Source organism: Rhipicephalus sanguineus, chromosome 1 (assembly GCF_013339695.2).
Source record: "Rhipicephalus sanguineus isolate Rsan-2018 chromosome 1, BIME_Rsan_1.4, whole genome shotgun sequence".
NCBI classification, from domain to species: Eukaryota; Metazoa; Arthropoda; class Arachnida; order Ixodida; family Ixodidae; genus Rhipicephalus; species Rhipicephalus sanguineus.
Genome location: NC_051176.1, coordinates 196,167,782 through 196,228,729, shown reverse-complemented (window position 1 = coordinate 196,228,729; position 60,948 = coordinate 196,167,782). Strand labels below are relative to the sequence as shown.

General features: G+C 48.0%; 1 protein-coding gene across 1 annotated transcript; it reads right to left on the bottom strand.

Moving 5' to 3' along the window:
- Nucleotides 1-774: 774 nt before the first annotated feature.
- On the bottom strand, nt 775-51,586 carry LOC119405007 (proteoglycan 4). Its single transcript, XM_049418611.1, has 10 exons — nt 51,420-51,586; nt 49,176-49,224; nt 34,570-35,466; nt 33,033-33,141; nt 31,318-31,374; nt 30,421-30,559; nt 27,915-27,978; nt 22,650-22,695; nt 14,763-16,999; nt 775-1,217 (listed from the first exon to the last, which is right to left on the bottom strand). The coding sequence occupies exons 2-10, from the start codon at nt 49,197-49,199 to the stop codon at nt 1,092-1,094; spliced, it is 3,699 nt and encodes a 1,232-aa protein (XP_049274568.1). The 5' UTR covers nt 49,200-49,224; nt 51,420-51,586; the 3' UTR covers nt 775-1,091.
- Between the last annotated feature and the right edge of the window lie 9,362 nt (nt 51,587-60,948).

The window sequence follows — 60,948 nt, the reverse complement described above, 5'->3', positions numbered from 1 at the left end:
GCGGAAAAGCGCAACTGACACGCTCTTCCGAGACGTCCAGAATGAGCGAGCGTCGTAATATTCAACCATCGATCGACTTCGTTTCGTGGATGTGCGAACTGCGCTTGCCATTACCGCACGCGTGGCGCACGTTAACTAATGCAGAACTAACACCACTACAACCTTTGTCGTGAATAGTGACGTCATTCTGGTCGTCTGATAGTCGCGCTCATCAGCGCTTCGGTTTCAGTTTCGCTGGTGACTTTTGTCGAATTTCATTACTCCGAAGTCCAGATTACAAGAGCCCGCTTTCTAAATCTCAAAGCGGCAATGACTCTTCGCAGGAAGGACCTCAATTTTGCCATTTGGCATGACCGGCTATCTCCGCTAATTAAAAAGCTCATTAATTTAATTTATATTTATGCCGTAATTGATGCCTCTAGTCATCTTAATACGTCGGCCACCACAGAAAAAAGTAGTTATGAAGGCAGGGAGCAAATATGGTATTTCCCTTATTTTTCGAGATTTTTGGACACACTTCTCGAAACACCCTGTATGCGTGGCTGTGTTCCCTTTAATAATAATCCACCTCGAGAAGGTATCCTTTCGAATATTTCAATTCTCTCGCATTTTGTGCTGTTGCTGCATGAAATGGAGGCCACTGCCATTTCACTTCACTTATGCCTTTTAAACTATCAAAACGAAGGACAAAAGTGGTTGCCGCGCCAGGTATATTCTAGCAGCATGTCTGCTTGGTGCGTATAGATGCGGACTAAACATTCTCTAAGTCAGGAGTGCAGCGGGGACACTCGAAAGCGGGAAAACTTTTGCCTTTATTAACCCTCCGTGCCGAGCTCGACACAAAACTCTGCGGCTGGCAGCATCAAATGAAAGAGCCATTTGGATGTTCGACTGCCTGCTACTGCTGCTACTTTTGTCAATGAAGGGCGCCGGTTGATGGAAGACGAGGCCACTGTGAACATGGCGAAAACCTCTGCGGGCGAATGTGAGCTTGTATGCTCCATGTACAAGCACATTGCAAAAAAAAAAAAAAAAGAGCGCGAGCCGTTGTGGAACCCAGGGGCAGCAGGCCTTGGCGTGCAGTGGCGAGCTCAAAACAAGGGACGGCCTCGACCAAACTGGTAACAGACGTTGCCGTCGTCGTCACGCTCCACTAGCCATCCGTGCACGGACCTCCTTCGGATCGGAGCGCCTCGGCCGGCCGCTTGGTACGACGCCTGTAAGCACACCAAATCCACAAGCTGGTAACCACCTGTCAGGTATACTATACCAATTCAGCTGGAAAAATTATATGTAGACTTACATTAAGACGTTTAGCATGTTTTGCGAGGGCGTTATTAGAGCGAAGCTTTCTATGTGTGACTGATTCTTCCGTGAGCGCCGAAAACGCACTGCAGGAAAGCCGTCTTATACAATGGAACTATCTGCTCATCTGCGCAAACAATATGGAACTATCTGCGCACACAATACATTGAACAATGGCGCATGACATACGTATCGCAGAACACTACAATTGACATTCGCAGTTGTACCGATAAGAACTGTGTGAACTGCAACGCCGCGCTACCCCGACGAACTGCATATATCTGCTTTGCATTACGCGCGTCACGCAATGCATTCCCGGCCGTCACCATGGGAGGCCGCGGGTGCAGCGCACGATATAGAAGAGGCTGCCGTACGCGAACGTAAGCGCGAGCTTACGTTCTCGCTTACGTCAGATTCAGTTTGCATGAGAGAAAGCTTCGCGTTGAGTCATTTTCCTTTAAGAAAGGGGCTTTGATTTTTCTTTTTGTTGCACTATATATGCTGCACCGCGTGCAGCATAGTGCTACAAATATGTGCACATGTTCTCCCTATCACTGTGCCAAGGAGCCTAAATTCAAGAGCTATTTTGTGCGCAGGCACCCTGCACAGCGGGGGGCCAAGCGGTACATCGAGCGCCACTTTTTCTACGCCCATTTCGGGAACCCGCGTAGCCTCTGCGACCAAAGGCGCAAAGTCTTAACGACACCATCTCATAACGCTAGTCGCCATAAGGGAAAAATTGGAGAACGCTCTCTTTCCACATTAAATACCGCCTGGTATACCACCACTCGGCGGTACCACCAGTACTGCTGGTACTGCCGTTCGGTGGTACCCGACGCAGTACAGGTGGCACCAACGTGGTATACTGTTGACACCAACGTGACGATGCCAACGGTATCGATGTCACGGGTGCCACCAGTAATATATGCTGGCACTACTATAGGGATGCGAAACCGGTGTTAGTTCCCGAATAATTCTAAACGCATAAAAAAAGTTCGAACAACGGTAACACAAATAGTATATATACCAAAACAACAGGTGAAATGTGGTTGATTGACTGCAGTCTTCAAAAGAGCGAAGTGCTGGCGGCGGCATTGATTACAGCGCGCGGGGTTGGTTGCGCAGCACCTTTCCGTAAACGGCGGTTCTCTGCAGCAGTAGGAAGCTATTTCTTGCAACATCACTGCTGCACGGCTATAGTATCTATATATGTAATTTATATACAGGTCAGAGGCTCATTAACAAGCATTGAAGCAGGTACTATCACAAGGTTTCGAGTGTTATAAAGTTGCTGTGTTGATTGCGCCGTGGGTCGATAGTTTAGTTCGGACAGACCTCAAGAAGTTCGAAACTGGCCCGAAATAACTTCAGAGCTGGGCTCTCGTGTTGCGGGAATGACAGCGCAAAATATGTTGCCGTTAGCGGTTTCAGTGCAGTTAATAGTGCTTAATTAACTACTTGTGGTCCTGGACACGGGAAAGGTTATTTTTCACTGTTAAAAAATGGAAGGGGGGGAGGAGGGAGGGGGAAGCAGGAAAGCCGGAGCCTCGAATTTGTATCGCTTTGGCTTGAGCTCTCAAATAGTCACGCAGAATGACCATTTTTAAGGGCCAAAAGGATATATACAATGCATTTAAGACGCGTGCTTCGAAGGGAAAAAACTGTGGTGCATTGGTTATATCCGAGCGATATGGCGGCCGAAATGCGTTCCCGTCGTGTTTTGATTGGGCGCGTATTGTTCACTAGTAATTGGCCGACGTACGCAAATATCCTGCGAAGTAACTAAAAGTTAAAATTTTCAGCAGCACGCTTCTCTTTTTGTCATCAACCGTAACGCATAAGTTTGACACGCTTTAGTCTTTCCAACGGTAAAATGGGGCCACCCTATCTTTAAAGACGGGTTCAAGCAACGTGAAGCAGTGTGTCTCACATGGGAGATATTTCGAGGGCACTGTTATGATGAGTGCGGCAGGTGGCTCTAGTGATGCAAAAAAGAGACGCATGACAAGATAAGCAAATATATGGCCGTTCTGTATATAGAGCGGTCGTGTATCTCATAGCGGGTTGTGGAAAGGGATGCTATCGAACCTGAATGGTAGTTTAGGCACCCGTAGTATATATATATATATATATATATATATATATATATATATATATATATATATATATATATATATATATATATATATATATATATATATCTTGCGTAGTCATACGTGCACATATGTAATGTTTATTACATTGATATGAAATCGTATAGCTAAGTTTGCAACCGCAAAAGGCGTTTTCCTCGCACAGCGCTCGTACAGGGTCTTTTTCCAAAGCAGTTTGAAGCACTGGTGTGGCTCTGTGGCGGGATACTTGACTGTCATGCAGCATGCCCCGGCACGACTCCTGTTCAAGCCGTGATTTTTGTTCTTCGCTGCCTTCGGGATATTTGACCCAACGACAACCACGACACGGTCGCTCATGCTGCCGCGTAAAGATTTCCAAAGTCCGGGTTCGGGTGAATCACCTGTGGCGCATACGCGCATATCGCGGGCGTGTGCTGTGTGAGGGTGTGTGCCACACGTGACTGGTGGAAAGGGATTCATGACGTACGCGACAGGGAAGTCACGTTATTCGTGTCATGACCTGCCAGTCGTGTTCATCATACACTGAAGTCCTGTGCCAATTTCCAGTTTCGGTATATACCAAGTTACGGTATATACCACGAGAACGCCTAGACGTAGGCGGCTAGATAGATAGATGGCCGGATGGATGGATGGATGGATGGATGGATGGATGGATGGATGGATGGATGGGCGGACGGACGGACGGATGGATGGATGTGTCTTTGGTTCGCTAATAAGAAATGCTTCGCATTAAAAAGATCAGATTGCCATATCAGAAACGGCTGATCGCCGACACGCCTACGATTGAGAGATCATCAGTTTGTTGGAAAAGGGCGCGTATACAAATAAGCATGCGACCGGCGCACATTCGAGGGCCACGTTTCTGTACGCTCGCCGGCGCCGAGTTTTTCATACGATGCCGAAATCTGTGAGTTATAAAAGATTCGTTAAAAAGTAATGCCCAAGTTAGAGCGTTATCGCAGCTCCCTTATTTGCAGGATTTTCATACACTTTTCTTGAAACACCCAGTCTACTGGGCAAAGCATTCCATCATCGCAGGTCATGATGATGTGTGGTGGTTATAATGGCGCCAAGGCCCATGTGATGGCCAAAGAGCTCCAGGACATGCCATCGCACGTCAGTCAGGTCAATTGTGTATCAACGGTGTTGCGTACACACGCATCTCTTTCACGCGTGCAGGCTTTGTAGGCTCACGCGGAGTGCTCGCGCAATTGAGATGCAATTGCCGATGGCAATGCTCATAAGACGCGGTCGCTGATGTGACACTGGTCGTCACAATGGCGTTAGACGTTGTTTATGCCGGAATTAGCGCTCCGCCTTTTGCCGACCGACTAATCGCCGATCGATGATCTTGGTTTCGTGACGAAGAGAAAAAATAATGAAGGGCAGCGCATAACACGGGATGAGAAGAAGTAGACAGCGCAAGGCACTCTGCACATAGTTGTTCGACTTTTCGTGGAGCTCAGTAAAAGCTTGTTGTTGGGCTAGTTGGTGCATGCTTCATGGAATAAGAAGACGTGCATTGCGTCTCCTTATTCCACGAAGCCAATAAGCTCGAGAGGTCCTGGAGTAGATAGGACAGCGAAAGAGCCTGGTTGTTATCGAACTTATTCACACAGATGAGCCGCTTCCGCGCGAGAACACGCATGCACTTTGGCTGGCCGGCGCAGCCATGTTAGACCGGTAATTTATTTTCTCGACGATATCGTCGCTCATGCGGCGGCAAACGCGATCCTTGTTTTGCAGAAAAAGGAGAGGTACGGAACTATCTGTGAGTTCCTCGGCGGCTTTGCATGGTGGGCCACATATATCAACGACAGGCGTTTGCGATGCTTAAAGTGTAACCGCTGTAACCTTTTTGACTAGGAGAACGCAACACTGTTACGCAGCACGCATGATAAAGGTACCAGTGACCCTATAGCCTATGCCGCGGCGGAGCATTTTTTTTCGGAGGCGTGAAATGCAAAAAAAAAAAAAAAACATGTATCGAGTGATTGGGTGCGCATTATAGAAACCCTGGTGGTCAGGATTTAATAAATAATCCGGATTCTTCTACGGCGTGCCCGTATAAAGAAATCGTAGTTTTGGAAATCGCGCGCACAGCTCAGTGGTAGAGCATCGGACGCGTGATTCGAAGGTCGCCGGTTCGGTCCCTGCCGGCGGCAAGTCATCTTTTCGTCCACTTTACTTTCTTCACATTTTATATTCTAAATACTACAGATAACACTCCCAATACTTTCCTTGGCGTTATTTTCTGTTAGTTCTCATTAATATTGTGTCTAACAAATATAAAACGAGCCCTTAAAAATCATCTCCTTTCCTATATATATATATATATAACACAAATTGGCAATCTGCGGTTCACTCTTCGAGTGAGAGGCTTCTAAGCTTAGTGATATGGGCAAATAATGTTACTCTAGCCGCCTGAGCCTGACGCAACGTCCCACGAGTGTTTCAACGGAGGTGTTGCTCGACAGAAAGGGCAGTGGAGGACGGCAGACGGGTATACGAGGTCATGCTTGCTTGTATTAGGCCGGCGCGCAGCATTCAAAGAAGTCGAATTCGTGCGCCATATGCATCTAAACAAATTGGGTCATGCATGCGGGAAACGAGGTTTGTCTGTGGAGCCGCTCGGCATGGTTCATTGTTCGACAGAGTGCCGCACCGCACCTATTGAGTGCTTCAACTCTCAGGCGCGTAGCTTCTGTCTGGCTTTGGTGTACGTGGTCGCATTTGGGGACACCTCGCGAAGGCCCAAGCTGCGGCGGATTGGTTAGCTAATGCGCGGCTTTCTGATGAGGACAAAGGACATCAATGCTGTATTCAGATTTAGGTGCTAGTTAAATAACTGCAGGTGGTCAAAATTAATCTAGAGCACCCCAGTGCGGCGTCTGTTAAAGCCCACGCCTTGTTCTGGAACATTGTATATGAACAGGTTCATTTCATTTAACATATGGACAGAGGTGAGCTCGCACCACGAGAGACTACCCCTTTCAGTCACGAATTATGATGCACTGTCTGCAAATACATCAAATTTCCATGGCATGATTTCAAGGCACTCAGTATTACATTCCAAGAAATAAAATGAAGGAATGTGTTGTTTTGTGTGAGTTACAGTAATCAATGTTAATTAGCGTTAATTAAATATCTAATTATTCTGTAATCAGTCAGCTTCAATCCTTGCATAAAAGGAATCAACTATTAGGCCCAAAATGCATGCACAGTTTGTTTTTTGGTTTCATGCTTTTCGAGCGAAGAAAAAAAAATACTCTTGACGTTGGTCCTGGAACGTCGCACGTCGAACGATCGTCGAACATGGTAGTGTCTCTATCAAAGTGATCATCTGCAGCAATATACAGCATAATGAAGTTAAATAAGCGCTAGTTGTCCACTCAGGAAGCCTGCACGAATGTGCACCCTAAGTTTCAGGTCATTTGAAGAAACACGCGGTGCGTGATGCGACTTGTGTACAATTGTGCACACCGTGACTGAAAGGGCTACAGACTCGCACATTTGAAAAATTAAAACGCGTAAGAAGGCGCCTGCGCAGATAATGTAACAGTTCTATTTGAAAGCTATTCGTTTTCGAGTTTCGTCAATTGGTCTGAGCAGTGCTGTGTCCCTGTTATTACTAGAGGTGTGCGAATATCAAATTTTTCGAATACGAATCGAATACGAATATCCACCTCCGAATATCGAATCGAATATCGAATATCAAAGGAAAAATGCCTCCACAGTAACGATATTTTATTTAACATGTAGCTATTTGAAAAAACAAACAAACATTAACAGCCTGACTGGCAACAAAACATACACTGCTAGCTCCAGAACACAATGTCCAGGCTATCACAATGCACATCAAAGCGCAAGCAAATATCACGGCACAATGAAAGTAATGACTAGATGTTATCATGAAGAAATATGAGTTGCTCCACATGATCAGACACCCCCCCCCCCTTGCCAGTGAAAAGGAGCGCTCGCTTGGAACAGAAGTGGCTGGTATAGGGAGGTACATGGGGCAAAGCTTTGCCAGACTGGGGTATCTGAAGGTGCCTACAGTCCGCCACCAGTCACATGGGTCACTGTCTTTCTTCAGAAGTGATCCCGCATAGTGAACGAGTGGTAGTGCGGCACGTTACGGCCGCATAATATTGAAAATGTACGGTTACATGTACGGTTACAGCGCTGCATGTCGGAGATGCACCAGCAATAAATCATACGTAAGGGGCGCTCGTCGCAGGCAGATATCGTGCTTCCGTGTACTCACGATGTTTATCGCTCCTCTCGGCAACGTTTTTAGCTATACGAACGCAGCAGAAATGTGGAAGACGAGTTATTTTATGCATGATAATCGAATCGCATATTCGGATTTTTCGAATATTCGAAGTTATCGCATATTCGAAAGTTTTCGAATACACGATATTCGAATCGAATACGAATATTTCGAATGTAATATGCGACGAATATTCGAAACTTTCGAATATTCGCACACCCCTAGTTATTACTAGTTATAATTGATGGATGATAAAAATGGAAGCGGTAAAGTGAATCGTTGCAGCAAACTGGCCCTACCTTCGGTATATGTTTCATTTAATTCCATTTATTTCATTTATTTGGGCATTTTCACAAAATGCCCACGAAGGGGGCAAAAGGGGAGTGTGTCTCCTGACTTGGCCCACTCTTCGTGAGGCACTTCGGGCAGGTACAACAAGACAACGTATAGAATATACAACGATATACATGCAAACAATAAATAAACAAGGAATACTACAGCGATTGAGAAATACACATTGCATTTGCCTTTCGTTATGTGTTTACATTTGCGACCTGCGGGTCAGCAGTCGAGCACCATAACCACTATACCACCGTGGCAGGTGCCGACGAAAAGGAAGACAGTACCGAGAACGGCCGTCGCGGGTGGACCGTGAGGCTTGTCGCAGTCCTTGCGGCTCTGCGCACCATCGCGGATGCTATATAACATAAAATATTCCGTGCTGTCGGATGTCAAATGTGTAGCGGTGAAAGAGCAAGGCATTCACCAGTGGGATCATCTCTTGGTGAAAAGGCGCGAGCGCTGATCGCGAGCTGTGGTTGCGGAGCCTGCTTGTTTCTCGCTGGACCTGCGGTCTTGCTCTTTCACCGCTACAAATGTATCTTACCGCCGACGCAAACTTGGGCAGGGACCCGCAACTTTTTCTAAGTTCAATCAAAGGCTTGTCTTGTACTTTTTAATTTCTTTATTGGTTACGAATAGCCCTCCCTGCTACGACAAGATTTGCTTATTTCGCCATCTTGAATGCCTTGATGATTGCGATTCGTTGAAAGATCGCCTTCGGTGTTCTTGCGAAGGAATTTGAAGCACCGGCGTGGCTTTGTGGTAAAATATATTGACTGCCACGCAGGGCGCCCGGGATCGAATCCCATCCGATCCTGAACATTTCTTGCTAATTTCGCGCGATAGCGGTTACACCAAAATCGGCTGTTGTGATCTCATAGCTTTCGCTGTAAAAGAAATGGGTTCGAACCCTAACCACTGTGGCTGCATTTCGATGGGGGCAAAATGCAAAGATGCCTGTGTTTTGTGGTTTGTCATGCAAAACCGGAAAATTTATTTTAATTTACTGTCGAATACGTCTAGAAACGGGTAGACAGTGTTATCTGCCATACAAAATATTTATTATGTGCAAACAAATCTATCCTCGCTAGCAGCTACAAGTAGCCGGTGTCAAAAGGATCGGCGGGCAGCAACTTCGATTTCTCACGGTATACACGGGGCACTGTCGGACTAATAAAAAAAAAACAAACAAAAAGAAACCGCCAGGCCTGCGCTGAAACCGCAGCACAATCACAGCGAAAGCTGGAAGAGCGGCGTTTCTAGAACCCGTTAAGCTCTCTTGGGGCTACAATACAAGTACACTAGAAAGGTACCCACTACGCCATAGATCACAATTTTTGTGAAGTTGGGAAGCACCTACTAAGCCATTATTCGTCATTCTGCGGAGAAGCGAGGCACTAGTTACACGTCTGTAAGGCATTATGTGCACTTTGTTGACGCGACGACTGATGACGATGAAGAATTATGGCTCAGCCCTTTGTAATGGGTTGGAATCTTTAAACGGCCCACCAGTTATGTAATTTGCATTGGACGACGCCCGGTCGCTATTTCCCTCTCCCGTCATGCTGTATAACATACGTTGACGTGGGAGAGAGACAAGGGGTGGGTGGCGAAGAACTTTACTGAGACCCCCAGGAAATGGATCATGCGCTTATGGGCTTCCTTGGCAACCAATACACTTGCGAGGAACCCACTACGCTATAAATCATTGTAATTTTACTGAGACCCTGAGGAAGTGGATCATGCGCTTATGGGCTTCCTTGGCAACCATTACAAGTGCACTTGCGAGGAACCCACTACGCTATAAATCATTGTAATTTTTGAGAAGTAGGGCAGCAGGCACTGTGCCATTTTTCGTCATTCTACGGAGAGCGTTGGTACCTGCTAAACGCATGTAAGGCATTATGCGCACTTTGTTGATGCTGTGCCTGATGACGATGAAGAATTATGGCAGAGCCCTTTGTAATGGGTTGGAAGCATTCAACAACCTACTCGTTGCGCAATTCGCATTGTGCGACGCCTGGTTACAGAATTCGCGTTGTGCGACGCTTGGTGCGTATTTTACTCTTCTACCACGCTATATTGCATATGCTAATGTGGTTCCTTCCCGACATGAAGCCTGTGTAGCACCTTTTTGCAAAGCAGTTTCAAGCACCGGCATGGCTCAGAGGTTGAATACTGGGCTCCCACGCAGAGGTCCCAGGTTCGAACCTCGTTCCATCCTGGAATTTTTTTCTGATTTCAGTTTTTTTTTCTTATTTCGAGCGATACTGGTTACGGACACCAGCGGCGACGGCGGACAACTACGGCGCCAAAAACGGCCGGTCAAATGATCTCATAACAGCTTTCGCTGTAAAAAACGTTGTTAAGTGTCTGCAAGTCACTTTGACGTGGTGAGTTTCCACAATATTGTAACGTCGCGTGACACGGCGAGTGGGCGCTGCCGAAAATGTTTTGCCAACATCGAACAACTAAAGGCTCAGGAGGCTGCAAATAATTCAGTCTTTTCGACGTAACTGTGTATAAGCAGCTTGCACATGTCATATTGAGATAGGGCAGTTTCGCGGTTTTTGTAACATTACGCGACAGACAAGCGCGACGGGCATGACCTGAAGGGTTTCTGTCAGTCGCGGAGGGCAAACGGTAAACTCAGAATCAGGGCTGGGCAGAGATACTCGGAAAAGTATTCCGGAATACAGGTATCGAAATACATGGAACAGATACTGAGATACATTTGACTTTAGCGTAACGGGATATTTCGGAGATACTTTTGCAATATGACGAAAAAAGTATTCCGGAATACAGATACAGCAATACAGATACTAGAATAGTTCTTTTTTATTTCAATGATGCTCCTACTCCGCTAAGACATTTAGAGGTGCAGCATAATGGTGTAATTAAAGTTGCAGTACATTGAAACTTTTAGTTTATTCGTTTATTACAGTACCCTCAGCACCATTAAGACATCACAGAGGGGGGGGGGGGGGGCTTACAAAGTACATAAGTAGTAATAATGACATAATAACAGATATCAATCGCAATAAAAAAGTACACTATTTCACGGCAACAGTATCAAGCATTGGGCACCGAAATCGGCATGCTTGGTGACAACTAAATGAGCTATGCTAGAAATAGCACAGTTTAAGCAAATCACTAATGAACAACAGTGAATTGAGAATAAGTATACATTTACTTTGCACATAAGATCGGCTTTGCTGAGTAGGTTGCTGTGTGAGCTTCTGAAGCAGGCTGTCTTCTAGACAGCGTCGATTCGGCCTCAGCACAAGACTCGCGAAAGAAAAAAGTCTATCTAGCTGTGCAGACGGGCACAAATTCGTGTTGCAGTAAATAAATGCCGCCTTCATAGCCGGATAGCCCTGGAGCGTGGCGACATCTCTTCTCGGGCCATCCAGATACCGAAACACTTCCTCCCTCACGTGGGTTGATCTGACCGCTCAGAAGCCCAAGTCTGTCCCCATCTTCGGAATCCTCAGCCGTCTGGCCCGGTCGGCGCCGGGTCAGACGACTGAGGATTCCGCTGCCCATATAGGCCGGTCATAATTACATACTCGCAATAGAGCCCAGTATGTCGAAACTGCACAATCCGAAAATTGGCTTCCTAAAATCACGTTCTTTCGGGGTGAATGAGTAACGTGTAAGCCCTCCCAAGTCGCTCTTGCAAGCTCTCTAAACAGACGTGGAATCAGGGACAGCTGCTCAGAGCGCCCCATCAGAAACTACAGCAAGCACTCGTCGCCTGGGCCGAAAGGGTCACTCTTCAATAAAGGTGTCACCACCAGCAAAGCTACCAGCACCCATTTCAGTAAGCCGCAACAGGCGAAGCCGCCTCCGGTGGTGGGGGAGCCTGGTACCACAAAAGACCGTTTCACACTTGTGATCTATAAGGAACGCACCCTGACACGCTGGAGAGGTGGCTGAAAGCGCGACGAAGATAGCCATTTTTAGTCACTTCCGCCGCGACTATGAGAACTGCTTTTAGAAGTGCCGCCGCTTTGAGAACAGAACGGACGCGAAGCTTCGTTGCGAGTAGCGCCTGTCCTGTACATCAGTGTTCCTTCTCAGTCCTTGTCGATTTTCGCGCCAGCCAATTTTGAAGATTGTGAACCAACTAGCCCAACAACGTATACTATTAAGCATTGCAAAGCCTCTGTTCCAAGGCGGTATCCGCGTGGGGGGTCACGAAGTAATGGTTTGCCACCCGAAAAAAACTAGGCGAGCTGCACCGGCCTTGAGAGACATCGACTTTCGTCGGCAGAGGCCGACAATACTGCCTCCGCGATTCTGCCGTCTGCGGCGTCGCGCGCTTTACCACATGGGCCATTCTGTGCTTGAGGGGAAACCATCGCCGCCCTTTCTGTCGGCGACCGGCGGCACGCCTTTGCTTGTATTGGCGCAAAACAAATGAAAAAAAAGAAACGTCATACCCCCTTGGAAACACGCGTCAACTCATTTTCGACAAAAAGAAAATGTAACGAGATACCCGTGTTCTGCATTGTATCGCGATACAAGCGATACATCGTAAAAGTATTTCACTACTGAGATACAAATACATTTTTCAAATGTATCTCGATACAGAAATATAGATACTCAAAAGTATCTCTGAAATACTATCGCGATACTCTTGTATCGCGATACTGCCCAGCCCTGCTCAGAATAGAAAAGAACGGAATAGTCTTGCGTTGTGCTGACCGTATGTACTCTCTTTAATAAATGTGGCCGCGGTGGCCTTCACAAAAACAACCCTCAGTTTGCCTAAAAAGGAAACACTTGTTCGCAGTATGCTGCCCTTAACACTTTTTTTTTTGGCGGCCTCATATAAGGTGAAATGACTTGTCTAAAGTGATGACAATGGTCGAACAAAAGGAAACAAAGAAGGCAAGTCCCCTTGTCGAAACGGTGTCTCCAGCAGAATCAGTTTTTACACTGTCCACCACATTTCAAGCCTCCATTTTATATGGACTTCTCACTTGTCCGGATTTATGTAACCTGAAATGGCTTCAGTTTACCTCCCTTGCCGCCACTACTACCGCCACGCTTGTGTGCGGCTGCTGTGGGATAATGGCGGCTGTAATTGTCATTAAAGATAAGCGAAAACGTTGGCACAGATTGTTGTCGATAAATGGGACAATGTAGCCAAGTCAAAAAAGAAAAAAAAAGAAAGCGGGTCCGTATCGTCAAAAATGTCTTGCGCTAGAAATGCTCGTTTCAGCCAATGTCGAAAATTGCAGCCAGTCTTGATGCTGGCCATATCATTAGTGAAGCCGGCTGGCTAACAAAGATCACTTACAAGCGAAAAACTTTGTGAATTCCGCCCCTGTATTATGGTGAACTCCGCATGCGGGCGCACATACGTGAAGTGGTTCGCATTACGATGGACACAACACGGACACATAGTCATAGGCCTGCGCACGGGGGAGGAGGGGGGATTCAGAGCCTGAATGTCCAACGAGACGGAATGTCCAACCGAGACGGAACGTCCAACCGAGACGGAATGTCCAACGAGACTGAATGTCCAACGGGACGGAATGTCGAATTTAGATGGGATAAACGCGCCCTAGCTTAAAATTTCTCAGACAACTCATTCATTGGGTTAAGATAGATAGAGTACATTATTTTCCTGTTGCTCAGTGAAGGCCCTCTGCGCCCTTCGGGCGCGGGAAACTAATCGTGGCTTCGCCCTCGCTTCGCGAGTGCGGCCATTTCGCTAACGCTCAATGGCCGGTTGGCAGGGTCTCCGTCACGCGCTACTGGCCGCTGTCGCGGCCACGCGCTGTTTAGCCCGCGCGCCTACCCCTTCGGGGCACGCGCCCGTCCGTGCCAGCGTCCGTGGTGTGCCCGTGTCACTGGGGCGTCCAGACGTAACTGCAACGGCTCCTATCGTTACGTGTAGACGTAACGCTAGACACTGCCAAACGGAAAAGCGAAATTTGTGACCGGGACGGAATGTCCAACGAGACGGAATGTCCAACCGAGACTGAATGTCCAACGAGACTGTATGTCCAACGAGACTGTGTGTCCAACGAGACTCAATGTCCAACCGAGACGGAATGTCCAACGAGACTGAATGTCCAACCGAGACGGAATGTCCAACGAGACTGAATGTCCACTATTGGACATTCAGTCGCGTTGTACATTCCGTCTCGTTGGACATTCAGGCCGCAAGCGGGGCAGGGGGGGGGGCGGCCGCCTCCTTTATTCACCTAAGAAGGAGGGGACGCAAAGTCAGCCCCACACATTGACCGGGTCGCTGCGACCCGAGGGGGGGGGGGGGAGGGGCGCAATGTGAGCGCCAGACATTTGATATAATTGGGAGGAGGGGGGCGCTGCGACGAACCTTCCCCCCCTCCCCCCCCCCCCCCTGAAGGGGAACCCTGCGCACGCTTATGCACATAGTCATACTACATATGACGCTTGTGGAGGAGATGCCTTTTCATGTGAAGCTGTTCAGTCGTCATTACCGACAACAGTCAGGACCCTTGCTTGCGCATTCAAATTAGATTCGTTGTATAGGGGAATTCAAGCACATGTTTGTGTGTGTGCGCGTGAGGAGCAACAGTCTTTACCTAAAATTGCTTTCACCAAATAAATCATTTCGCATCATTGTTATAGTCAACAAATTGCCCTATCGAAGTATTCTTTAAATTAGTATCTGAGAAGGATGCTTATTTGTGAAGCACCGGACCAACCTCGTTAGTGTACGGGTCATAGAAGGTGTCGAAATCTGGTGACTGCTGCTGCCCCCACGAACAGACTGCGTCAAGGGGACGGGCCAGTGGGGCTAGCTGCCCGACGTTGTCATTCGTCGACGGCTCTGGGAGCTTGGCGGGCGCCTGCACCCTCGTTGCTGGCTGGTTTATTGGCTCCGCTGCACTCGCGGACGTGTGCAGGTTCGGTGGGTGGCTTGTGGTCATAGGAAAGTTGGGTGCCAGAAAGCTCGCGTGTCTCGGCATGTTCGTAGACCCCAAAATGTTCACGTGCGGCAGATGAATGGGTGTCGGCGGGTTCACGGAAACCGAAGCATTTATGGAGGGTGGAGAGCTGGGTGATGACATGTTGCTCGCAGGTGCCACCAGGCTGACGTGCGCCAGAAGTTCAGCAGGTGCTGGAAAGTTCTCGTGCTTCGGAGGGTTGGCTAATGCTGAAATGTTTGTGGACTCTAGAAAGTTCAGCACTGGCGTGTCCATGGATGCTGGAAGCTTTTCGGAAGCCGGTAGGTCCGTGGCAAACGGAGACTTCGTGGACGCCGGAAAGTTGTGTGGCGGCAGGTTGGCGGGCTTCGGCGCAGTGCTGAGCTTGGACAGGTTCGCGGGCTCGATTGAGTTCGCGGTCACTGGAAGGATTCCGGATTCTGAAATATTCAGTGGTTGCATGCTCGTTGTCTCAAGCTTTTCGGATGCCAGCAGGTTCGTGGTACTGGTGCTGTCCTTTGTCACCGGAAGGTTGGGTGCTGGTTTCGGCAGGGTCACGAGCGCCGGAGAGTTCTCGCTCTCTGGAATGAATTGCACTTGCATGTTCACGGACGCCGGAAGCTTTTCGGATAACAACAGGTTCGTGGTGGTTGGAATGTTTGTCACCGCGGGAAGTTTGGGTGCCGACAGGTTGGTGGGTATCGGCATTTTTGTGGGTATCGGGTGATTCCCGGGCTCTGTAAGGTTTTGTGCTGGCAGGTTCGCGGATGCCGAAGGCTTTGCGGGCACCAGAAGCTTCGCGGGCGTGTTCTCAAGCGTTTGAACCTTAGAGTGTGATGAAAAGTTCGGCGCTGGCGTGTCCGGTGGCTTCAGTAGTTTAGTCGGCGTTAGTAACTCTCGGGGTTCCCCGAGTGTCCGGGTCTCTTTAATGTTCAGGACTGGAACACTTGGGGACGTCGAAATGCTGGGTGCCGGCGTGTTGGCAGGCTTCTGCAGGTTAGGCACAGGCAAAATGATGTGCGTCTGAAGCTTAGAACGCGATTTAATATTAGCTGCATGCAGGTTTTCCGGTTTCGGTAGATTTGCGGGCGCCGCCAGGCTGACGCGAGCCTGAATTTTAGCGGGTGCTTTAACGATTGGAGTCATGTTCCCAGGTTTCGGCTTCTTTGTGGGCGCCGCCAGGCTGACGCGCGCTTGAACCTTAGCGGGAGCCGTAGTACCTGGTGCTGAGGTGATCTCAGGTGTCGACACGTTTGTGGGCGCCGCGAGGCTAATCCACGCCTGGAGTTTAGCGGGAGCCTTAATGTTGGCTGCCGGCATGTTCCCGGATTTCGGCATGCTTGCGGGCGCCGCCAGGCTCATGCGCACCTGATGATTAGCACGTTCCGGCATTTTGGATGTCGGCACGTTTCTGGGTTTCGTCAGATTTGCGGTCGCCACAAGGCTGACAGGTGGCTGAACCTTAACAGGCACCACCGGTTTCGCGGGCGCCGAATTGTGCGCGGGCTCTGGCTCGTTCGCCACTGGCAAGTTCGCAGACGCTTGAGACTTCGCAGGCACTGGCACCTTCGCGGGCGCCGGAAGCTCCGAGAGCAGATTGCCGGGTGGAGTATTGTCCGGTGTCTGCATGTTATCGAGTTCCGACAGCTTCTCGGCCTCTGACAGCTGTGCTTGCTCGGGTAGCTTCGTAAGCTGCTGATTATTCACCGGCTTTTGGAAATTTGCGATTTCCGGCAAGTTTGGTGGCGCCAAGTTCGCGAGATCTGACATTTTGTGCCCCGGCGAATTTGCTGGCGATGTCAAGTTTTCGGGCTCCGGCTGGTTCTGTGCGTGCGAGTTCGTGGGCTCCGGCTGTTTCGCTGCCGGCAAGGTCACCGATGCGGGCAGGTGGGGCACCGGCTCTTTTGCAGACTCCGGCACGTTGGACGCCACAAGGTTCGCTGTGTTCAAGTTTGCGGACACCGGCGGGCCAGGCGTAACAGGTAGCGGCCCATCGATCTGGCAGTCTAAATCCTCTGTCCGTGAATCAGTGCAGAAAGCAGAACATGAGAATAACGTTAGTAGAATCCACTCGATGGTTGATTTAACAAACAGTGCACAGTAAGAAAAAATCCGGGGTTTAACGCGCTAAGCTCCATTGCAAAGTAAACACTGGAAGTTGTAGGGTGGTATCTTGGGAGCGTTTCAGCGAAATAACTTTTTCAAATAAGTTCACTATTAGATCAGTTAGAAGAAACTGGACTGTCCTCTTACCCTGCCGCCAGGAGAAGATGGCCACTGTCAGCCCAGCTGGCGTCCGCAAGAGGCGGAGTCGAGACGGTGCGCCATGTTCTCGTGACGGCAAATGCTAAATCCTGGCCGTCCGATACGCCCGCGACAGGGCCGGCAGACTAGACCTGTCGGTCCCCACGTGGGAATAACCGGGTGGGCGCGGGGGACACTCTCCCCTCTGTAACGGACCTCAATAAAGTTGCTCTCTATCTCTCGTGACGAGCTCAAGGCTCAGTTAAAAAAAAAAAAAAAGGTTCGCTTTCTGTTTTGCTTCGCGGCGCATTCACAGTGTCAGCGTAGCGTGCTCCGCATTGGATGATGAACCGAGGTCACGTGCCATGGTCAGTGACGCTCCAAGCAGTGCGCGCCCTTCTCGAGAAAGCGCAGGAGAAGGACGCGCAACCCTATCTGCTTAAAATTTTGACCGTTTCCGGGCCATGGAGCCGTTTCATACTTCGCAAACATGTCGCTGCCGCCTGATCTACGCGCCTCGTTTGTTTGCAACGCTGATACATGGTGAGGGGCCCTTTAAATGGACATAAAAGAGAAAAACAACAACAAATACAAATTTCTATCGTTCTAATAAATTACCCTATTAAAATACCAAAATGACCACTCTTGCCATGAGAAGACGCCTAATAAACGAGAGAGCGAAAATACAGGTGGCTACACTGCCTTTTGGTTGCCGCATCAACTTCCAGGACGTCGCAAGTTTTGAGGGCGTCTGCTATGTCCTAAATAATTTTTAGCACGAAGAATGAATCACATTGTGTTCTAAGGGAGCTGTAGAGGCTTCACATAGCAAGTGTCAAGAAATTTCATTAAGCCAACGTGGCCAAACTACGCAAAAGGCATTGAAATTTATGTCACATCGACATTTAGGTGCTAATTAAAGTTACGGCGCGAAAATATAAAAAGTTGCAGAGGATCCTTAAGCATATTCTTATGAGATGAGAACACGAAAGCGTTTCATTTGGTTAGGCTGTTGTTAGAAGAGGAGAGGGGAAAGGGGGGCTACAAAGCGATGCTTCCGAGCTGTGATATAAAGAATGAGGCAATGCGAGAGGCCATTTGTGTTATAGATAGTTCCGCTCGTTGAGTCTACATCGTTGCTCTTGCTGCGTGCGACGTGCCCGGGTCCCGGTGGGAATTCGAGATACATTCTGATTATTTCTCCGCGGAAGCCTTTCTCCACGTGCCGCAGCTTTACAACCGCTCCGTTGACGATGCTATCGAGCACATCAATGTACCAATATCCACTGCATAACGTTAATTTACCGAGCAGGTCCCCCATGTCTGCATTTCCCAGCCCTTCTCGTATGATGATTTGGGTGCAGAGCATACACGTTTCAGTTCACGCTGTTCCCTTAATTTCTCTTCTCACTCACTCACTCACTCACTCACTCACTCACTCACTCACTCACTCACTCACTCACTCACTCACTCACTCACTCACTCACTCACTCACTCACTCACTCACTCACTCACTCACTCACTCACTCACTCACTCACTCACTCACTCACTCACTCACTCACTCACTCACTCACTCACTCACTCACTCACTCACTCACTCACTCACTCACTCACTCACTCACTCACTCACTCACTCACTCACTCACTCACTCACTCACTCACTCACTCACTCACTCACTCACTCACTCACTCACTCACTCACTCACTCACTCACTCACTCACTCACTCACTCACTCACTCACTCACTCACTCACTCACTCACTCACTCACTCACTCACTCACTCACTCACTCACTCACTCACTCACTCACTCACTCACTCACTCACTCACTCACTCACTCACTCACTCACTCACTCACTCACTCACTCAGCAGAACCGCTTTTTGCGAATTACGCGAAAATGGGACTTCGACGAGGTCCTACAAAGTAACTGTTGTAGCTGTGAGACTCACAATTTTTCTTGGCATACTACGAGTAACGTATGTTTAGAAAATGTTGTCATCTTGCAGTTTTGTTGCCCGTACTTTATGGAAAAAAATCGCAAATACGGTACATTTCTCAATGATGCTCTAGTTTCAGATCCTTTTGCTTCGCGTCTATACTCAGAATTTCAAAATATTTCCAGAGTGTTGCCACACATTAGCGTAAAAATTGTGTTAAATAAGATTGCCGAGAATGCTGTCAAACGCAAACAAAAAATGCACAAGTAAAGGCATGTCTCTAAAAAATGCAATACTTTGAAATGCAATAAAAAAAAAGCCATCGTCCATTTTTTTTTTAAAACTCGCCAGAATTAAAGCCCAGTGCGTGCTCTAACTTAATGCGCAAAAATATGTTGCATTATTTTTGTGAGATTGGATTTACAAAGCCACCAAAGTGTCCAAATTGACGTTCACGCGCAGCCACTTAAATGAGCGAGCATGTAGCTATAAACACTGAAAGAATAAGCGCTAAAATTGACGAGCACAAAAAGAAGATCAGACAAAGGACTGGCGCCAGTCCTTTGTCTGTTCTCCTTTTCGTGTTCGTCAATTTTAGCGCTTATTCTTTCAGTATTCATGGATAACCAACTAGCCCAAAAGTATGTTCTGCTAATGTAGCTATAAGTTGCCACTGTCATGATTTTTAGGTCTTAAGTTTGTTCTCTCGTGTTCACAAAACATCAAATTGACAGAAAAAAAGACGAAGAGTTGCTTTAAAGTGCAAATTTTTACGTATGCGTGTTTGTACGCGTCGTAGTATTGTTCCTGGCGAATGCAATTATCGGGAAAAGTTCGTCTAGATGCACTCTCGAGTCGGCATTTCGCGTGCAACAGTTTATTCAGCGCTAATGCACACAGGACGCGAGAGAGGCATGGAAGACTGGGTCCACGCAGAAAGTATTGTGGAGACGGCACCCACGATCTCCGCCTTCTAGTGCCTGGTGTATAGGACGTCCAAAAATGACCTTTTCCCCTTCACCGCCATCTTCAGAAGAGAAATTTCTGTTGAGCAAATGACTAAGTTTGGCTCCTCAGCAGCCTTTTATATGGAATAAAATTTTTGACAGACACAGACGCATCTGTACGTTTTACGACAATCTGAAGAGGCTGAAACTGTTTCCAAGACGGAGAGAGTTTCTTCTGGCATAAAGCTCACGAACAAGGCGTTATCCAAATCTTTTATACTCCGAAAGTTCCGCTTATAGCTAATCTTTCTCTTAAGCTTGTTCAGACAGCGCTGAATGCTCGCTTTGAGCTGTGTAGCTGAGCCACAAATCGCAGGGGAGTACAAGAAGCGCATGAACACTCGCGTAGACTGCTCAGCAGAGGACTGCCGGGCAGTCGACGACACGGCTGACGGACGTGAAAGCTGATGCGCTGTGGCGATTTCAACATTTCTGAAGTGTACTGAGCTGTTTACTTTTACTTATTTATTATCTTTTTTTTTAGTTTTCAGCGCGCTATATAGGGATACAAAAGCACAGCCTGTACCGCCGCTATTTCTAGGCTGTAAATATGTACTACTCTCGTGTTCACGAAACGACAAATTAAAACGAAACGACAATAAAATTAAACAGCTCAGTAAGCCGCATACATAAAAATTTTCACTATAAAGCAACTGTTCGTCTTATTGCTGTCAATATGATGTTTTGTGAACACGAGAGAACATGCTTAAGACCTAAAAAATCATGGCAATGGCAACTATAGCTACATGCTCGCTCATTTAAGTGGTTGCGCGTGAACGTCAGTTCGGACACTTTGGCGGCTTTGTAACTCCGACCTCACAAAAATAATGCAACATAATTTTACGGATTACGTTACAGCACGCACTGGGCTTTAATTCCGAGGAGTTTAAAGAAAATCGAAGATGCCTTTATTTTTTTCAATTCCATTTCAAGGTATTGCATTTTTAGACATGCCTTCACTTATGCACTTTTGGTTTGAGTTTGACAGCATTCTCGGCAGTCGTATTTAACACAATTGTTAAACTAATGTGTGGAAACACTCTGGAAAATTTTGGAAATTCTGAGTATCATAGACGCGAAGCAAAAGAATCTGAAACTAGAACATCATTGAGAAATGTGCCGTATTTGCGATTTTTTTTTCATAAAGTACGGGCAACAAAACCGCTAGATGACAACATTTTGTAAAGGTACCTTACTTGTAGTATGCCAAGCAAAATATTGAGACTCACAGGTACAATAGTTACATTGTAGGACCTCGTCAAAATCCCATTTTCGTTCAATTCGCGAAAAGCAGTTCTGCTGAGTGGAGACTTCCGACTTTTTTTCGACTAAGGCAAAATTTTTTTTCGCGCAACTAGGAATGATTTCGTGGCTCTGTGGACTGGAACAGCAAAATATTTTTTTTTTTTCAGCGAAATAAACGGGGGTCCGCGGACATGCGCCGACGTTCTTATCTGAACACACCCCGGCCAACTGATACATCGGACAATGGCGCGCTCCCTTCGAGTCGGGACTTCCCCGTCTGCATGCTCTTCCGCTGCGGGGATCCCCCTTTCATAATACGTGGCTGCAAGTTGCTGCGTCCGCCGGCGTCGATCAGTTCCGGTGAGAGGTCACGTACTTTATGGACACGGATTTTGTGGACGCCTGGCGAGTGCGCGTTTTCGCCAACCTAACCAAGCAACGCTTTCGCGTTGAAAATGAAACATTGACCTTAAGTTTCTCTTCTAGTAATAGACGTGTCACAAAGAATACCTTATCAGTCTAAGCTGATCCAGCGTCACATGTGTCCCTTTCACAGGGCCCTGAAACACTTTTCCATATAATCGTCCAATGGCTTCATTAAATGAGCTTATCGCCTCACGAAGTGACTGCCGGAAAAGTTTTAGAATCCGTCAAGTATGAGTGGAGTTACAGGGATTTGCCGCACGCTTTGAGCGCTTTCTCTCCTTTCGTACCAGCGAGCGCGCTGAAAGCTACGCAGGGAGAGAGATGCCAAGGGGGGCAAGGAGATGCGTCCCTTCGTCAGCGGGCGTCTTGACCTTGAGCACTTTTAATTTTTTCTTCGAACGCGCGGCTTACTTTCAGCGTGATCGCGAGCGCGCGCGCGGGAACGTGGCGGCATACCGCGGCGGCCACGGTTACTATGCAGCTCACGATGCTCAAATCAGCCAATGGCCGCGGACTTGAGGTTTATGGCGCCGTGATTTGGGTATATGGCATCATTTGTAGAGAGAAGAGGGAGCGATTTCTAGCTGAATTTGAGAATTAATTGTAAATTCCAGGCCATTTGCTGCGCTATAATGTTTGGCTGGCGTGTTGTCAGAAGCCTCGACTACCGATCGGCAGCGTTTTCTGGCCATGCTGGAAATGTTTTGCAGGGTCCCTTTAAGAAACGCGTCTGGTTTAGGAATTCTCAGGGCTACGCCGCGAACAAGGAGAAAGCTGCGTTGGAGCATATAGAGGGTGCTTACCTGCGCTGCTTTGACTTAAGTCCGTAGGCGTGCTTGCTGTCGACATCTGCACAAATAAGCGGTCGACATGGCTATTTTTACTGCCACTCTGCACGAGCCTCGAATCAATATGAACAATGAAGATGGCTGACCGAGTATTTGTATAAGAATGGCTGCAGTAGGCACTGCTGCAAGAGCGAGCGATTATGGCAAAATTCTACAAAAGCAACCGCCTTGTATGAAACGAAGGATCGGGTTTTCTTTTTATTTCGAGAAATGTTGATGCCTCATAGAGTTACAAAAAAACACGCACGCACACGCTCAAACCGCTGCTAAATATAGTACGACGCACACAACTTCACAACTTGCGGTTTGCGGACCGGCGATGGTAATAACCTCTAGCAGGCAATACGGTCCACAAACCTTCGCTCGTAACTCAAGAACCGCCCCTTTTTTTTTTAGTGGTCATAAGCCTGGTCCGAGTATTCAGCGAAATTAGCTGGTGGAGGTCGTGAAAAGTGCGCGTCATTCTTGCGCAAGAAAGGTTAAGAAAATATGCAGAGCGATCTTCGAAGGACTGCTGCGTGAAGAGGGAACCGAAAACTCAACTTTTAAGCTGTATGTTACGGTGGGTCTTGAAGATGTCAAGTATAATTTAAAAAATAGCTGATATTTGATAACACACACATTACATGTCCAGTTATCCAAGGACAGCGTATATATGGTGTGCTATTTGTGGTTTTTAATTAAGTGCAGCATTTGTTAACACACTTCAGTTAAAAACTATCTGTAACACGCCGTATGTTTTCTTAATTCATTATCTGTTGGCTTCTTATGGTTATGTCTTTAAAAAAAAGGAAAGAAGCGGGCACCTCGATACGTTTCTTTCGTTCAATACGCCACATGTGTATAGTATAGTACATCATCCTGGCTAAGCTGCTTTTTTTTCTTTTCTTTTTTTTAAAAGCGAAGCTTCTACGAGTTCCAGGCCACCACATGGTTCGCGGGTGCACACAAACAGTCCTTCGAAGGTGCGCTTGTCAAATGCGAATTCATTTGCGTCGTTTTCCAATAATTGATGCTCTCTCGATCGTGGGCTTGCTGGCGATCGGCCGCTCCCGATGAGGAAATCTGATGTTTTATCAAGGTTATCTAGGTGACCTGTGATTTCGCGTTGCCACACGCACTTCATTCTTGCCTGGATATAAACGCATGACTGTCGCAGTTGCCTGCAGCAACTGAAATGTTGCGCTGCTAAACACGCGGATGGAGGTGCAATTCCCGGCATGGAAGAAAGAAACATTTGGGAGGGAGCATTGCGAGCAATGCGATAGAAAGAAAGAAAGAAAGAAAGAAAGAGAGAGAGAGAGAGAGAGAGAAAGAAAGAGAGAAAGAAAGAAAGAAAGAGAGAGAGAGAGAAAAAAAGAAAGAAAGAAAGAAAGAGAGAAAGAAAGAAAGAGAGAGAGAGAAAGAAAGAAAGAAAGAGAGAAAGAAAGAAAGAAAGAAAGAAGTTAGTACGTCAGGCGCGCACACGCCTAGCTTCGCTTGCCCCAATTTTCCCTACAGGGCAAGGGCTCCTGAATTTTTTAAAAACAGCAACTTAATTTAAAAATGTGTTCAATATAAAATATGGTAACACATCGCCAATCGAGTGTTTCTGATTGGCAGCTTTAGATAAGCAGTCATTTTTCACAGTTCTACGCTTAATGAACGACGTTTGTAATTATCTTTCAATGATTGACCCCAGATGGCTGAAGCGTACGATTATTTTGGCGCGCGTCACCGGAGTTATGTGGCGTAAGTATCGATGCCCTGCATTTCGTCATGATGGCACCGTCACCACTGGCGCGGAACCGTAGGCACGTTGCGGTTCACCTGCATCACTATATTTCCTCATGCAGCATCGTAATGTCCTTATTAAAAGTTTTATGTGCCAAAGCCGAAGTGAGATTATCAGACATTAGGCAGCGGGGGGACTCCGGATTAATTTTGACCAGCTGACATTTTTTAACGTGCACCTAAATCTAAGAACATGAACGTTCTTGCATTTGGCGCACATAGAAGTGCCGCGGCCGGGACCGAACTTGCGACATCCAGCTCAGCAGCGCAACATCATAATAGCTTCTATAAGGTGTAAACCGCTTCTCGGTAATCCCTTGATGCTCGTGGTGTGCTAAGTAAGCGCCTTAATTCTGTTTCGCATCAGCTGTGCGACCCAGAAATTTTTAGGCAGCAGGCATTAAAACGGGAATTAAAACGGATAATGGCTTGAGGTTAGGAAAGACGCTCATTTTTGCAGCCCATAAGGGAGCACGGCGAAATGTCGCAGCGGTGGAGCGGAAGGAAGAAAGGAAGGAAGGAAGAAAGAGTGAAAGACTGAAGAGAGCGGAGAGAGGCCACGTTTTAGAGATTAGTACCCACACCAACGAGCGCACGTACAAGATGCCTGTCTTCCCATTGAAAAATAAAAATGGTGGGCGCCCCGCAGCAGAGGGAATCGAACCTAGCTAGTACCTGCCGTATTGTATGCGGATTCTCTGCCACTTGACCACTGCTGCGTTTGCATTACGGCTCTCAACTTCTTGATGAGAAAGAGGGAGGGGGGGAGAGAGGCGACAAGGTAAGCGTTATTTTTCCGCATGTATTTCGCTTTCGAAGGTGAAATATTTGTTCGTGTTGCTTGCACAGGAGCTTGTTTAACAAAAATTTGTTCGCTCAGTTATGTAAACTTGAGTGGTGGCTACTCGTTTGCTTGAACCACCTAAGTTCAATGCCTTATTAGCTGACTTGACACGGGTTTAACGTATACGATCTTGTAATCACTTCCATAATAAAAAAAAAAGAAAAATCGACTGAGTGACTGGTAGACGTCGTATGAACACGAGAAAGGCAAATCAATTCTAATTCGTGGTGTTATTAGTGCCAAAAACACGATATGATTATGAGGCACGCCTTATATACTGGCGGACTCGATTAATTTCAAGGTGGAAGAGAGTTCGTGAAAGGGGAAGAAAACGACATCCACTTGTTTGTAGCGCGAAGCTGAGAGGAAAGCTACACTAGTTTATAAAAAACAGTCTCGCAGTCGAAGAAAAATGCGCTTGGGTCCGGAACGAGCTTATAATCAACTTGACTTTCCATCAAAGAACGTTCAGTGTTGAGCCTCCGTCGCGATCTCACATGCTGGCATGGTGCCTGAGGTTAGGTGGTGCCGTGATCACGAAATGAGGGCGAATTCGGTAAAAAATATTTAGACGTGATGGTTGTTTCCAAAATGCACTTCATTACCACGCCCCCATTTTAACAGCGGAGCTCTTTAAGTCGATCGTTGGTCCGTCCGTCGCGAACAAAAACTCCGCGCAGCAGCGTCACCGCGCGTTGCCTAGTAACCGGTGGCACAGCTGTGCGTACCTCGCGCCTGCTTCGTGAGCCCAGACCACGGTGTAAGAATATACTCGGGTGATGACACTCTTCCCCCAACGCACGGGAAACCGCAATCCACGCGCGTCCAGATAATGTTCGGGTTCTTATCAGATGATTTGCAGTTTCATCGGCGCCGTCTTGGAGGGCGCTACGAAAAGCGGGGCAGTCGTTTCCATAGCAACGCGCATGCTGCTGATAACGTGCATTTTTTTATGCCATTTTGTTGGATAATGTGCATCCGCCAAGCGGCGTCGAGGGGCGAAATTGAGAGAGCAACAGGAGAGGGCACGGCGAGCCTCAACTCCGCCTCAAGCCACTAGATGGCGCACCGTTCAACGGACCGACGACCGAACATTTTCTGGCCGCTTAGGCGCGCGCAGTGTCAACACCTGAATACAGTGAAACCTCGGTGATACGAATCTCGCGGGGTTACAAAAAATATTCGTATCATCTGAAATTCGTATCACCAGAAAACATGGAAAATTAGTATGCGACAAAATAAAGTTGGCATACGTTTTGATTCAGTGTTTTCCAGGGCCGCAGCGACGTGATGAAGAGCTCTGAATGATTGCAAGCAAAGTTTTTAAACGACAACGGTCATACTTGTACTCGTATATAAGGTGCATGCGCGCTTGTGTAATTAATGAACCAGATGTGTTGTGCCCCGTGACCGCTAGGAGCCCCTTCCTCCCCGCCTTTCCTTTTCGTATCTCTCTCTCTCTCTCTTCCTAATCTTACTACGCTTTTTTGCATGACACCAAAGTACTGCGGCGAAAGTGACTTAAGAAGCGCTTGCACACGATAGCTGGAGGCCAAGCTCCTTCGCCAAGACCGTCCGCTTCGTCTCTCGGGGTCTTCGTCCACCTTTAATAGGACTCGACGTGGTAGGCACATGTTAACACAGTACAAAGACGCTGCTGCCTCGAGCACAGGAGCACGCGTCAACGCGTCGAAAAAAAAAGCGCGACGTCAACGTCATCTGTAACCCAAACGCGAAGACGCCTAAAGGCCTCCAATATTCGCGCGCACTATCTCGGAGGCAGCGAAGCACCGTTGATGGTCGTGCAGCGCGCATGCCCGCGCCAGCGCGTGACTGCCGCATCCTCTTCCGCGACAGCGCGGGCCGCACCTCTTCGTACCTGTGCGCTAGCGTACGTTCGTATCAAACGCCGCGGAGTGCTAATCGCTTCGCAACAACCGTACTCCAATACATTGCAAGCTAATGGGCCTTGGCCAGGACCACAGAAAAATTCGTATCACCCCGAAATTCGTACGAGCCGTGATCGTATCACCGAGGTTTTACTGTATTCTTACACCGTGGCCCAGACACGGCTCCGCGAGCTCCTGCCAGCTGCGCGCGACTGCGCATGCGCCGTAACGTCATTGTGGCGCACCTGCACTTGGTCCCGACCACCCGCCTCGACACTGCGCGCAACCGCTCTGCTCCGCCAGTCGTGACGAGACGATTAGCCGAGCTTGCCAGGCGCCTTTGACAGGATGGGAGGACACGAGTTTACGTTGGCCTTGCTCAACGTGAGGTTGCTGCAGAGCCACGCCGTGGACGTTAACCACGACGAACTGCTGCGGAGGGCCACGTTGATATGCTTTACAGAGACGTGGAACAGCCGCATGCAGATCGACGATTCAAAACTGGCGTAACCTCGAAACGCCAGGACCAGCTCGGTGCCGATCAGCCCCGCTTTGTCTTTAGCTTTGCGCCACTAGTGCAAGCTACGCCCCGCTTTTTTTTTTTGCGTTGTCTCATCTTTGAGCACGAATTTATACCATCACGGGGCCCAGCTTTCATTCTTGTTGCACATCGGCATGGTTTCGCGAAACTAGATATGTCACTAAGTGGCTTACATTTGAAATGGTGGACTCTTCGGTTTCTTCCGAGTCTCCATGTCGGTGCGTGGCAGCATTGTTTCTGGAAATAAAGCAAATTATGTATGAGCTTTTGTCATTCAGTACTAAACCTGTACAACAGAGGCCGCCGCGTTGGCACAGTGGTATTCGGCTGCTGACCCGAAAAGACGCGGTTTCGCCGCCGGCCGCGGCCGGGTCGCATTTCGATGGATGCCCGTGTACTGTGCAGTGCCAGTGCCCGTTAAAGGGGCCCTGCAACACTTTTTTTCAGCATGGTCAGAAAACGCTGCCGATTCGTAGTCGAGGCTCCTGAGAACACGCGAGCCAAACGTTATAGCGCAGCACGCGGCCTGGAATTCACAATGAATTGTCAAAGTCAGCTAGAAGTCGTTCCCTCTTCCCTCGACAGATAATGACCGCGCCATTAACCCAAAGTCCACGGCCATTGGCTGATTTGAGCATCGTGAGCTGCATATGTTACCGCGGCCGCCGCCGGATGCCGCCACGTGCCCGCGCGCTCGCTAAAGGTAAGCCGCGTGTTCGAAGAAAAAGTGCTCAGTCATGACGCCCGCTGACAAACGTACGCATCTTCTTGCCCCCTTGTCATCACCCCCCCCCCCCCCCCCCCCCCCCCCCCCCCGTCCTGCGTAGCTTTCAGCGCGCTCGCTGGTACGAAAGGAGAGAGAAAGCGCTTAAAGCGTGTGACAAATCCCTGTAACTCCGCTCGTACTTGATGGATTCTAAAATTTTTTTGCGGCAGTCGATTCGTGAGGAAATAGGCTCTTTCAATGAAGTCATTTGATGATTAATTGGAAAATTGTTGCAGGGTCCCTTTCAAGAACCCCAGGTGGTCTAAATTATCCGGACACCTCCATTACGGCGTCTCTCATATAGCCCGAGTCGCGTTGGGCCGTTAAAGCGACCAACCTTTAGAACAACGTTCTTATTTTACGAAGTAGACACGTGTTCCAATCTGAAATACTAGGAACGGAGTAATTGGGTAATAGAGCGCACTCCATACTGGTGTTTACTACCTGCTCTGCTGACACACGTGCACCACTGTCATTCTCTTTTAGCTTATTTTTACACTGCAATTGAAACTGCATATGCAAATATATGCGTTTTTTTCCTTGGGCTTTAATATCAGTGAGGTTCCACATGGCAGAGCCAGACAAAAATTCTGCCCCTCAGTTTCCCGTCTTGTGCATGCACCTTAACAAGTGCTGATGTATGAACGGCAGTGCGCTCGCACAAGGAGCTTCAGTCTCATGCTAGCATCAGAATGCCGCCCCGACTCCGCTGGTGAGGAATTGAACAGGACGTGACGATGCGTTTACCTTGATGCAGCCAAGCTGTCCATGCGTCGCTCGTGTCTTAGGGATAAACGATTATGACAAAATGTTGAAATTAATGGAGCTCTTTGCCAGGCGCCTAAACGGGGCGCGATATATGAGCGCAGCGGACCGTAAAAGCGACGCTCGGCCAAAACCCTTTATTCACATCCTGTGTGATCCTTCAAAAGGAGAGCGGTTTATTCATGCCCTCCCCCCCCCCCCCTCCCACACACACACACACACGCTGCAGTAACACAGCGGCGTGGACTTGCGCTGCTGAGCAAAGTGCCCGGTTTAGATACCGGCCGTGGCGGTAACCCCAGCTGGCTAAAATGAATCTAGAGTCCCTCACTACGGCGTTCCTTGTCATTAAATTGTGATTTCGACACGTAAAACCACATATTTATAATTTTTAGGACGCAAGCACGCGCGCTCACTGGGCATGTGCCCGAATAGACAACTTCGGCCAGCGGGTATGTGTAGCCTTGCCTGATATGTGAGCATCCTGGACTAATTGGACTGGAAATTAAAATGAAACATTTCATGATGACTAAAGTTTAACTGATCGAATTTCGAACTACTTCAGCATATTGCAATGCGCTAGCTGAAGCCAGCAATTTGTCAAAGCAGATCCACTTGAAACAAATTTGGAAACTAGCAACAGTTTTCTGACAGTCGCTGTCAAAACTAATGTAATATTTCAATGATGTTCCGGTTACGTAAAAAAAAAAGCACTAATGCGCTAGATAGGAAATTTTTGGGACATATATCGAAACGGGTCATCGTCAAAGTTAGTTCCAAGAGGATATGACTCTAGAAGCCACCGACAACAATTCGTGAATTAGTATATGTGCCATAAAATAATTACCTGCAATAGTTAATTAGAAAAACTTCCCTAATTACCAAAATATTCACTTTCATTTCTCGTGCTGATAATGACCGCCCCCTAGAACAATTTAGACCAGGATTCCTACTTGTGCGTGGGATGCGCCAATTCCTCTTTTTTCAAAGTTCTACGTTGCTTGAATGCATAAATGAACGTTCACCTAAGTTTGCCACCAATACCGTTACGTAATTTGAGCGAAGCCAAAGCGGTCTCGAGCCTTTGAGTAAGAAACTATCCAAACATCAACAGTATAGCATGAACGGTTATACGAACACAGACTCACTCTTCTGCAAGCTTGTGTTGCTTCAACAGGTCGCTGTAGTAGTCTCTCCTCTGCTTTGGGGTTAGGCTCTGCACCTCACGAAAGACGGGGAAGTCCAAATTTACAGGCGGCACGTATCCAGCTTTTCCAGGAACAATCTCTGCGCACATTCCAGAGCGAGTTGTCGCACATGAGTTTGCTTCACGTGTGTGCTCTGCTGAACATGAAATCTATTCTTGCGGGTGGTATGGTAATCCCAATTTAAGGGGAAAGTGTGTCTTCATTAATACTCGACCAAGAAATTCAGTGCCGTGAAGGAAGTATTCGCTATCACGACAATCGTGAGAATGCTAAGCAGAATAAACTGCATTATCCCTTCGAGTCGTGGTGTGTCTTCACGGAGATCCAGATGATTTATTTTTTTTCTTTTTTGGTTCAAGCTAGAGACGACAAGAGCGAAAAAATATTGATCGTAACTTCATGTATGTATACGGTACCCTCTACTAAGCGCGCAAAATGTCAAGTCTCTTCAGTACGCAGATAGACGAAGCCAAGAAAAGCATGGGGGAAGTTATTTTTTGCCAGACGAAAAAAGAACTTGTCGCGAAGGAGAACCGAACCCACAACCTACGCATTACGCACGCGGTGCACTTCGCGTCGTGCTCTATACAGCGGCGGCTGCTCCCTCGTCCACTCTCATGCGTATGTATGTCTGCAAGGTTTAACCCTGTTAATGTTAGCCTACGCCACTAAGGGCCACGGTGGCATAGGTGAACATTATTTGTGCCCGATAGCGTCACGTAGTAGGGGCACATTGCGAGCAGATAGGTGATCAATAAACCCTCGTGCGTGCTCAGACAGTGCCTGCAGGGCCAGTGCAGAGACTGAAAGAACCTGAAAAGGTTGCGTATGTCTCACCTGGTTCCCAGTTCTCCTCCATTGGCAGCTCGGCCCTGTGGTAGCGCCGAGCTGTGGCTGAAAAAGGATGTCGTGTCATTAACGAGCCATGTAGGAACGTTACCCAGCTAACGGATTTTGCACTGCTTGTGGTACTTTGAAATATATTATACGGCCCATCTCCCGGGAGCAGGAGTATTATGAGTTTAGCGAAGTATTTAATGCTTTCCGCAAACAAAATTGAGAGAACAAAATCAGACCACAGACATTGGAGTAAATTTCTTTTTACGGAGGCACATGACTTTAGAACAAGAGCCACAGGTGCTCACTTGCTGAAAAGATAGCAGCAGGACGTGTACTCGGCCACTGAATTTGGCAGCCGCACGCCAAAGAAATAGAATATAAATCGCCCGTTACAGGGCCTCAAGGCGTCAAAGTTTATCCGGAATCATCACTACCTACGGCGTCGCAACCGAGGCAGCGTACAGTTTTGGATTTGTGGAGTACTGAAAATAATTCTTGATTTCCTTGCAGCCTGAGTATGTAGGTTGAAATGTAGTGGTCCAGCCCTCCTATGTCCGACCAATGCAATGCGCATGTCCGACCAATGCAATGTATTGAAGCAATCCTACGTTGTCGAGCTGTGTTAGAAGAAATGTTTATTTTTTGATGATGTCATGGTCCCCAAACTCTTGCTCGCGACTGTGAGTATATGTATCGGTGCACGGAACATGCTATCAACGGGCTTGACCGAACATGGTGCGTCGAAGCAGCGCATGTTCAAGCACTTCTGATGCAGCAGGACGCGATATGCATGGCCCCGTCCACACGCAGGCAAGTCGGAGGCAGATGCGATAGGCGCGTAGTCATCTTGCAAAGTCACCGCAATTAGGCTAGAGGGCAGCTGTCGCACGCGAATCTGACAACTGCCCTCTCCTCCTCCTCCCTGCGTTTCTTATCTGTCCCAATATCTCCCCAACAGAAACCAATGTTCAGTCGCTGAACACTGCGTCAATTAGGACTTTGACTACCTCTAAAGCATTCTACCTCTGTCTCATTTATGGAAAAAAAAAACACTCTAGCCGCACCGTCTGTATTTGAACGATTAACTAACCTATCTCTTCTTGCATTTTCAAGGCGTTTCAGTTCAAGTGAATAATATCCTTAGGGGCACTAAGAGAAAATACGATTTGATACAATAATAAATTACGCTTTCACAATGCAAAAAAGCACCGCAAGACGTTGTGAAAGCAGACTGATGGCAAAAGCCAGAAAACACGCTAAACGAAAATGCACGTGGCGACGTCGCCCTGAGGTTCCCGGACCAGCTCACTGTCACGTCATACATTTTGACGGCGTACGCCTACGTAATTTATTATCGGTAAAATATCAATAGCGTTTCAGGAACCCTTGTTTATCTAATGTGGCCAAATTACGCAAATAGACAAATTCATGACGCATTCGAGTGCCGAGATTTCGAAGCGAAATTTAAAAATGAGCCATTAACATTAATCTTTTCTAATAATGTGCTATAATGACGAAATCATTGACAACAGAGCTATTAAAGAACAATATATGTAATTCAACAGTGGTTTAGTGTTTTACTTTAGCGCCCTTTTGTGAACATATAGAGAGCTGAACACTTATCGCATTTGTTTACTATGAACCTGGACAGCAACCACCGCCACTTTATAGCGCCAACATTTTTGTTTCGCGCACTCGGTGCGCATGCTTACCCCCGTTCCTCTTGCGTGGGCAGTGACGGACGTGGGCAGCGCGTGCAGAGGCTGGTATCAGGTGCGATGTGTCGAAAGGGCACCGTACCATGTTGTCAAGTGGGCGCCTCTGCGTGCACAAACAATAGCGTTTGTAATGACCAAGCACACCAGAAACCGCGAAGGCGCAAACGAGACCGTACTATTTGTCGCCTTTTATGTAGGTATTCGCGGTGCATACACGACAATGTACACATGGAGATTTTGGCGAGCATATTGACGTGGAGACAGTGAGGTAATGTTCTTGTAATAACGCAAGCATGCCGAAATAGTACAGATTAGGCAACGTGGGAAAGTTAACCGATGATGCTGGCAGTACATAACCGGGATGGTTATGCGCCACGCTTACCCGTAATAATAATAATAATAATAATAATAATAATGATAATAAACAATATGATTATTTGCTCATTAAAATAAGGGAAATGAACTGCAGGGAACTACTGCTGACCGTGCTGCAATTGTCTAGCGCAGGGCCCTCAAACTCACCTCATGCTAGCGGGCCGCAGGCACGAAATTTAGTCCCACAAGGGCCGTTACAGTGAAAATGGTGGGAGCGGGGAGGGGGGGGGGGGGTATAGAGCTTGAACAAAATGTCACCTAACGTTACCATTTGAAAGAACGACGCCTTTCCCATGTCCCATATATGGGTCATTTCTGAAGGGGATCTGACGTCGGATTTCGAAAAACGTATGGATACTGATTTCCACAACGACTAAAATCTAGACGTCGATTCTGAAATATACTTACCGTTCCACGGTGATGTTTCAACGCATAGTGACCGCATAGGGTGCCTCACGAAAAAAAAAAATGCTTGAGAGCAGTTCCGTCTATGTAGCAATTAGGAACCAATTAGTTTAATTATAGTAATTATTTACACAAACAAGATTTAGTCAACACAATTCAAAATGGCAAATAATACGTTAGCAAGCTTGAGGATTACAAAGAAGAATAGGATTGACTAAGAATAACTCAGTACCTATGAGGATAGTAATGGTACGTTCGGCTGGTCCTTTTCGAGCGCTCTAGGTCGCTCTGGCTACGCCAGTCACATTCGGCTGGTCAAAATCGAGTGCTCTGAGCACATTCGGCTGGTTCTTACGGAGCACAGCGCTCCAGCTCAGAGCGCTTTGAGCGCGACTTTTACCTCGGAGCGTGATCGGGATCTCTCTGGCAACAACACTAGCGTGCTTTGTGAACACAAAACTTGACAAAACGAAGGCAGGTCGACAGTGCAGCTGTCTCAAATACTTGTCCCGTGCGCCCTTCAATTTGGTGGTTATTGGTTCAATTTAGTCGACTTAAACGAGTGATGCAACTCCAGTTGTAGTTAGCCCTAATTAATGTTCCACAACTATTCAAGCGTTTCGCGCCTATTTTATCTGGGTTGCGAGGGCTAGCATGCGCAAAAGGGAGTGTCTTTCTGTATTTGCTTATGAATCTACATGGCACTGTGAAGCGCCCAGCCGAGGGAGCATGATTTACGATTAAAGGTTACCCAGGTATCTGTCACCAGCAATCGGGGCCGGCTTTCAACCTGCTGACGCGGCAGCTGCGGGTAGAGAATGCCTGTCCGGCTGGTGCCCACGCATCCACTGCGGCCATGGTAAGATCCGTGCCTTCGGCCACCTCTGTTTCCCCCTTCGCGGCCACCCCTGCGTCGTTCGGAATGGCACCGTTTCTCAGTTTCCTCGAAGGTGGCTTTCTGCGAAGACCGACTTCTTCTGGGACGTTCAGAATGGTCCCGTTTCTCGGACTCCTCGAAGGCTGCCTTTTGTGGGGACCGGCCTGCTTTGGGTCGTTCGGTATGGCCCCTTTTCTCTGATTCGTCTAAGGCGACCTTGCGTGGCGAGCGGCCTCCTTTGGGCCGTTCTGTAGGGTTCCTTCTCTCGTGTGTCTCGAAGGTGACCTTCTGTAAAGACCGGCCTCCTCTGGGCCGTTCGCGATTGCCCCGTTTAGCAGGTTCCTCAAAGGTGACTTTCTGTGCCGACCGGCCTCCTTTGGGCCGTTCTGAATGGTACCGCTTCTCAGGTTCTTCGAAGGAGACCTTTTGCGGAGACCGGCCTCGTTTGGGTCGTTCGGGATTGTCCCGTTTCTCAGCTTCCTCGAAGGTGGCTTTTTGCAGAGATCGACCTCCTCTAGGGCGTTCGGAATGACGCCGCTTCTCAGTTTCCTCGAAGGTGGGCTTCTGCGGAGACCGGCGTCTTCTGGGACGTTCGGAGTGGTCCCGTTTCTCAGCTTCTTCGAAGGAGACCTTCGGTGGAGACCGGCCTCCTTTGGGCCTTTCGACATGGTCCTTTTTCTCAGGTTCCTCGAAGGTTCCCTTCTGTGGAGACCGACCTCTTCTAGGTCGTTCGGGGTTGTCCCGTGCATCAAGCTCTTCGATGGCGGCTTTCTGCGAAGACCGAAACAATGGTGCGTCTTTAAAGACTACAATTAAAATTATAGGAAATAGTTATATGGTTAAACGACAAGTAAGCGATCAAAGCCCGGTTTCGAAAAAAAGCGGGATCGATGGTCCGTATTCACAGAAGGTTCTTGCGATAGAATTCTTCGTAAGAAAAAAGCCGATCGTAGTGCCGAACATGTTACTAGCGGAGGCAGTCGCAAAAATCGCTCACGAAAGACACTTTGAATCCCGCCTCAGGGTCTGTATGCACAAAAATCTCTTACACTAGTTTCTCGTGGGTCGCAATTTTAACTTACTACGAAACGGGGTGTGTTTCTACTAAATCGTCACAGTTCAACTGTCCCGTGCCTGTGCATTTGAACTCGCTAAGTCCAGAACAGAAATATTCGTTCTTATTATCTCTCCCTTCACTATTTAAACTTTCCTCGATACATAACTTCTAACATTAAAAGTACCTATCTTGTGGCTCTTTAATTGCCGGGCCTTTATTCTGACGTTTGATGCGTTTGCACTGCTTAAGAGAAATACAAAACAAACAAACAAACAAACAAACAAACAAACAAACAAACAAACAAACAAACAAACAAACAAACCACTAATTTCCGGTAGATTCCACGCATTGTGAGAACCGATTTCACGAGAAGCAGTCAACGAAGAGCTGCTTATGCCGCCTTTGAGCCTTACGAGGTGGATCGACGTCTTTCTGTAATTTGAGTGGTTTTATGCATCTCGCGAGCTTACCAGGCATGTTGACTACACTGGCGTCTAAAGGGTAGCTCATTGTCTGACGTAACCCCGGCACTCACGTTACAGCACAGACACCACTTTTATCGCAACGAAGTGTAAACAGCGTTCGTTGGCGTATTCCTGCGGGGACGAGAAACGCTAGACTATAGCTTCTTCAGTCATAGGAGTACATATGTAAGCATTTGTGTGCTACATTACAATCGCCAACTACAACAAATGGTATCTTTATCTTGTTTACCCTCGCAAAGTGTCTTATAAAGCCTTCAACGTGTATTTTGCTGTCCTGGGTTGATATGGGCTATGAATCACCTGCGACGCATACCCCTACACCATGGACCGTAGTATGAGGGTATCCGACACACGTACACGACAGGCACGTCACGTTATTAATGTCATGGCCTGTCAGTCATGTGCGTGATACACTAGTACCATCGTATGCCTACTTTTAGTATATACCAAGTTAAGGAGGCGATCGCGACAGCACTCAGACGTAGGATAGATAGATAGATAGATAGATAGATCGATAGATAGATAGATAGATCGATAGATAGATAGATAGATAGATTAGATAGATAGATAGATAGATAGATGATAGATAGTAGATAGATAGATAGTAGATAGATAGATAGATAGATAGATAGATAGATAGATCGATAGATAGATAGATAGATAGATAGATAGATAGATAGATAGATTAGAGATAGATTAGATAGATTAGATAGATAAGATAGGATAAGATAGATAGAAGATAGAATAGATAGATTAGATAGAGAGATAGATAGATAGATAGATAGATAGAGAATAGATAGATAAGAATAGATAGATGATGATAGAAATAAATAATAAATAAATAAATAAATAAATAAATAAATAAATAAATAGATGGTCAAAGTGCCTTTGGTTTGCAAAGAAAATGTTCGCATTTAAGAACAGCTGGATACGCTGGCTTACGCCACCGTTCTTACTGTTGACTTCATCACCGATTGGTTGGCGCATGGGGTTTGACGTCCCAAAGCGACTGAGGCTATGACAGGCCCTATATAATTTCGACCACCTGTTTAATCATCATGTTAAGAGTGCAGGCGCGCACGGGAAACGACGGACGAAGGAGAAGAAGCAAACAGGACTAGCGCTAGTCCTGTTTGCTTCTTCTCTTTCGTCCGTCGTTTCCCGTGCGCGCTGCACTTTACGCATGATGAAGATGTACCAGCTCGCTCAAGTTTCTATATTATCACCTGTTTTTCACCGTGCAGTGACATCGCACGGTACACGGGCCTCTAGCATTTCGCCTCCATCGAAATGCAACCGCAGTGCCGGGAGCGAACGCGCGTACGTCTTTTAGGTCAGCAGCCGAGCACCGTAACCACGGAGCCACCGCAGCGGCTTCGGCTTCATCACTATCTTGCGCTCCCAGGTTTTGACGAATAGTGCAGAAACGTACACTCACAGGGTGATGCGCATACTAGTAGCTGATTTCCGTGTCTCCAAACACGCCTCACGAGCAAACTCCAAAAGGGCAGAAACGAGGAAAAAAAAAAAAAAACGAGAGAGAAATTCAAAACGGGCTGCCGAAGAGAGCGTATCAGGTACCAGTGTTATATATCCGCCGTCAACACATGTCGAAAATTATACACGTGGCATAGTTGCGGCTTCGATTTCTCTTTTGTGATACTCGTTTTTTTTTTTTCTTTTTTTGCGATAGCGCAATGAAATGGGTGCTGACATAAGTTTCGCAAGTATGCATATTGAATGCTTCAGTTATATACTCTTATGTGCGATCAGAAAAACGCGCCAGCGCTTTTTTTATCCTGAAAGGGCCGTATGCACTTACGTTCAGCGCAGTGTGCAACCAGAAGAGAGCATAGGACAAGATTCCTGCAAAGGCACCTTTTATTACTAACGGTGGAAGCTCCCTTTCGCATCCGAGACTCTGAAGAGGCGACCGCATTCCTTTTGAAGTCCAAGCCTGTTCTGTGTGTCTCAGTGGACGTCAAAGACATGTTTTTCAATATCGGAGGCTTAAGCGAAGCCAGACTTGTGAAAAAAAAAATGCGGCTAAAGTGAGGAATTTTTTTCTTTTTTACCTTCTGTACCTGTTTACGTAGAACGCCGTTTACACAGGATACATATGGTCCTTATTTTGCCAGATAGAAGGTATCTGCACTGGGTCGTGTATTGTACCTGCCCTTTCGGATTTATATGTGACTCAAGGGAATAGATCGATTGAGCCACTTTTTCGTGAATTCACGTTAGAGCCCGCTTTAGGTGCGTTTATGATCATCTCCTTTGCTCCCCTATGGGAGATGAGCACAGCCCACTGGAAAGCGCTTTACCCTTGTTTGAAAGCCAATTTGAGGGATTGGAATTACTTTCGAAAAGCCTGGAGGCGACCTGATTGAATTCTCAGACTTAGAAATTGTTTTGAATGGGCACCACACGTGCTGGAAGTATAATCTAAGGGAGGACAAAGAATTTAATAGATTTGACTCGAGTCAGTCCGAATTGATAAGAAGAAGTGTTGCCTTGTGTTGCGTGCAATAAGCTATGAAGTCGTGCTTGCACATGGTACATGTTAGCCTAGAAGGGCAGAGCAGTAGGTTAAAGACTGCCTTGTATCCCGATAAGTTGATATTAACGCACGCGCTCCTTTCTTTCTATGTTTTATGTTACCGCCCCCTTACACGTGTTACTACTGCCTTGCGCAGGCCGCGCCAGAATGTCTGGGAACGTTCCAGATTATTTTAGGATCATCTGTTAGGCTTGAGCGCGGAAACGCGAACAGCTGAGTCTATTCTGGAACTAACGCGGCCACCAGCTATAAGGCTGGAATGATGTTCGATGTTGCATGTATAAATGCCGACGCGCCTTACCGCAGATCAGGTTACCGACGGCCGAAGCCCTGTTCGCGGTTATCAGTGTACAGCGTAAATTGCTTGTGCATGTACAGTACGGTTCACTGTTAATGGGAGCACTCGAATGAGCTACTTTCATTTCGTTGGCCCCCTAACGCCTAGTGGGTGCGGAAAGATTGTGCGTGTACGTTACTATAGTCGGATACAAGTTAAGAAGACAGGAAAGGCCCCGCCCAGACGATCGAAGCGTGGCAGCCGATCGCCTCCGCGACTAAAGAAATAGTCCCGCTCGTGCACGCGCCGATGTTCTCCGAAGGCCGAGCCACCGGCCGTCCCGTTCATGACGTCAGTTCCGAGTACGCGCCCATTGGTGCAGGCTTGTGTTCATCCGCCTTTGAAGAGGAAATGCCGCTGCCTTCTAAAGTTGTATCCGACTATAGCCTATCATAAGGGTTCGGGACTGTCAACCACCAGTAGTGTTATGCAGATCTAAGCCACTATGCTTTTGCAGGAGAGCGAAATCCGGACATACCCGAAATGCAAGTGTTCCCTTTAACAGTGGACCAGCCTGTACATACCTTGCCTTTTCATTTTTCCGGCCAGAGGTTCGCCGAAATGAAAAATTTAGTCCTGGACAAGCCGACTGCTGCCTTCGTTCATGTCACTACCCCGTGACAATATGATGGGTCGCTGAGAAGGCCATTGACGCAATTACTGTTGGTACGGAGAAAAAAAAAGCTCAAAATATGCCGGACGCAGGGGTGTATGTACCTGTCATTATCCCTTATGTTCATAATTTCTCCCGCAAAATTAAAAAGAAAATGTTGTGAACTAAGGGCAAATGCTGTTTTCTCAGCGCCGCTTAAGCTAAAAGGGCTTTGCAAAGAAGTTAACGAAAGTGAAAACGAAGGGAAAGCGAACAGCTGTAGTGTGAAGCACAAGAACAGGCTCGTGGAGTTCTCAGAAAGCGTTGTATGCCGCATCCCTCTTTCCTACAAGAGGAGGTAATACATCGGCCAGACGGGCAGGTGTATTAACGAATGGCTTGGAGAACATAATTACGCCTGTACGTTGTTGATCGATCCCTCTAGTTTGTCTACGCATTGCGTAGATAGCTGGACAAAATGTTTTCTTGAGCTAGTTGGTTCATGACTTTTGAAGAAAAAATTGTAGCGCAAGACAAAACAAGGACAGACAAGGAACAGCGCCAGTCTCGTGTTCCTTGTCTGTCCTTGTGTTGTTTTGCGCTATAATTTTTTCTTCAGATAGCTGAAGCATTCCATATGCATATCCCCGAAGGCTGCGTTAGCATCTCTTCGATTTTACTATCACAAAAAGAAACTGAGTTTTTAAAGACTGCAACGATATCACTTGCATTATTCTCGTTATTGTATGAACGGCGTATATAGGTATACTGGTGGCTGATATGCCCTCTTTGCCCTTCGGCTACCGGCTATGAATTTCTTTTTCGTTTTCTTTTTCCTTTCTAACTTTTCCGAGTCTGCACATGAGGAGTATTTGGAGACAGGGAAATAAATTGTACTCTCATCACCCGGTGAGTGTCTTTGTTTCTGTATTCTTCGGCAATACCTGGAAACTAACCCCTGCTGCAGCCTTGTTCGTTTTTTTTTTTTTGAAACTGGCAACCTCAGTCATTCATTCATTTATGAGAACGAATGAACGAATGAAACTGGCAACCTTACTCCCTGTGCTTTCCGAAGGCTTTGACCCAGAAACGTTATAACGCACAGTCCTACTCAATACAGCTCTAAGCCCTTACGCGCTCGCACCCTAGTTGCCTACGCATCCTACGTCCTCATCGTCCTGCAATATCGCTTTTTCCTTTCGTTCATACCCGAAGTATTTCCTTGGCAAGGGTGAATCGCACCTGCAAGTATACAGTACTCACGGAGTGAAACAGGACAATTTGGGGCTAAGCGACGCACATACTTCCGTTTCCACCTTCTTCAGTTCGGGTCATATCGGCGTAATTTCGACTGGAACGTGTAGATCAGAGCCAATATTATCTTTAGAGACCAAATTCGTCGCGACAGGACGTGGTTATCTCGAGAAATTATGCATATCAGTCGTGATACTAAAAAAATTGGTGTCTTCTTTGAATCCGTGAGTACTCTACATGTGTACATAAGTTCGAACACTGTCACCCTGTCTTGACCTGGTTCCAGTACTAACTTCGCCGCTGCTGGCAGTCACGATGAACGATTTAGTGTGTCTCTATACCCGGAGTTGGTCCATTATACCCGGAGTTGGTCCGAAGACTGTGCCAGTTATCACACTATCAGTAACCCGCATGATCAACTAGATCTCCAAGCAAATCTTAACAGCGTGCTTAATTGGTGTAACACATGGGCAGTGACCCTTAATTCTTCTAAATGCAAACTCATGTCTTTTTCTCGTCACCACAGCCCATATCGTATTCTATCGTTAACACCCCAACTGAATCAGTACCATCTTATAAATACCTTATACCTTGTCTTATTATTTATCGTGGCGTACCATCATCGCTAATATAATTTCAGCATCCAATAAAACACTCGTTTTTTTCTCTCAAGCGTCATCTCCGCCCCACCCCCCCCACACACACGCACACAAATGTGGCGCTTTTTCCTTAAAAGAGCCAAATGCATTTAACTGAAACTGAGAAAAACGCACTTTTTTTGCGGTCGGGCCTGCTCCAACAATTTTTTGCCAGTGGGTTCCTGTCCCCTGAATACCTCAAATCTATATTGGAGCTAAAATCTGTATAGCCCACTATCGTCGGTACTCGGGAGTAAACTTTGCATTTGGGTCTTATAGATTGGAGCGTTTCATTTGGGCTTGATTTAGCTCGTAAAATAAGTCTAAAACGATTAAAATGTACAGTATAGCAATATTTTGCGACAAAATTAACAATATCCTTGTGCCTCCGTCGGTGCCTTCCTTCGTCGCATGCGCGTAATGGCGATCACTAGACCTAAGAGCAAGTGGTCCTTCTTGGCAAAAGGCGCACTATTCTGGATTGTCGGCAGCGTTTTCTTGTTCTTGGCATCTATTGAAGGCCTTGAAAAGTGCTCCAGCTCTTCTTCTTCTGAGCTCGTTTTATGCCGTGCCGTTTCGGATCACCTCTTGAAGTAATATATCGGTGTCCAATATCTTTATTTCGTATATCTTTTATTTCAAATATACCGTCTTGGAGCGAAAGAAGGCGATGATACTGCAGGAAAAGAAAGTCGGCCTCTTACTCTTTGTATTCGAGTTTTGCCCTACAACATCATGTCCTTCAGTAAGTGCCAATTCGCCCTGTAAAAACTAATTGTCGAATGTAAACACGATAGCAAAGCAACTAGGACATAAAGGAAACAGATGGGATGAGACCATGTTGGTTATATTGGTCACGATTGTTGACGCAGCGCTGGTTTAATGAATGTGGCTCAGTTTGATTGAAACAGATGCAGCATTTGCCTCATTTTTGATTAGAAACTGCCCTTTTGAGTTCACGTTACAATAAGGAATTGCCCCTTTTTGATTGCAACTGTTTTAGAAGTAGATACTTAGGCGCGCTTTACGCCCCTGTGAAATTTAGCACAGTTCCGGTTTCTGCATTTGGCTTCTTTTGAAAAAAAAAACGCCACAAATGAAAGATTACTTGCGTAAGATCACTAATTAGACCGAAATTAGTATATGCATATGTCATATGGAGCCCACATCAAGCGTATTTAGTCAATGCATTAGAAGCAGTACAAAATCGTGCCGCTAGATTCATTCACTCATCTTATTCACAGGACATCAGTATTTCACCTTTGAAAGTAATATATGGACTGTCACCCCTTCCTTTGCGTTGCCGCACTGCAAGTCTCGCCCTGTATCATATTTTTTTTTCATTCTTCGCTCAGTTAGCCACCTCATATAACAGCACCAGTCTTCCATTTCAGGTTGCCCGCGAATCATCGTTCACTACTACTTTTTCTGCCTCGTTCTTTTTTACCATCGCCTCATCATCTGCCTTTCAAGACCGTGTTACTGATCACCTTCAATACTAAAACAGTCTTCACTGCTTATTGTTAACCTAAATAAAACCCCACCACTCATGTAATGGCCCCCACACCCCCTTCCCTCCCCCCCAAAAAAGGGGGGAGTCTTTAAGGTAATAAACTTAACTGAATTGAATATCGATGCATGATAGCAGCTAACTCAGCGCTTGCGATTACTCTGAATGGAAACTACTTTGCAGTGGCGTTGTAGTACGTGACTCGTGCGCTTATACGCAGGTGTTAGATACGCGGTCGGTCGGTCGGTCGGTCTGTACAAATGACGGGGAGGTAGTTAACACACAATGCAGTATATATCTACAGACAGCCATTAACCAGTGCATTTCACCGACAGTCCCAGGGACACTGCACCTAGTATTTAACCAAGAGTCGTCTACAAACCGCATCTATTGTAGTGATTACGGCACTACTGTCAGCAAAGTATGATGTGGAAGGCCATTATTTCCATTGCACCCCCCCCCCTCAATCCAAGTTTACTTTTCGGTCACTAGCTGCATTGAGTACCCTTTCGAACATCTGAGAGCTATGCGTACATAGCACGTTTCAGTAATTACGCAACTCTCAATGTCTGAAATAAGATTACCTACAATTAATTTTGAGTATGTACATCGTTAGGCCTAGATGATATGCGCGCAACTACTATTACCGTTTTTGATGATTGCTTTGATATTGAAGCGTTAATTTTTATCTCTAATGTTCTAAAACAGCACGCTGGCAGACATTAGAGGATAAATGAGGCTAGTAATTGCTATACGACAAATTTGCGGTGGAAGTTAGTAGAGAGGAAATAGGGAACCGTATTTTCTAACATTGTGCATTGCACGTTCCGTTGACATCCTTAGTAGTTCTGACGCCGTCGCGGCGCTGTCATTGCCGCTTGCTCTGTACGACGGGTGATAAGGCAATGATGACAAATGAAAAACGTGTCTTAAGGGACCGTACTACAGAGTATTTTCATTTACCGCCACTCCTGTGCTTACTATACTTCATCTCAGAAGTTCCCTTCAGCACTGTGGAGGCTACAGGGTCCTTTAGCCAATAGGAAGGGTAAAAATTCCTTGCGATGTATTCATCCGCGCCGCGTCATCTGCTCAGCGTCCCCATGGCGTCTGAGCGCCCGCGTTGGGCGTGTAAAGCGAGCAGACGGCAAAAAAAAAAAAAAAAAAAAGAAAGAAAGAAAAGAGAGAACATGGCTGCACCCATCGACGCTGGTGCCGTGCGCCTCGAATTTATCACGTCGTCATCGTGCGCTGTGTGGTCCGTAAGCTCCAAACTGACGCTTGTATTTGCTTTAGATTTATGTCCTGACGCTTCGACAACTATGTATTCAGGACTATATTGCCCTTTTTTTGATGAACCGTTATCAAATTCTTGGTACATTAGGCTTAATTAGCAGGCGTGGGTAAACAAAAGTCTGATCTTGCCAATAACGTACGTGCTGTTTTGTCCTCGTCATGAGATGGCGCAGAGCGATGGCTCATTTCACCATTTATTTATTGCTGCCAGCGCTGTGGGCAAGTAACAAGTGCAACTTCGGATCGAAGCGGGCGGTCGTGTCTCCATGGGCGCTGCCATGTTGATTTGTAACCACAGTTACCAGCGGTTACTGATACAACAATTAAATAAATACGACGTAAATGCGACGAAGAATAAACATATCACGCATTGATGCGATATAAGACGTGCTAAACAAGCGCAAATGCCTCAACCCTGCGAATTGTAGGGAAATTACATCTGGAACTATATTTTGCTGCGCAAGCGTGTGGCTTGCTTACACCCCGTAGCTTTAGTAGTGCTGAACGGTAGTGGTGAGATGGAGTATAATTGCATCGCACGAAACCGTGTACGCCTTGACTAATTGAAGCCAGAAGGGCGACGTTTAGACCGATGTATTTACTAACCTTTTTTTTTGTCTTTCATCGTGCATAAACCGCAATACTGACGGTATTTTTAAAAATCTTTTAATCTGGAGCGTGCACTAAAGAAAACATGTCCTAGGTTCACGAACGTGGAAACTAGGCGGAATAAGGTGCTATTACGAGATTTAACGAAGACAAAATTTACCGGAGCAAATGCTTTTGAAGCGTTCGGCAGTTGCCTTGGTCGCCTCGTGCTGCAATGGCTGAACGAGACTGACCGACGTCGAATCTACAAAGCAGAAAGGGCGCCACTTCGGTTGAAAAAAAAAAAAAAGAAAGCTTCCGAGGCTAGGCAAGTACTTAAGAAGCAGTATACGAAGGAAACGTATGGTGATTATTTGACTGCATTCTTAAGAATGAGCGTATATTTGTTCATTTTTAGTAATTAAATATTTTCTACGAGGTTGTTTTTCTGAAGGCGATAATTAAAAAAAAACTGGGCCCCTACTGACAATACGCTCATACGCTGCCAACGCTGAACGTATTGTAGAAGACGGTTAGCCAATGGCAAAGTGCAATAATACGAACAACAAGCTTTGTTGTTTGTATGATGGATCGCGTGGCCCTTACCAACTAGCTCAAAAACTTTCTATGGGTCCAAGCTTTCTGAATCCGGCTCCAGAATTTGGCTTGAACTTCTCATTACCCAAGGAATTTATGCGACGTGCCATAACAATAACGTTATTAGTTTCAGCTGGCTTGTAGCTATAGGCTCTAAGCTGTATGGGTGAGGATATTTCGGCCCTTATTAAAAAAATTGCGGGCAGTTTGCGTTAAGTCGCGCAAAGCTTAGCACAGCGAAGCGCGGGCCCGTCGCCGCTCGTACTCCCCGTCGACCGACGGGTCGAGCTTGGAGATGCGCGGCTTCCTCCTCGGGAGTACGCAGCCAGGCTATGCACTATAGAGCAGGGGTTGCGCGCGATGCCTCCGTCGGTGGGCGTGGTTTAACTACTGCGCATGCGCGGCTTGGCCACGTGGTGCGGTATCTAGTAGGTAGAGGGCGCGATGCTTGCTTGCTCTTTCTTTTTATATTTTTTTCTCTCTCTCTTTCGTTGATGTTCTCCCTGTCTCTCTCTTTTTTTTCGTTCTGCATTTCTTTCTCTCTATTTCTCTCTTTCTCATTCTTTCTGTGCTACGCTTTACTCTCTCGCCTCCTCCTCACGATCACACCTCTCCTCCTCACGCTCACTTTCCTTTCCCGCCCCCTCGCTACACTATACTATAAAAGGCTATGCCATGCTGTGCTAGCGTACCTGGATAGCCGAGTGGTTGGGACGCTCGCCTTCGGATCGAGGTTACGCGGGCTCGAATCCCGCCTCGTGAGCAATTTTTTTCGGCAAGAATTTTTCCCTTTGCCGTTCTTTATATCTTTCTTTCCGTCTCTCTGTTTGTTTGTTTCTTTCTCTATCTGTCTCTGTACTCGTTCTCAGGGTTATTACAGGCCAAGCCGTAGCGGTGAGCAGTGGGTATTGCCCAAATTCTGTGGCACACACCCGTTCATGACGATGATAGTTTTCGGGCACGGTCACACACACACTACGCCGAGCTAGTACAGCTTCGCTGTTAAAGAAAGACCTCTCACGCTATAAACTGTCCCTAAGAGCAAATCACAGCTAACCGTTTTGTTAAGCAAATTGTTAACGAAAGCAGGGAGCAACTGGCAAACACCTTTTACGAAGTGAAAGCTTTGTGAACTGGTCGAACTCCACAACTATGGGTGTATTCCAATACTCACTGCACACGGCTTAGTAGACAGCTAAGCTGACAGCAGCCATCTTAAGTCCCATTCCAATTCTCGCGTAGCCGGCAAAACAGACAGCTTGGCGAAGAGGACATCGGAGGCAAATACAATGCAGACTGCTTTGCTGTCCAAACGAGACGGCGTTCGGACAGTAGACTGAAAACTCGCAGAGGAGGTCTCCAGCTCGAAGGAACACGTGACCAATGTTTGTTACTCACTTTGTGGGAAGTACGCTGAAGTTTTCAGAGGTTTGAACACGAAATAAAATAAAAGCACGGCGATTTCATTGGATATTCTTAGCTCTCTCTTGTCGGAGCGAGGTGGCGTCACGTCATGCAGGCGCGTCCTAGTACTCGGATGACTCGGGCACGATGTTGTCTTATAAGCTGTCAGCGTAGACTGTCTACGACGCTGCCAGGATCGGAACACAGCCAACATTGTTCGTAAGTGCTCTTGCCATTGGCCTGACGCCTTCGCTAATCTTACACGCTGGTCACTCAGTATGCGTTGGCTGGTACTTCTTTTTGCGAACAGTTTTAAAGTAAGCGTAACGTCTAAAATATTAGTCAACCGAGTGTAATATTGCTTCTTCACGGAAAGAAACAAAATCAATTAGCGAAAATATTTAGTGAGGTGATGTAACATTAGCCAACGATGGGTACACTCCTACAATATTGGTCATAAACGTATCCGTAAAAATATACAAACGGACGCTATAGACACATCTGGGACCGAATTCACGAGGCTTTTCTCTCGCGAGGGCTATTTTACGTTGGTCGACCGACTTCGGTAATATGTCGAATATGAGATTGACCACAGCATTTGGTGTTACGCGAAGAGTTATAGCGTAAGAACGCCTTTCAGAACGTGGGACCTTGGCCGACGGAATGCGAGATTCATCTCGCCTGGTTATATTATACCCCTGACACACGGGCAATAGTAAAGTACTTTGAGGTAAACCCCTTTTGTCGCCTAAAGGGACCATTTGCAGAAAGGAGTTGTGCCGATGACACACGGCACCGGACAACTGCTTTAAGTGGTTCCTCAGAAAAACGCTGTAGAAAAAAATGGCGCTGTTTGTGCAAGCAACGTTTGTGTCAAGTTGTCAATCTTGGTGTGCACTTGCGCACGTGTACGGGGAATACCGGCATCGGTGAGGCTCTCGGCGATCCTTTGGTACACAACACCGTTGTGCTTTTGTCCTCGCAGGGCGTCCAAGTTATCTTCCCAAGACTTTATGAGCGCCCAGGTCGCCTTTTCCGTCCACTGGACCCGTGGTTTTTTCACGGCTTTGGTTGACGGCGCCGATTCAGCGGACTCCATCATTCTTATCTCGCCGACACAACAAATGCCAGTCACTGCCAACACTAGAATGGTGGCATGGCGGTTTTCTAGTGATGTGGTGCAGGCGTTTGAGAGTATGTATAGCTATAAAGTATAAACGTTCGCTTTTCGACAAATCGTTCTACTGCTGAAAATTAAAGCATTTTCGCTCGCAAAGAAAAAAATCACTAGGCACCTTAGTGTTGCAACATGTTTTCTTTTATTCATAAATTCTGCACACTGTGTGCGAGAGTACTCCCTTCCTGGCCGAAAAGTAGATGCGCGATCTGCCTTTCCGAAAAGGATCGTTTCTGGAAGGGAGTTACTCCTTTGTCGTGTGTCACTGCGCTCGAACGCCTTTCCGGAAGATGTCCCCTTTTCTAAAGGACTTTAGAGTGGCCGTGTGTCAGGGGTATTACTTTCTTCTGATCTACCGTTCGTGGCTGGCCGATACCGGTGATAACGCGGGCGCTAGCACCCTTTGCGAACAGCGAGAAAGAATGTCGTTGGAATAGAATCGTTGCATTCTGCCGACTCTGGTTGCATTTACTCTGGTAGCACATTCGCAGTAGAAGATGATTTATGGCAGACGATATTTTCCTAGTGGAGTAGAGAAATTGACACAGGGGTCGTATACTTTGCAAGGATTCTTTTCCTCCAATTTTGTTCTTTCCAAGTAATCCATCTCGCGGAGTGAATGATGTCGGGGCGCGGCTAAATAAAAAAAAAAGATCTAAATAAAACGCTTATTATAACACACAGCCTCACTATAGTCGTTCGAGTACGCATTGCTTGGTTTCATGCATTACCAACTGCAATGTGTTCCGTCGTTACCAAAACGCTCCATCTTTTTGTACATCAGTTTTTATGCTGACATCCTATGATACGAGCGGTGCAAAATGGTGATCACATATGTCGTAGGATTTCTGCTCGACTTCTGCACGCCGCTGGTAGAGAAGAGCCGGTAAAATGCAAGGTGGGAAAAATGCACGCAGTGGGAAATAGAGCACGGAAAGGCCGTTTTTCCTGTTTATTGCGCGCTGGTGCTGAAATCAAAGCTCACCTTTCGTGTTGGTGGATCCGCCATGAGTATGAAACCAGCGGTCCTTTAACTGCAATAAGTTGAATAGTATGGTTTTCGTTAGTCGGTCACCAAGCGGCCAATGCTCACAACTACTCGTTCGTATAAATGCCATTTCCCGTAAGCCGGGCGCCTTCGCTATGAGTATGTCTAGCATCCGGATTAGTTGGTCTTTTCTCTTTCGAACAATTCTTTAGTGAGGGCCTTTCGCGAACGCGGGTCCACACTCTCCGAGCGCCCTACGCTCACTTTAATACTAATTAAGGAAAGCTTGAACTGTTATCAGCGCTGATATCAGTAACACAGGTGCCGCCCTACATGACGCCTATAAGGGCTGGCATATTTATGACGATTTAATCGAGAATGTACTGTATGTTTAAGAGAAATGGAGAAAAAGGCATTTAACGGTTTTATAATTAGGCCTGCATGCGTTTAATGTGCAAGTTCGCACGTTAGAGCTTAACAATCGGGAAATTTGTGGCTAAAGCGTCTCTCTGCGTGTCGCCAATGGCGAAAGAATTGGAACAAAGCTTCTAGGACAGAGCACCACGCGCCGTATGATTAGGTCGCTCCGTTTCCGCAGCGAATACGTTTCCGCGGGGTAGAAAATTTCAGTTGATCCTCTAGTCATCGATAAAAGGCGGCTAGTATGTGGTAGATACCTTTATTTAACAAGCCACATAAAATGTATTTTAGCGCACCGTTATCGCTTCAGTTAGGTCGTTCGAGAGCTCCTTTCAAAAGACCGATTACCGCTTTTTGCTCCGTAGCTATAGAAATGCGCAGACTGTGGCCTTCGGCGCATGTGCAAGTGCGGAACTGTGGAATTTACCTTACAGCACAGGCGTCGAAGAAACACTAGTCAGTGTAATCAGGGCACAGCATGAAAGAAATCCTAGTTACTATGTGCCACTATCGCTTTATCTGCTTATTACGCACGATGTACAGTCTTTGTTGGTTGTATTCCTTCAGCATGAATGTGACTTAAATGATGAGACGATGAAAGGAGAGGATGTAAAGATAATAATAATAATTGTTGGGGTTTAACGTCCCGAAACCAAGATATAATTATGAGAGACGCCGTAGTGGAGGGCTCCGGAACTTTCGACCACCTGAGGTTCTTTAACGTGCACCTAAATGTAAGCACCTAAATCTATAGATGTAAAGAAGAGCACGTGACCGTGTGGTCAACGATACTTGCTGTACCTCTTCATGAAAGGTACCCGCGTTACTGGCCAAATTGCTGACATGTACCGTGAGAATAGGCTGGTGAGGACAGGTCTTAAAGAGAAGACGTGCAAGTCGCACGAGCTGGAGAGTTAATTCACTCGGATCTATACATGCAAACTCAGCAATAAATAAATAAATAAATAAACGAATAAATAAATAAATAAATAAATAGCGAGCATTTTGGAAAACTCGATCACTTTTGTGTTAAACTCGAGATTTGACAAACTGCAAGAGAGAGGTAACTCATTTTTAACGTGTTACAATGATTCTGCGCCCCCAGCGAAAAATTCAAAGCACGTAAATGGGGGCAAGGAACACGTTAATTATTGATTCGTGCTTTCTGCGTGTTACTGACAGTTAAATTAATGTTGAAGCGCGAGTGAAAGGATGGTAATATACCCCGCTCGGTATATATTGTTGAGGATGTCTGCGAAAATTCATTCACGCATGGGGAGTGTGCAAGCAGTTGAACGTTAGAACGTCTGCAGTTATATTTAACAAAGTAACATGGTAAGTTCGGTATTTTATGACAAATCTATTTGGTGCATTCGGTACCATGCGTGACAGAAAACAAAGAAAAACTGTACAAAATGAATCTTGGGATAACAGAACGGGTACCGAATTCCGCGGTAAGCGATATATTTTATTGTTGCTCGTCTGTATATGTACCGTGCCAATATATCGCTGCTTCGTACATGCTCTCGGTGCATAATGGAAAGATGCTCGCATTTGAGGGCGCCTAATGCCCTAAGTGTGCTGCATATATGGGCAAGCTTTAAGGACAGAGACGCCTTAAAAGCGTGATGACATGCGATGTAATCGTCTTTTCTTGCGTGATGTTTTTTTTGTATCTCGTACGCGTGAACGTGGCATAATCAATATCCGGGTATACCCGAAGCCACCCAGTGCAGAGCGCTTAAATGCGTGCTCGGCTTACGCATCGTTCAAACGCGGCTCTAAGAATTCTAAAGGGAAGAAAACTAAAGGTGGGCTTACGAGCTTTCCAGCTAGAGGTGTGAGCCGAATGGAGCCCCGCTCGATTCACGATGGCGCTCGTCGATTCCAACGGCCCCGTGTGCACGCTGCTTGCTGTGTCTTTATCCTCTTCACTTTCTTTCACGTGCGCCTGCAACGAGGCTGGCCATGTGCCATGCATGCAAGTCGTAGTTTCGCGCTATTGGCGATTCTTGATAACTTATCTTCACGATAATTTGCTAATAGAAATGTACGCAGAAATTAAGAAAACGCATATTATCATGTTTCGTTTCAAAGTACAGGTATGACTTTAAGAACGCACGAGCCGTGCGATCATTGTTGGCCTTCGCTGCGGCTTTCCAGAGGAAGTGTACGAACGTGCGCACTTATAGAAGACGAAGAAGTCGACCGAGTAGCTCGTACATTATTCCTTTCTTGGCCAGTCCCTCACAGTGGGTGTGAGCCATTCATAAAGGCAATCATCATCATCATCAGCTCATGCATTTGTGGGATGCCGTGTCGATGGGAGGACGCATCCCAACATAAAACGTAACTGTTTATTAACGAAGTAGCAGCAGCGGGGCGAGCATACCGACGCTGCGCTCGGTCGGGTAGAGAAGGAATGATAACCTCCGAGCTTAGCAGCTCGGGTTTATAACCGCCGTCGGTGACGTAAGCCTCCGGTGACGCTGCGGTGGCGCTATCCCTTATCGGCGGCGTGGTGCAGCATGCGGCCATGTCACGCCGAGCTGGCTAATGACGAGGCGGTGTCTGCGCCGGTTTGTGCGCAGTGTGTCGCCACATCACCCCCCCGCGGAGTGCAGAGCCCTCAGGGTCTGTAGAAATCTGGGAGGCGTACCAGACGTCCAGAGCGTGTTGTGAAAGGAGCGGGCTGTGACGTCGGCGTCTGTGGATAGATGCCTGTGGATGGTGTGGCACTGCCCGGTTCGTTCGCAGCGATGTATGCGGGCTTGAGCCGGTCAATTGAGACGCGGACGTCGTTCCCGTTCAGGCGCAGAGTGAAGTTTTTGTCGTCGCGATGGACGACCAGGTAGGGTCCGCTGTAGGGTGGCTGGAAAGGCCTGCGGATGGTGTCGTCGCGGAGGAAAGCGTGCGTGCACGATGCTAGCTCCTTGAACACGAACGGTGTAGGCTTGCTGTGGTGGGCTGCAGGTGACGGGCGTAAGGCGGCGATGGTGCGACGGAGCCGGGCGACGAAGTCGGTGGGATCTGACGTCGTAGTACTGGATGTCGGTGCAGCGAGAAATTCACCTGGGAGGCGGAGAGGTTCCCCGTAGACGAGCTCTGCTGGTGTAGCGTGGATGTCCGGCTTGAAGGTGGCGCGAAGACCAAGGATGACGGCTGGGATGGCCTCGAGCCATGTTGAGTCCGGGTGGCACATAATGGCTGCCTTGAACTGTCGGTGGAAACGCTCGATCATTCCGTTGGCGCAGGGGTGGTAACTGGTGGTCCTTAAGCGTTCAAAACCGATGGTCAGCCCGAGCAACCTGAAAAGATGCGACTCGAACTGCCGTCCTTGGTCGGTGGTTACGCGGCGGGGGGCGCCGAAACGAGCAATCCAGCCGGGGAAGAAGGCTGAGGCGACGTCTTCCGCGGTGATTCCCTCGAGGGGCCATGCCTCGGGCCATCGAGTGTACCGGTCGATGGCGGTGAGGCAGTAGCGGTAGGGTCCAGCCAGGGGGAAGGGTCCTATGATGTCGAGGTGGACGTGCTCAAACCGACCAGAGGGCTGAGGGAATGTTCCGAGCGGTGACGTGACGTGCCTGGTGACCTTAGCGCGTTGGCATTGAATGCAGGAGCGCGCCCAGGTACGACAATCCCGCTGCATGGAGGGCCAGACATAGCGGTCAGCCACGAGGCGTGTAGAGGCGCGTATGCCGGGATGGCTGAGGTTGTGGAGCTGGTTGAAAAGACCACGGCGATTGGCCAGGGGCACAAAGGGCCTGCTTCGTCCTGTCGACGTGTCGCAACAGATTGTGGTTGTCGACCCTGGAATGGGGACTTGTTGCAGCTGTAGTGAGGACGTGCCCTTGAGAAGTTCCTGCAGTTCGGGGTCTGTAGTCTGGGCCTCGGCGAGGACGTCCGCTGTTATCTGCACAGAGCTGATGGCTGATACACGTGAAAGCGCTTCGGCGACCACGTTGTCTTTCCCGCTGACATGTTGGATGTCGGTGGTGAACTGTGCGATGAACGAGAGTTGATTCTGCTGTACAGGCGGGAGTTTGTCGCGACGTTGAGAGAAGGCGTAGGTAAGAGGCTTGTGGTCGGTATAGATGGTGCAATTCTGTGCTTCGAGAATATGGCGAAAATGTTGCACTGCTTCGTATATCGCCAGAAGTTCTCTGTAGTAGGCTGGCAAAGTTGTCGGGGCGGTTGTCGTGGTTTCGTCAGCGGAACTGGCGATTGAAGGGGCCGTTTTCCGAGCTGCGAGTTTCTTGGAGAAGAACGCCAAGGGATGCCAGGTGTTGTCCACGCGTTGCATGAGGGCGGCGCCGATAGCGAAACCAGATGCGTCCGTGAAGAGTCCCAAGGGAGCGTCTGGCACGGGATGGGTGAGAAGCGTGGCGGTGCAGAGGGCGGCTTTGCATTCTTCGAACGTTTTCGTTAACGTCGGTGTCCACGTAACAGATTGGTTTCCTCGTAGCCCAGTCAAAGCGTCATGGAGGGGAGCCTGGTAGTCGGCTGCGTGTGGCAAGAAACGCCTGTAGAAGTTCAGCATGCCAAGGAAACGGCGAAGGTCTTTAGCGGTGGTGGGTTGAGGGTAACTTTGCAGGTCAGAGATGCGTTCGGGCAAGGGCCGAGTTCCCTCAGATGAAACTTCGTGGCCGAGGAAACGGACGATGGAAGCGCCTAGCGTACTTTTTTGGGTATTCACGAGTAGACCGTGGTCATCGAGGCGTTGGAACAGCAGACGAAGGTGCGTGTAGTGCTCTTCGGCGTCGCGGGAAAATACCAGTATGTCGTCAAGGTAAACGAAGCAGAAGTCGAGGCCGCGGACGACTTCGTCGATGAAGCGCTGAAAGGTTTGTCCAGCGTTCCTCAGGCCGAAGCTCATGAAGGGAAACTCGAACAAGCCAAAGGGAGTGATGATTGCCGTTTTCGGGACGTCATCCGGATTGACGGGTATCTGTGTGTAGGCCTTCACCAAGTCTAGCACGGAGAACACGTGGCAGCCATGAATGCGATGGGCGAAGTCCTGTATGTGGTGGACGGGGTACCTGTCCGGGATGGTGCGTGCGTTGAGGGCACGGTAGTCCCCACAGGGCCGCCAGCCTTCGGTCTTCTTTGGAACAAGGTGAAGTGGCGAGGCCCATGGACCGTCAGAGCGGCGGGCGATTCCTTCGCAGAGCATGGCCTCGAACTCGGCTTTGGCTATGCGCATGCGGTCCGGGGCGAGGCGACGGGCGCGGCAGAAAACCGGGGGGCCTGAAGTGGTCCGGATGTAGTGCACGGTGGTGTGTTGCACTTTGCGTGGCAGTCCGCTGGGGCGCGTCAATCCGGGAAATTCGGCGAGGATGGCGTGGTACGGCGAATGGTTGTCAACACTGAGTACCCTGATGCTTGGCTGTTGGGCGGTCGTTCGCTGGCCTGGTGTGGAATGTCCCGTCGTCGCGTCGATGAGGAGGTCGTTGCGGCAGTCCGGAAGGAGGTTGTAGTGGGCCAGAAAGTCAGAGCCGATGATTGGCTCGGCGACGTCGGCGATGACAAAGTTCCAGTGAAGGTCACGGCGTAAGTTTCTGAGCTGGATGTGCAGGCGGAGCGAGCCGTACGTCTTGATTGTAGAGCGGTTTGCCGCGCTGAGCTCGAAAGACGTAGGCGGACGAGGACCTTGAAGATGGGATCGCGGGTAGCAGCAGATGTCGGAACCGCTGTCGACAAGGAACCGCTGCTTCGTGATTTGGTCAGTGACGAAGATGCGACGGCCTCTGGGTTGGCAGCTTGCGGCCGTCTCTACGAGCTGCCGTTGGCGTTTTCCGCATGCCCAGCGGAACAGGGTGGTCGACGTTGCCGGGCTCTGTCCCCGAAGCGTCGGTGGTAATAACACGGGCGGCCGTTGTTGTCGGGTTGCCGCGACGAAGTGGTGTTACGGTCGCGGCTTTGCGAGTGGCGGCGCTGGTGCATCGGAAGACCTTCACCCAGGCGTTGTTCAATGAAGGTGAGCTGCCGGTCGATGTCGTTTATACGGCGTGCAAGCTCGGTGGTGTTCAGCGGTGCGGCGACAGCCTGGATGGTGGGCGACAACTGCGGCAAGGAGACCTCGATGACGCTATCAGCGACCTCGGCAAGTTGGTCGAGAGGTAGCGTCAGCTGAGCCCGCAGAATTGCCTGAACGTGCAGTGGAAGTCGTTGGAGCCAGAGTGATCGCAGGAAAGATTCCTGGACTTCCATGTTACCCGCGAGAGCACGCATGTGGCGGAGTAACTGCGAAGGTTTGCGCTCGGCAAGTTCTGCGGACTGAAGTTGTCGCAATTTCTGGTCTTCCGAGAGTGACAGCCGGCGGATGAGTTCGGTCTTGAGGTATTCGTACAGGTTGGCCGTTGGTGGGTTGGCGAGGATATCCCGGACCTCGTTGGCGTAGCGGGCGTCCAGGTGGGCGACGACGTAGTCGTAGCGGGTCCGGTCTTTTGTGATGCGCGCCAGGGAGAACTGGGCCTCGACTTGGGCGAACCATACCTCGGGCGAGTCCGCCCAAAATGGCGGAAGCTTGACAGAGACACGCCAGACGTCCAGGTCGGTAGCGGCCGCAGTGGTAGCAGCATCTGCGTTGACAGCGACCGTTGGAACGGAGCTTTGGGGGGCGTAATTCACAAGAGGCTGCGCGGAATCGCCGGGCGAGTGCGGTCCGTTTTGCATGCGCTGCTGCTGTTCCTGAAGTTGCTGTTGAATTTGTTCCACTTGCTGCCGAAGAGCGGCAAGGGCTTCCGTGTCGGCCATAGCGGTGCGGTTTGTTCGGTTTCCGGGTCACCAGATGTGGGATGCCGTGTCGATGGGAGGACGCATCCCAACATAAAACGTAACTGTTTATTAACGAAGTAGCAGCAGCGGGGCGAGCATACCGACGCTGCGCTCTGTCGGGTAGCGAAGGAATGATAACCTCCGAGCTTAGCAGCTCGGGTTTATAACCGCCGTCGGTGACGTAAGCCTCCGGTGACGCTGCGGTGGCGCTATCCCTTATCGGCGGCGTGGTGCAGCATGCGGCCATGTCACGCCGAGCTGGCTAATGACGAGGCGGTGTCTGCGCCGGTTTGTGCGCAGTGTGTCGCCACACATTCATAGCGGGGGACAAAAATATTGGCCACTATCCCGCCCTGCGAACGTGAATGTCCAGCGAAGCTGTATCAAACACCACACATGCTGACCGGGGGGTATGTTTTATTATTACTTTAGAGTAATGGTAGTGGTGCAATTGTGGCCGCTGTGGTAGACCGTGATTGCTTTTGCGACCATTTTCAACCAGACGAATTTGTCCCTTTCGTGGAGCGTTGTATTCACGCTGTTCTTCTGGTGTCTTCAATTTCCGTGGTCTACCCATGGCGGTCTTAGAATGATCTGGTTGAGTTGCTAGACGGGTCTCCCTTTTATATATGAAAGCGGGAAACACACGCGGGGAGAAGGAAGGGCCGTTTGACGTCATTCGAAGCCCTCGTGTGAAGTGCAAAGCAGCTGCAACCTATTCTTTGCCGGGAACGCGTGGTTCCCATTGTTCACAGGCGCCTAATCATCCATCATGCGGTTTTGATGCTGATTCTGTGGTTTTCGTTATTGAAACGAATACTGAGCTCTGTGCTGTATGCCTGATTGCAAAGAAAGATATGCCGTTGGCCTTCAATTGTTAAAGGGTCCCTGAACCACCCAGAGGTCGAGATTTAGTTGTGGCGTTGCAATTGTGCATGAGTCTACAGCGAACGCTAGCGGAGTTACACGCGTTTGCTCGTTTCTTTTTTTTCCTTCGCTACACTGCGTTCGTCGGCTCGTCTGTCGACCTCTCCGAATGCCCTTCCTCAGCGTCCGAGGTGAAAACGCAACGAGCGCGCGCATCTGATAGCAGAGGAGCACGCGAGCGCCTGTGGTGAGTAGTGGGATTTGCTCAATTTCTCTGGCACATACGCGCTATAGGAGTTTTGTGCTGACGCCACGAAATTTTCAGCTCAACGAGAGATGTACAGCTTCGCTGTAAAAAATCAAAATACATGCCTAGTATGACGACGCTTTCCCGTAAGCGGACTGGAACGCACAAAACAGTTCTACTCATGCAACATGGTTGAACGGGTACTGATGGCAATCCGCGATGTCGTGCATGTCTTTTAACCATAGAGGAAAAGGAAAAGTAAAGAGAGCGCCTAGCGTCCACAAGCTAACCTCTTCCGACGCCGCTCCGCCCTCGTGCTCCATGCTCTGGTCACAATTCCCAGCATGCTCCTGTTTCACTTTTTATGGCTAGGCTTCAAGATCGTCACGTGGAGCTCCCTCCTATTTTTTTTCTTCTTTTTTTCATGCTTTTAACCGTAGGGAACAGGTTGTCTTTCAATCTTCAGTTTCAGCCCCCCCCCCCCCCCCCCTCTGACTCGTGCAATCTTTTGGAAGTAAACAAAGATGGGAGAGGACTGAACGGTAAGACTTAGCATAAAGGAGCGGCCGGTGATTGGTTAAAAATTCTGTAATCCACTTTATGACTGACGGCTGCGCGTTAAGGCTGGAAAGCTTAAGAGGCGAGCGTGAGATATTCAGACCCTTTTAAAAACCTAAGAAAACATAATCAATTGGACTGTAACAATCGGGCGACAAAAATTTGCCTTGGTTGAACGCGGTTAAACCAAGTTTGTCGAGCGATAGCTCGGTTTTGCTTGCTCTGGGAAAGGATGAGATCATTGGTTTGCAGAGATTTAATTTTATTGCATGTCTTGGTTAGGCAAGGACGACGAGAAGTCTGCACGCTTCGACTAAACGCCGGGACAAGGGAGCCAACTTGTTGCATTGCACTAGAAAACACACACACGCTGCTCGACGCCGTTGGCGCTCTAGGCGCGAACGCTCGGTGAATAGATGGATACTATGAGCGTCCCCTTTCGTAAAGGGGAGGCAGGCAAGTTGCACTACGTCCATGCCCGGTGTATATCTTCAAATTCAGTTAAAACGTGCTCCGTCGTTTTCATGGCTTTCCCACAGCAAGTACGTACTTCTGAGCATCAATGCATCAATGCTGGTGCTTGCCATGCGGACAATAGAAACGTGGTATATCTGCAAGCTCGTTGGTGCATTAGGCAGCGAAGACAGCTAGAACAAAACGTTCCGCTTCGAACATTTGCAACTTCAAACTGTGGTATTGGGCAGACAGAGGTATCAGGGAGAAAAATGAGATGCCCTAATTCTCGGTGTATACATGAACGACCGAGCAAGCATTGAAGTATACTACATGTCGTTCCCCATAGAATGGATGAATGGCTGATTCACCCGTGCACGCTAATCGCAGATGGGAAGAGATAATCGATCACCTCTTAAACCACGGTTCCCGCTTTGAACAAATATTTCAATAATCTACAGTGTGCCTTGGGCAGATTTGATGATCGGCCTTTTACGGAAGAAAACACGTTGGGAGCCTGGTCTCACAGCTCACCATCCCAGGAAGTCGTATACGAGCCCTTCTCCTGTACTTGAAGGCAACTTACTTAAGTGCTCGGCTATATATAGCCACACTTCACTGCGCGCACGTGAATTGTGAATCACCTGCATTAATACTCTCTCTCTCTTTTACACCCTCGTTTCCCTCCTCACATGTGGGGTAGCAAACTGCACAGTGTCCCTGCCATTCCTTCATTCCTTCGGTGTCCCCATAAAATCTGCTCCGGGCTTAACTATGTCCGTAACCCCCCTTCCCCTCCCCTCTCTCTCTTCCCTTGTTAGTGACGTTTCCTCCTCGTCGTGCGCGTCCTTTGCAGACCCTGTAGAAAGGAAGTCCATAACGTGCGCCTTGCTACACGCGGAAGTTGAATCGTATGGGACACAGAAAAAGCATCAGAAAGCATGTTGCGAAGCGGCTCGATTCGCGCCTATTTTTTTTCGCTGCCGCTATGCCACCATACTGCCGCTCTTAACTCGCCCACGCGCGACAAACAAGAGAGGTCCCTTACTTTGTGGAAGAGGCCAAGGCTTTAGGACGAGCCGGACCAGTGTTATAAGGAAAGGTGCCGTGACGAGAGCAAGATGCGCGAGGAGGAGAGGAAGTAATACAGCCAGCTTTAAGTAAATGCGTTGTTACTTCCACTCTATGAAAAAGAAAAGGCGGACATTGGGAACGCATCCGCCAGTGACAGCTTCCCTCCGGACTTCGAAGCCTGACTGAAGCTAAGAGAAACGTGTTGCAAAATTTAGCCTCCTGTAGATTTGAGAAAAAGGTAGGCCTCAATTGAAATGACACAATATCATTAAACTCCACTCGTTCGGTTCAGCGTTTGCGTCGTGCATCAGTGGTAGATGTCAGGCAATCTTTCTGTTCGAACAGCGATCGTGTTTAACGCTTTGACGCTGCACTGTGAGAAATAACTGTACAGGGTCCGTTAGCGTGCAATGTAGTTGCAGTATAATACGCTCCACTCCAGTCGGAACGTGATCACCGCATCCGAAATTAAATACCGCTATACGTTGTCTCCAGCAGACGAGGAACCCCGTAAATATATTGAGTTTCAGTGGTGTTATAAGCTGCAAAAAAGAAAAAAAAAGTTACACTGGTTGCTTTCACTAGCGCTGTCCGCGTCTGCGCACACTGGAACTGGAGGTGAAATTACCGGCGCCATAAAATGCGCTCGCAGGAAAACAGCCTCTGGCATCTTCCAGCGAACATTCGCGCGGCGAAGGTATGGGCGCCCTTCTTTCAGTCCAGACGAGAGCGTCTCGCCTAGCCGTGGTCTGCAGCCGAGGGGGCTGCTCGGATTTGCGCTGAGGGATCCGCGAAATGAATGTTGGCAACTGGGATTAAGCCTGATGAGATTGGTCGCTCTTCGTGCTTCCCCCGTGATTTAGTTAGCGGGCGCTTTCTGCAGCGTCTTCGCAGTCGCTTTATTGATTCCCCTTTTGAGGTGTCCTTCTGTGTCTTCCTTCGAGGCGCAGACAAATTCTAGAATGCCACGTAAGGCAAAGCCAATGATCCGAAGTGAAAGGCCTGCATCAGCCCGGGAGCACTTACCGGACTTGTCTGGAAGTGGGCTCGTGAGGCCTTCGATTCTGGGAGTAGCGCCCGCAAGCAGACTCAAATGATTTCGTGCGGTGCTGTGCAGGGAGCCCGTTTTTTCTGGGTATTTATGACGACGGAGCGGCAGCTTTAATGCATGGCATATTTTCCACTGAGCCGCACATAATCAACGGCGGTGAGACGAGCGCAGCGCATTTGGAGTGTCAGCGTTGGGAGACGATTTTATGCTCAGAATTTCCCAGTGCAAGGAAATGTTAACGAAAGACAAAAGAAATGATTTCAGGTCAGCCACTAATTTCGGAGGAACCCTTTTCATGTGCTGTGGAGAGTGACTAACTAGTA

Excerpts from the sequence above, each read along its gene's own strand:
- LOC119405007 (XM_049418611.1), bottom strand. The coding sequence starts at position 49,199 with ATGGCGGATCCACCAACACGAAAG. Across the intron at positions 30,560-31,317 it reads GGAGGAGAACTGGGAACCAG|AGATTGTTCCTGGAAAAGCT; the intron begins GTGAGACATACG and ends GAATGTGCGCAG. Across the intron at positions 17,000-22,649 it reads CTTAAGTCAAAGCAGCGCAG|AGGATTTAGACTGCCAGATC; the intron begins GTAAGCACCCTC and ends ATTCACGGACAG.